Genomic DNA, 72,089 nt, shown 5'->3' on the forward strand with positions numbered 1-72,089 from the left:
GAACAAGACTTATGGTCAAAAAGCCTTTGACAAACAGAATGTCTGAGAAGATAAAGATCAATTAAAATAAAATAATGTTTATCATTACAGTGGTACCTTGGGTTAAGTACTTAATTCGTTCCGGAGGCCCGTTCTTAACCTGAAACTGTTCTTAACGTGAAGCACCACTTTAGCTAATGGGGCCTCCCTCGGCTGACACGCCGCCAAAGCAAGATTTCTGATCTCATCCTGAAGCAAAGTTCTTAACCCGAGGTACTATTTCTGGGTTAGTGGAGTCTGTAACCTGAAGCATCTGTAACCTGAAGCCTATGTAACCTGAGGTACCATTGTACTCAATAACAGCCGAACTCAATGTCTGTTCTCAGTTGCTTTTTGACTGACCAGTCTTCTCCAGTAGAAGATAAACCATACAGAATACAGTAACATCAACTTCAGTATAGCTGCCAATAATATCATATATTTTATGATGTGCTGCAACATAAGTATCTTTCCAGCTTTTCAAACTGAGAAATCTAAAGTACTGAGCCTACTCTTAGGCAGCCATGGCCAGACTCCTGAAGGGATTCTTCCTTCAGGTAGAAAATATCTGACAGGGTTGGTGCAAAATCTAGCCACTCCCTGTCTCCATGGCTCTTTAGCGCAACTCCAGGGCATGGGCAGATAGCAACAGATTGCAATTGCATGAACTGCAATTCCCGTGCAGAGTTCCAAAGGAAAAACACACACTAAGGCAGCAGAATTCTTCAGTTACAGTTTACTGAGGTCTAAAAGCGTACATTTCTTACTGGATCCCCAGTAAAGTCCCAAAACTTCAGCTCCTAAGACCTCATCCAGTTACAGAAGCAAAGAAACAGACAGTATAACAGAAAGCATAGAAAGAGACACAGAACTGCTCTGTAGGCAGGAAATATATCATCTGCCTCTGAGCGTTGACCATGAGCCCCACACACTCACGAGATAAACAACGGCTGCAAGCTGGTATTTGAGAACATTCAAGAAAGTTCTGCACCCATAAAACTCACAATGCTTGACGATATCATCCCTTGAAAGGAAAATGAACCATGGCATCTGTTTCTGAAGGAAGATCTGCTCACCTCTTATCACCTTGAGTCGCTCCTGAGATATACTGTGTACTGTGCTTTTACCTTCTTCCTAATGCTGCACCTTTGCTGTGGGCTGCCCTGGGCTCTCTGGGAAAGGAAGGGGGATGGGGGGGACATAATTCTTCTTCTTCTTCTTCTTCTTCTTCGTCGTCGTCGTCTTCGTCTTCATCTTCGTCGTCTTCTTTCTTCTTCTTCTTCTTCAACTTCTTCTTCTTCTTCTTTGTATCATTTGATCCACCACAAAGATTCTCTCTTTCTTCCACTGTAGTGAAGGAGGAGTAATATTTTGGCATCCTCAAAAATGCCCCCTGCTCATGTGAAAGAAGACAACAGCTAAATTCCAGATGTCCTTCCATTCACCTCAGCTGAATATTCTGAATAAGTGCAACAGTAGTTCACCATCCTCTGTATTCTGGTTCTTGAGTATGGGGTGTTGTCCACATTAATTCATCTGCTATTAAATCCACATTAATGCTGTTAAGTGTCTTCTATGGCTTACTATTTCTTTGTTGGGAGCTTAGATGACTTTATTTACAAAAATATTTATATGCTGCTATATCATCTAAATATCAAAGTGATTTACATTATCTACATACATCATAAAACATGTAAAAAAAAATTAGATCAGAGAACATCAACTAACCATTAAGTATTTTCTTAAATGCTGGCATAAACCTGTCATTATAAAAATGTTTTCACAAGGCCTTTAAACATTCACAGACTGCGCAATCTCTGTTGGCTGAGCAGTCCTTAGGACTGGGAAAATCGCTAAAGGTTTGGATTCTTGTTGTCAGATGAGCCTCACCAACTCCAGGGACAAGACATGAAGCTCCTCCAGATGATCTAAGTGTTTGAGCTGACAGATGAGATGTTAGGCTGCCCTTAGGTATTTTGGACTTGTAAATTACCTTAATACAAAGACAACGAACTTGGCTCAGTAGTAGATGCGCAGCCAGTGTAGACCTTTTAACAATTCTGTCACCCTTTTGCACCAACTGCAGCTTTCAGATTAGGCCGAAGGGCAGCCCCACATAGATCACATTGCTGTAATCCAGCCTCAAGGTTACCAACATGTGGCCAGACTTTCCCTGTCCAGGAGCAGCCATAGCTGGCCAATCAGGCAGAGCTGTCAACAGGAAATCCTAGATGCAAAGGACACCTGGGCTTCTAATGAGAAACATGTTTCCAGGAGCCCTCCAGAGCTGCCTTGCGTATCTCCTGGTCATGGGAACCACCCTCCCAAAGGGCATTTGTCTTCATCTGGAAGTGTCCTGGGAGGGATTTTAATTCAGTTTTAATTTTAAGAACAGTATAACCCTTTCTACTGCCATGATGTGAGCTTACAGTTTGCAGGTATGGATAGGCAACTAACACAACTCGAGTGCTGACGTCTAGTGTGAACACAATGAAGGAAACAAAGTACTGCAAAGTAGCCTGGGCTAGTTCTTATGGAATCGATGGCTTGTGAGAACTGTATAAAGGCGTGTGCACCAACCACTTCAGCTATGAAAGCCAGAGTCGGGTGGTGGTGCAGTCTGTAATTCACCACCCACCTTGAATGTGTGGATAAAAAGCACAGGGGGAGCAACACAGTTGGACAACAAGCGTTCACACGTTACACCCCCTCCCCATTAGGAGTCTGTGGTCACACCCACACTAGACATCTAAAACAGACTTGTACCATGTTGCCAGTCCTGGCCTCCCCCAAAGAGTACCAGGAACCATAGTTTTTTAAGGGTGCCGAGAGTGGTTAGGAGAGCCCACACTGAGAAATAATTTCGAGAGCCCTTAAGCAACTCCACGTCCCAGGATTCTTTGTGGAAAGGGCTTGGTGGTGACAAAGAATGAGGACATAATGCCTGCTGGACATTTTCAGTGTCAGCACTTGGAATTCTTGGGGAGATGCTGGCATCGGAGCAGCTTACTTCCAGACATGCTCATGTGGCCATCCAGAGATTAAATAACAATCTTTTCCAGCCAAGTCAAGACTGTTCTTTTTCTCTGGCTGAATTAAAAATGGAATAAATGGTTCCAAATCTATCCCCCCGCCATGAGGTATGTGTGTATAACATGTTGCATGAACTTCATGTTTACATTGACATTGAGAGTGTGTTGAGCAACCTTCACCAATCTGAGCTGGCAGGGGCTGGTGGGAGTTGTAGTTCAATACATCTGCAGGGCACCTAGTTGGCGAACACTGCTGTCGACCGTAAGCACTCTTATGATCTGTTCTCAGGCCTTGCTATATGCAGTTGAAAGAAAAGAAAAAACCGGAAGAAGGCCATAAACTTTGCATGACCAAGATCAGGTTTGTATCAACATCATATCACGGAACTGAAACATTTGAGAGTTCCAATGTGTCCCTATTTGATGTGGAAGAATACTTTAATGAGAACAGGAAATTACATTGGAATCATTAGAGTAGATCCAGAGTGTCCCTAGAGATTGGTAATTCATTTTTTTATGCCCAATTGATGGGCTCCATTTCCTTGAAGAACATGATATAGCATCCCTTCCCCTGGCACGGGACATTCTTATCGAAGAGTCACCATCCTCCTGTCTGTCACTGTGGGCCTTTTCGCACCCTGGCCTGAGCTGCTGGGCATCTCTGCGTCGGATACAGGTATAATAATAATAATAATAATAATAATAATAATAATAATAATAATTTTTATTTATATCTCGCCCTCCCCAGCTGAAGCCGGGTTCAGGGCGGCTAACAACACTAAAATAGTGCAAGATTCTAAAAACATTATAAAAATTAATTAAAATCAAAGTTGATGGCAACCATAAACTAAAGTTCTGTAAAGATTGCCAAAGGAGGGAGTCAGGCTGCACCCTGACCAAAATCCTGGTGGAACAGCTCTGTCTTGCAGGCCCTGTGGAAAAATGTCAAGTCCTGCAGGGCCCTTGTCTCTTGTGACAGAGCGTTCCACCAGGTTGGAGCCGCAGCCGAAAAAGCCCTGGCTTTAATTGAGGCCAGCCTAACCTCTCTGTGGCCTGGGACCTTCAAGATGTTTTTATTTGAATACTGTAAGTTCCTCTGTGGGCATACCAGGAGAGGCGGTCCCGTAGGTACGAGGGTCCTAGGCTGTATAGGGCTTTGAAGGTTAAAACCAGCACCTTAAACCTGATCCTGTACTCCACCGGGAGCCAGTGCAGCTGCTATAGCACCAGATGAATGTGATCTTGAGGCATCTGATCATAGCCTGCATTTTAATCAAGGCTTATATTTTGATCAGATTCCTGTATTCTAAAAATGACCTTAAAGAAATATATATTTGTAAATGTTTGTATCTCTCATGCCAGGCAGAAACCATACTCTGGCAGCTGTTTATCTTCTTGATCAAGGGCCCCCCTGATCTATAGCAGTGTCTCAGGGTTGTAAAAGGAAATTACAGGCTAGGAGCAAAAGGTCACACTGACCATACAAATTATAGAATACAATCAAGGTTGCAAAAACACAATTAAATAGTAATAATTATTGTGCCTCCCATTAAACTTGAGCCACATCTTCCTAAGGTTAAAAGGGCAAAGAAACAGCAACTAGACTAGGCAAAGCAGATCTCTGAAACTGCTTTGAAGTTCCCTTTCTTCTAAAAAAAAAACTATATGAAATATTGGCTTAAATGTAATTATGCAAAGGATTTAGAAAGTAAGAAATCATAGAATCATAGAATCATAGAAGAGTTGGAATAGACCACGAGGGCCATTGAGTCCAGACCCCTGCCAAGCAAGAAAAACACCATCAGAGCACTCCTGACATATGGTTGTCGAGCCTCTGCTTGATGACCTCCAAAGAAGGAGATCTTTCATTGATAATGTGTGGGAAGGTGAACAAAAAGATCTGTTCAGATAAAATTAGCCACCATCTGTTTTGGAGTGAATAGGGCAATAGGGCAAAAGATGAAATGTTAGTTAAGGCGCCTAGTCTAGGGCAAAAGGTTATCTGGTAATTAAGGTGCCTGGTCGAGGTAAATGTAAGATATATGACTACTTATTTGCCAATTATAAATAGAAGGAAATATAGCTCTTTGTCTCCCATAAAAGGTAATAGGAAATGGGTGTATCTTTTATGATTGGTTCTAGCAAACAGCCAATAGGAATTTTAACCAGGCTGATTGGACAGAGGCAGCCAAAGGAGTAGCAAGGGGGCTGAGCTGAGGGAATATAAGTGCTGGCCATAATGGCAGGAGGCAGGCCAGAGCTTGGTAACCATATACCACTGTGCCTCTTATTTATTTGTCCGACAAATAAATTATTATTTTAATTTCTCTATTGCTGCGTTGAATATTTCATTCCAGCTAAGCGTTAACCACAAGCAGGGTGCTACAATCTCACAGCGAGGATCCCGTAAGGAGTCTCGCTGCGGCGTTCTGCACCCGCTGGAGTTTCTGGGTCAGTCTCAAGGGCAGCCCCATGTAGAGCGAGTTACAATAATCCAGTCTGGAGGTGACCATCGCGTGGATCACAGTGGCTAGGTCAGGGCGAGAGAGGTAAGGAGCCAACTGCTTAGCTTGGCGGAGATGAAAAAATGCTGCCTTTGTTATAGCCGCACCTCCATGGAGAGGGAGGTATCGAAGATTACACCCAAACTCTTAACGGACTGTGCTGGCACTAATTGCACCCCCGCAAGAGATGGGAGTTGCCCCCTCAATCCCATATCGTCCCGTCCCAGTCAGAGGACCTCTGTCTTCGAAGGATTTAACTTCAACCGGCTCCCACGTAACCATCCAGCCACAGCTTCCAAACATCTGATCAGTGTGTCTGGGGCCGAGTCAGGATGGCCATCCATCAACAGATAGAGTAGGGTGTCATCAGCATACTGATGGCAGCCCAGCCCAAAACTCCGGACAAGCTGGGCGAGGGGGCGCATAAAGATGTTAAAAAGCATCGGGGAGAGTATCGAACCCTGAGGCACTCCACACACCAAGGAGTGGCGCGATGACAATTCCCCCCCAAGTGCCACCCTCTGTCCCCGACCAGAGAGAAACGAGCACATCTTTCTTTTGTGTATCATGGCTTTACCTCCCCCTATCTCTCTCCAGTTCTTTACCCCACCTCTCTACTTAGGGTTGCCCCCCTCCTTAAGGTCCAAGGGACATGGAATTTGATTTTCCCCAAGCGACAAATGTACCAACTTATATTGATATTTCTATAACAGCTGGAAGCCCAAGCAACATCCTGAATTTGCCCAGTGAGCAATTACGTGCGCTTGATCAAATCTGGATCTTCAAAGGAGCTCCATGGCTTCTCCATGGCTTGGTGGCTTAAATCTGTGGTGGCTCAAGATGAAGACCTGTGGGGTTGTAACCAATGACGGTTCACTCAGAGTAGATCCATTCAAATAGATGACTCTATAAGTTAAACAAGGCAATTAATTCCAATGCATTTTTGGATAGTTGAATTTCATGACATGGAATCCTCAGAAAGATGCTGGCATTCTAGCACTCTGCCCAAGACCATAGTAGACCAGTGATACTCTAGTTGTTCTGTGAGTCACTATTTAAACTTTATACTATGTTCCCAGGGAAGCAAAATTCTGGGAACACTCAGATTTGGAGTAACCTTACCCTTGAATAGTCTGATCTCTCTCTTCAGCAATCTTTGCCAACTAAGCTCAAATCAGCCATGGTTCAGGGTGTGGACATATGAGCTTTGTTCATGGTTAGTGTTGACTTCTGGCATCCTCAGGAATATGGTGTTGTGTCACTGCACCAGCCAAGATACCTTGCAGGTAGTGCTCTCCGGAGTGGCAGAGAGCAGCATGATGTTTGGCCCATATTGGTACTGTCCCTTGCCCAGGAAAGGACGCAAGAAAGTTCCTGTGCTTAAGACCAAAAGCCAGTGGCCCTTTCTTCATACACGCGGATGGCTCTCGCCTGTCAAAGCACCAGTTCACGAGGGTTATACGCAAGCGAATCGCTGCCATGGGGCTCCCATCTGGGGAGTACGCCGCACATTCTTTCCGCATCGGGGCTGCAACCACTGCTGTGCACATGGGTTTACAGGCGGAGTGGATAATGGATATGGGACGGTGGAAGTCGAACGCTTACAGGGGATACATCCAGAAACCATGCTAAGGTTCCCTCCCCATCAGCCCCTGACCCGGCTCTCTTACTCTTTTATTTTCAGGTGTCGGGGCGGTGCGTCTGTGGATCATCGGCCACAGCATTGTCCACTGGGCGAGATTGCGTGCGGTCACCAGGGGCTGGGGCGGCGATCTGTAGCTCCCAAACAATGTTGAAGAACAAAGCAGGAAGCATAGAAGATTTGGGGATAAATTAAGGAATGCCCTCCTCCAAGTGTGCAGCTGGTGCTGTGCTTTAAACAGGGGGTGGGAGGCAAGTTCCTTGCTAGAGATTATTAGGAAATGGATTGGAAAGAAAAACTGCTAATATCGTAATACCGTTATGCAAGTCTGTTGCTTGTTGCAGTGACGTAGAATGGGAGGGGGCAGAGGGGCTGTTGTCCCGGGCACAAAATTTGGGGGTGGCATAAAAATTCAAAAGAATAATAAACCACTTTGAGGTTGTTGTTTTTTAAAAAACACAATCAAGTGGTGTCAAGCAGTGTAAAAATTACATGGAATAAATAATAAATAATAATAATAAAATAAACAGCCGCTGACCCTGTCCCCTCTCCCTGCTGGGAAGACCCTTCCCCACCACCATCGTTGCCCAGCCCTGATAGGAACCATGGGTTAGGGCAGAGCTTTCTAAACTGTGCGTCGCAACACATTAGTGTGTCTTGCAAACACTCCCCATTCTCCTCCTGGGGCTGGAAAGGGGTTAGTTTAACCTCTGGTTTGCTAGTAAAACTGAATTACTGTGTCCCGAAATGATGAATGTCTAAAAAGTTTGTCACCAACGTGAAAAGTTTGGAAAGCTCTGGATTAGGGAGAGCCCCGGGCACTGGCAATCCACGCTACGCCCCAGTCTTATTGTAAACTGCAACCTCCAGTTTGTAATTAACGTAAGGTTGCCATATGTCCAGAATTTTCTGGACATGTGCCCAGGGAAAATTTTTGGATAATCAGCAAAATGTCCTGGATTTATAGCTCAACAACTTTGAGTTTCCATAAAAAATTAACTTTTGTGTCCTGAATTTTAGTTCTAGAAATATGGCAACCCTAAATTAACACCAAGCCACAATTCTTTGAAAGCAAAACTAAACTCAGCAGAAGTCGTCCTCCTGGGAGGAGGAAAATGGAGGAGGCAGCAAGTGAGCTCAAGGCTTTGTTTAGACTCATAGAAGCTTGAAATATACTCAGAGTCGCAAAGTGATTTCATGCTCTTTATTCAGCTCATAGTGGTGAGGAGGAATGAATGAAAGTCCCCTCACCGTATCTGCTTTATATACATTATTTACACAATGGGCTGCACATGATTGGCTAATTCCGGAATTCTACTGTAAGCCAATCAGGTTGTGGATTCACTTCTATCTGGAGCATGATTGGGTGGTTCCTGCCAACCAATCATACTGCTGCATTGTTCTAGGACCAATCAGACTGCTGCATTCTGAATCCTATTGTTCTAGGACCAATCAGACTGCTGCATTTTGGATCCTATTGTTCTAGGACCAATCAGACTGCCGCAGTTTGGATCCTATTCAACTCAGTACATAACAAAGCTCATCTACGTACAGCTAAACCAAGCTTTAGTGTCCCATGTGTACTGGGCTGTGAATTAAGAAAGGCACCATGGGTTCCAGTGTAATGTTGCAGAAGAACATGTAGGGACGGAACTCTAAGACTATTCAGTTCAACTACCTGAAATAGTAAAATGTCTTAGAATGTTTTGATGTCCACCTAGAATATATTTGACACTTACGTGTTTATAGTCATAGACAACAGTTGCTGAGGTCGTATTGCTCTGGATATGAAAGGCAGCAACACTTTCCTGATTGTTCACCATCACAGTTTGCTCAACCACTTTGCCATCTCCTGTACTACTAGTGATTTTAATTATCTACAAAGGAAACAAGTTTCAACAGGGAAATGCATTTTCTATGTTCCTGGTACTTTGCATGGGTGATCTCGAAGTACAAATCTGAAGCATTTTAGCTGGTGCTATAGAGTCATATCAAAATAAAGACGACATGGCAAGCATTTGGCAAGCATGGCAACCTCATGCATTTAATAAACACACAAGCACTTTTCAGATGATTAATATGTGTGTAGCAGTGATGGATTAAATTTTAATCTCTAAATAAATGCTGAATTGGCAATCGTAGAGAAGGGAAGTTGTCTGTTCCCCTAATTCCCCATGTTTCTGTGTACATTACTGAGGTCCAATTAAATTCCTTAACAATGATGTAAGCGTATTTATTATAGAGAGACTTGATTCTGGTGTAACTATTTCCACCTTCAAATAACTTGTGGAGGGAGGAATAATGCGGTTCCTTCCACCGTGTCCCTGTGTGCATGGGCAAAGGTTTTCTCCACTTATGCTGCTAGAGATCTTTTAGTTGGGGGACCTGGGATTTAGAACTTTGGGCTGGTATCTGGCAATTTGTGCACTTAAATCCTAAACTAAACAAAGTCCCAAATAACCCAACAGACCAGGGAATAGGGAACCTGTGTCCCTCCACATGCTGTTGGACTACATTTCCCATCAGCCTTGACCCTTGGCTATGATGACTGGGGCTGATGGGAGCTGGAATTCAATAACACTCCAAAACACTTTATGAAATGGTAATATGACGATATCCCAAATGGAAACCCCATATTGAGAGGATGTGTACTTCTGCATCTCAAATATTCTCAACAAAGTCATTTGACTTCGTGACCTCCTTCTCATCCAAAATCAGACTGGCAGGGTTCATCAGCACCAACACTGGCCCTGCATATCACCCTATGGAATGAGTGGCTGGTCTGCGAATGTTTAAATTTCCTATAATCTGTCAGAGTGATTCTCCCTTGGACACTGTGAGGAATTTCAAATGATGATCAGTAGCTTAGCCGCTGATGGCCAATGATCAGCCTTACTCTTTTGAATGACACTAGCTTTCTTTTCAGTCTTCTACTCACCTTTTCGGTGTGTTGCTGCATCATGTAAACGCCAATGAGAATCGCTCCAATAATGATAATGGCCAGAAGCACCAGGATGACAGAGATGAGGATCATTTGCTTCCTCTCCTTAGGCACTCTGGGTATAAACCTGAGGGCCTGGGAAAGAGAGACAGGGGCTTAGCTGGGAAAGGTCAGACCATTACTCTCTCCACCCACAGATTCCCATCCATATGGCACTTTCTGAGACAGTGAGCTGCAACACAGTTTAAGCAGGACAGCCGTGGGAGCTTCTTATTTCAAGTAAAGGCTTTTTGTGAGGAAGGTTATATTTTAATACTAAAAAAAGGAACCATTTCTTGAAACACGAATCAAGTAACAGGTCTAGAGAATGCAGAAATCATAATTAATTTCTGTGCCTACCTTAGAATGGTAGGATTTGCAGGATTGTGCCTTGCACAGAATTAAAACTTAATATTTTGGGATAATTGGTGAGTAATTTTAGCTGCAATTCTATGGCCCATGGGATCGTGCCCAAGGGGCCATAGGATACATCAGAGCTCCTTTTGCAGTCTTGGGGACTGAGACTAGCAGTGGCTTTTCAGGTTTTCAGGCAGGATTTCCCCCCAGCCCTATCTGGGGACACCAGGGAATTGACCCCAGGACCTTTTGCATGCAAAAATGTGCCCAACCATCAAGCTTTCTCCTGTGCTCCTTAGAGAAGCAAGCTAGTTTAAGAGGGTGCAGACCAGGCTACATAGGACGTGGGTGGTGCTGTGATCTAAACCACATTGCCTCTTCGGCTTGCCAACTGGAAGGTTGGCAGTTCAAATCCCCATGCTGGAGTGAGCTCCCGTTGCTCTGTCCCAGCTTTTGCCAACCTAGCAGTTTGAAAACATACCTGTGGCAGGAAGGTAATCATCATTTCTGTGCGCTGTGGCAGCTGCCACGGTGTTCTGTTGTGCCAGAAGCGGTTTAGTTGTGCAGGCCACATGACCTGGAAAGCTGTCTTTGGACAAACGCTGGCACCCTTGGCCTGAAAGTGAGATGAGCACCGCAACCCCATAGTCGTCTTTGACTGGACTTAACCATTCAGGGGTCCTTTACCTTTTACCTTTACCTTTTTACATAGGACACACAGCTCTGTCATCTTCAACCGAAACTTGAAACTGGTGCCTCATCCTGCCTAATGATATGGCAGACCGTACTTGGCATTCTGTGTCAGCATCTGTCAGTTTTGCTACTGAGTTACTATCAAAATGAGTTCTCTTGCACACCCAAATACCATTTTCTGCCAAATAGGTTCCCAGCCCTTCAAGATATCTACAGTACTTACTATGGGTTCTGATGACATGTTGACCTGACAGCCGACTTTGGAGTCCATCTCTGCTGCGATGTCAAATGAAAACTACCGTAGCCAGTTCACTTTTATAGGAAGATCTATGGGCAGGATGAGGCCAAAGGATCCTGACAAACTCGATCATGGGAAATATGATCACCAGTAATTACATCTGACCTGGCATTTGACCTCCTTTAGCTGAAGGGGGAATTTCTATTTGAGCAGTATACCATGGAGAGAGCTTTAGAAAGCACAGCAAACCCCCACCCCCACAAAAACTAGAATTTTCACATTTTTAACAGTGACTTAGCAACTGATTACCCAACATATTGAGGTTCTCTCTTAAATTTGTTAATCAAGGGTTGTAGCCAACTGAGGTATACTCGAAATAGACCTATTGAAATTAATGAACTTAAGTTAGTCATGTCCATTAACTCTAGTAGGTTGGCTGTGAGTAGGGCTTGAATTGGATACAGCCCCAATTATTTAACTATAATGGGTTCAGGAAGTCCCTGATATCTATTGGTAGATGTTGTTGAACTACAACTCCTGCTGGCATAGCCGATGGTCAGGGATGATACATCTGGAGGACCACAGGTTCCCCATCCCATCTGAGTGTTTTCCGGGAAATGGGAAGTTGTAAGTTTGATGGGGATTAGAACCTCTAGGAGGAAGGAAGCTGGAATGAAGGAAGACCACAGGGAGGAGAGCTGAAGGGAAGGGATAGTGAGAGTAACCAGAGAGACCCTGCCCATGTGACAGGAAGACTGCGACCATGTTGTTGTTTTCCCTTACTCCCCCTCAATATGCATATCTGCTAAAATACTGGGAAACAAAAGGAAGTTACAATGGTTATCTTATCAGGTGGCCAGTTTAGCAGCTTTTATAGCCCTAGTTATTGGGGAAATCTACTTGTATACACAACTGATAAGCATAGGTTTATGATGCTGAGTGCAACCAGAAAGTCTTCCATGTGCAACTGTAAAACGTCAGCCTTACAAATGGAAATTGCTACCTGCATACAAAACCGACAAGGGTACATTTTTTGATGCTGCACTGGAGGCTACAGGCCTCCATTTTCCGCATCCTTGCTGTCACACGGAAGAAGAGATTCTGTACATATATCTGTCTACTCCTGTAGATAGCTATTTTATGGGACACCTTTATATACAGGCACCCCCCCATTTGCATGAGGGTGGTGTTCCAGGTCATTGTGCATGTCACCAGGATGTGCGTAAGCTTGCCCTGCCCTGTTTCACCCCCGTTCTGCCCCATGCTGAAAATGGCACCCCCTCTAACATGTCTCTGATGAGAATAGAGATGTCCCATTCCATAATTATAATTTTACTTTTTATACCCCACACATCTTATTGGGTTGCCCCAGCACTCTGGGCAGCTTCCAACATATATAAAAAACATAATACAGTGCTACCTTGGGTTAAGAACTTAATTTGTTCTGGTGGTCCGTTCTTAACCTGAAACTGTTCTCAACCTGAAGCACCACTTTAGCTAATGTGGGCTCCTGCTGCTGCTGCACCTCCAGAGCACAATTTCTGTTCTCATCTTGAAGCAAAGTTCTTAACCTGAGGTACTATTTCTGGGTTAGCGGAGTCTGTAACCTGAAGCGTATGTAACCTGAAGTGTATGTAACCTGAGGTACCACTGTAAAATATTAAACATTCAGAATACATCCCTATACAGGATTGCCTTCAGACAGTTCAGGGGTTACATAACTCCATACCCTCCAACATTTCTCCACTGAAAATAGGGACATCCTAAGGAAAAGCGGGACATTCTGGGACGCAATCAGAAACCGGGACAGCTTCTCTAAATCAGGGAAGTCCCTGGAAAATAGGGACACTTGGACGGTCTGAAACTGTGCACACATCTGTGGTTGCACACATGCCAATCGCACACAAAAGGGGGTTTGCCTGTTATATAAGAAAAGCAATTCAAATAATTATCCACCACTTTTTGGTAGTCACACCCACCCTCCTGGCAGATGTAGACATCTGAAGGCAGCCCTGATTTGGGAAGCTTTTAATGTTTGATGTATGTGTGTTTTCTTTCACTCTATATTTTTGTTGGAAACCTCCCAGAGTGACTGAGACAACAAAAGCATATTATGTTAGCAAATGTGTTTGGTTTTTTTGTATGCTTTAATAATAATAATAATACATTTTATTTGTATCCCGCCCTCCCTGGCCAAAGCCAGGCTCAGAGTGGCTTACATCATATAAATAAGACAATATGCATAATACAATATGCAAATAAAATAACATTCAACATTCATTACAATTATATAGAATAATATTTTGTATGTTAAATGGTATAGTTTAATTATGGAGACGTGATAGGAAACTGAGCACAGCCTTATTGTAATACTGTACATTGTTCCTGATGTTATAAGAATCTTATGGTCCCAAATATAAAATAAATATTCATAAATGTATAAGGAAACTGTCAGAGGCTCAGGAGCAGAAGAGCAGGGGAGAGAGCAGATAGAGAGCGGAGGAGAGGAATCAGAGGGGAGCGTAGGGGAATATGACAGTGGACCGAGAGATTCCATGAGCTTCTCCAGCGAATCAGAAGATTCCCAGGAGAGGGCGCCTATGGTAAGGGCGAGGCGAATCCCAGAGGGGACGATCCATAAACAAGGAACCAGAGGGGAGTCCCAAAGGAGCAGCGGAGGAGTAGGGCCAGTTTCCCCACCAGAGCACAGTGGGGGGGAAGAGTCACGTGAGTCAGGACCATCTTCTCCTCCATCGGGGAGTGGGGAGAAGGAGGGAAGGCCAGGTCCAGCTAGCCTCCCCGAAAGGGGGAGCAGTGACACAAGTGTGACGGTCAGAAGGAAAGTGGGAGGCTGCGCGCGCGCGCCAAGTTCAAATGTGGAGGAGCGCGGGACAGCAGAAAACCCGGATTGGGAGCCAGGTCCTAAAGCCCGAAAGAGGGGGGGGGAGGAGTCGGGAGAATCAGCGTCAGAAGAATCTCGGAGGGCAGAGACTCCGACTAGCAGAAGGACCCAGAGAAAGAAGGAACAGAGGAAGAGGTGGAGTAAAGCTAGAATCTTAAGCTGGTGTCAGGGGGGCGGAGATTCAGATGGGACTTCTACGGTCTGACGGATAGATGTAGCGTTGCGCGCTGCACGTCTTGAAATGAGACTGAACTTCAATAAAGACTTTTAAACTTGAGCAAGAAGCAGCGTTGGTCTTGTGTGAGCTGGGACCTTGGGCAGCGCTGACAGTAAGTCCCATCTCAAAAAAACTCTGCAAGCTCACGAAGATAGGCAAAGATGACTACAGAGGAAAAAATCAAGCAATTGCAGGAAGCGGTGTCAACGCTCTACGCAGAATTGGCTGCGTCTAAGAAAAAAGAAGGAGAAACAGCTGCGCTCTGCCAGGATCTGCAAGCCAGGTGGGACAAATGGGGAAAGGAGGGGCAGCTGGGAGCCAAGCCGGAGGGAGTTGCCCTCGGGAAAAGGGGGGCAAGCCTTGTGACCCATTTTGACGGGAACCTGCAGCAGTACCCTAACTTCAGAGCAGAAGTAGTTTTCGCGCTCAATTTGCTTCGGAAAGATTTTAGAGATGAGGAGGAGAAAGTGGGTTTCATAATCACTCATCTGCATGGGGAAGCTAAGTCGTGGCTGCGAACCTTGTTACGCGAAAATGACCCCGCCCTCAAAGATTCAAGCGCCTTTATTGGAGCCATGGACGCTTGCTTTAAATCAATGGTGGATGTGGATGTCGCTAGAAGGGAAATGCATGGATTGCGGCAAGGAAAAGCGACAGTGCGCCAGTATCATTCCCGCTTTTTTGGGTTAGTAAATGTGCTGGGCTGGCAGAAGGACTCAGCTGCCGTCAGGGATCTGTTCTGGGAGGGGCTGAATGGAGCCGTGAAAGATGAGCTGGCGAGGGGAGAGAGACCCCAAAATACAACAGAAGTTGTCCAAAGGGCGCTCGCAATTGGGGTGCGCCTGGAAGAACGCCCGTGGAGCAGGGAGCAGGGGGGAAGAGCAAACACGTCAGTTAGAACGACTCCCTTCCTACCCAGAGAGACAGAGCGCGCTCAGTCCACGCCTGCTCTGATGAGGGGGGAGGAGCCAATGGAAATCGGAGGTGCAAGGGCTCAGACAGCAAGCAGAGCCCAAACACCAGGAGCAGTCAAGGCGAAGGCTCCTAGAGGGAGCAGGAAGTGTTACATCTGCGACAGTGCACTGCACATGGCCAAAGAGTGTCCCCAGAGGCTCCAGAAGCACACTGCAGCCTCAGCAACTGTTAAAGGAGCAATTCAGCAGGAGGAGGAGCCCCAGGGAAACGGAGGAGCCTGGTTGGAGACAGAAGCACTGGGGCTCAACCAGGCGAGTCAGTGAAGCAGTCCCCAGAGATTTTGCAGCCCACAGACCCCCTCCCACCCAAACCAGTGGTGCAACTCACTGCATCGCTCCAGCTGCCCGATGGGCTCACCCTGGAGGTCCCTATTACCATTGACTCTGGTAGCAACGCAGACTTTGTAGGGTTGGACTTCGTCAAGCAGCATCGCATAGCACTCCTGCCAGCCACGACGCCCCTAAATGTTGTCACAGTAGATGGCAGGAAGATACTGGGAGGAGAGGTGGTACAGCAGACACCGCCTCTGGTGATGCAAATCGGGAACCACCGTGAAGTCATCAGTTTCAACGTCACTCACCTGTCGGACACGCCCATAGTGTTGGGCATGAGTTGGCTGGATAGGCACAGCCCGGCATTAGCGTGGTACCAGCGGCAATTGACCTTCTGCTCTTCCTACTGCGCAGCGCATTGCATCCAGACCTGCCAGGAAGAGGAGGGGCAAGAGGATGCACCGCAGCTACACCTAGGCATGGTGCAAGCGGTGCCCAACAAGTACAAGGCCTTTTTGGAAGTCTTCTGCGAGAAGGAAGCAGACAAGCTGCCTCCCCACAGACCCTACGACTGCAAGATTGACCTCCTGCCAGGGGCGACGCTGCCGACTGGGAAACTGTACTCCATGTCTGAAGACGAAATGCAAGAACTCAGGGAGTTCATAGATCGCAATTTGAAGCGGGGATTCATCCGGGAATCCAAAGCAGTGGGGGGCAGTCCCGTGTTTTTCGTGAAGAAGAGAGACACGCCCGAACGGAGGCTCATAGTGGATTATAGAATCATCAATTCCAGGACAAAGCCCACAGCATTCCCCATGCCCAAAATTGACGACCTGCTCGCGACGGTGAGGAAGGGGCGGATCTTCACCAAGTTGGATCTACGAGGGGCCTACAACCTTATACGCATGCGGGAGGGCGACGAGTGGAAGACAGCCATGTTTACGCCTTTAGGAACCTATGAATACAGAGTCATGCCGTTTGGTCTCCAAAATGGCTCCCATTGTTTCCAAGCTTTCATGCACCACGTGCTAGCGGGACTCCTCTACAAGAAGTGCGTCTGCTTCTTAGATGATATCCTGATCTTTTCGGACTCGCAGGAGGCGCACGAGGAGGACGTCAAGGAGGTCCTGCAAAGACTACGGGAGCACAGACTTTACGCCAAACTGGAGAAGTGCCAGTTCGACACGACAGAGGTGGATTTCCTGGGCTACAAGCTGTCCGACAAGGGACTTGCCATGGACAGCGCCAAGGTCCGCTCAGTGTTGGACTGGAAGAGCCCGCGCAACCGGAAGGAGGTCCAGAAGTTCGTCGGTTTCGCCAACTTTTATCGCAAGTTCATCAAGGGGTTCGCGAAGGAGACAGCAGCCATCACGGACACCCTCAGCTCCAAGAAGAAGAAGTTCACCTGGACGGACCAGGCGGAGCAGTCCTTTCAGAGGCTCAAGTGTCTCTTCGCGTCCGAAGAACAGCTGCTACACGTAAACCCCAGCAAACCGATGAGGGTTGAAACGGACGCCTCGGACAGAGCGGTGGGGGCGGTCCTGTTGCAGCAAGATCCGCAAGGGGACTGGAGACCGTGCGCATTCTACTCCAGGAAGCTCAGCACGTCGGAGCAGAACTACACCATCTGGGACAGGGAGTTGCTGGCCATTCATGCTGCTTTCAAGGCGTGGCGGCACTTCCTCGTCGGAGCCAGACACACAGTGCAGGTTCGCACGGACCACAAGAACCTGGAGTACTGGCGCACGGCGAAGTTCCTGAACCAGAGACACATCCGCTGGGCGGAGTTCTTTGCAGATTTCGATTTCCGGATAGAATACATCCCGGGAGACAACAACGTCATGGCGGATGCGCTATCCAGGAAGCCGCAGTATCTCGAGGAAGCGGCACCGGCAGCGGCCAAACACATTTTCACACCAGAGGTGTGGGCGTGCGCTTCAGCCGCAGTGGACCTGGACGCAGTCCGTCGTGCGCTACAGGCGGATTCGTTTGCGCAATCCAAGATGGAGGAGGTGCGAAACGGCACAGCGAGGGACGACGAGTTCCAGATACGCGACGGACTACTCCTCCGCAAAGGGGCTCTCTACGTACCGGGAGACGACCTTCGCGCGAGAGTCTTGCAGCAGCTGCACGACGCGCCCAGCGCTGGGCACTTCGGCAAGGACAAGACGGCGGAATTAGTCACCAGGGACTTTTGGTGGCCCAAGGTGCGGGGAGAAGTTGCGGATTACGTTTCCAGGTGTGACACCTGCCAAAGGGCCAAGCCAGTACACAGGAAGCCGGCGGGTCTGCTGGAACCGCTGCAGACGCCGCTCGAACCATGGGAGAAAGTGGCCCTGGACTTTGTTACAGATCTGCCCAGTTCGCGCGGCAAAACAGCGGTACTCGTGGTCGTAGACCTCTTCACCAAGATGGCGCATTTCATTCCGTGCGCGAAGGTGGCCACAGCGGAACAGACCGCCAAGCTGTTCATAGACCACGTTTTCAAAGCTCACGGCCTGCCGCGGTCCATCCTGTCCGACCGGGGTCGCCAATTCATCTCGAACTTTTGGCAGAAGCTGCTGGGCATCCTGAACGTCAAGATCAACTTAGCGTCGGCACGACACCCGCAGACCAACGGACAAGCGGAGAGGGTCAACGCCATCATGCAGCAGTACCTGCGATGCTACGCCAATCAACAGCCCTCGACCTGGGTGGACTACCTACCGCTAGCCGAGTTTGCCTACAACAACACGAAGCACGGGTCTACAGGGGTGACACCGTTCTTCGCCAACAATGGGCGCCACCCCAGAACCTTCCCGGGGTTGGAGACCGAGGCAGAGGGGGAGCCACGGGGGGCAGAGCACTTAGCCGCAGAGTTACAGGAGGTCCATGAGCAACTCCGAAGGCACTTGGAACTCGCGAAACACGCCTACAAGATGCAGGCAGACAGGCACAGGAGGGTTGGGGAAGACATACAGGTAGGGGACTGGGTCTGGTTAGGAGCTCAGGCAGTGCCGGCCAGAACGCTAGCTAAGAGGAAGCTAGGACACAAGCAGCTGGGACCTTACCAGGTCGCGGCACAAATCAATCCAGTGGCCTACCGGTTGACACTCCCGGAGGGCTCCAGAATGCACCCAGTCTTTCACAGGTCAGTGCTCACGCCTTACAAGGCGCCCCACAGGTTTCAGGCGCCAGGGAACGCACCAGCTCCACGTAGCCCATCGCCAACAGGGGAGGGACCACAGAGGGCGACGCCACTCAACGAGGTCACAGAGATTTTGGACTCCAGATGGGGGGAAGAGGGAGTTGAATATCTCCTCGCCAGGGAGGGTACTCCGGCCAGCGCCAACGAGTGGGTGCCTTGCTACGCCGTGGAGGAGCACTATCTCAAAGACGAGTTCCATTCGATCTTCCCACACAGACCCATGCCGGCGGAGTATTTCGACGACTGGCTTTTCACACCCACACTGTCAGCCAGCACGTTCCAAGGTTTCTCCTCAGATGAGGAGCCGACGCCGGGGATGAGCTCCCCGGAGGGGTCGCTCTCGGGGTTTGCCACGGACCGCTCCTATTGGTGGGACACTCAACCAGAAGTGGGGTGGAGCAGGGAACTGCTGAGGGGGCCCTTGCACACAGCCTCACCCGAGGGACCGGGTGGAGAGGAGGACATGGACGTGTGGGGGGAGGATCTTGGTTTTGAGCACGACAGCAGAGAAATGGAAGCAGGGGAAGTCGACGTCGACGAACCCATCGTGGGGGGGCCTGATCCCGCGGGCCGGTTGCACACCAGGGGGAGAGAACAGAAGCCAGCACTCACACCCCCAGCGCTGGAGCACCTGGAACCCACACCCGAAGAGGGGGAGGGGGGAAGGGGGGGCTTCGAGGGGGGGATGGATGTCAGAGGCTCAGGAGCAGAAGAGCAGGGGAGAGAGCAGATAGAGAGCGGAGGAGAGGAATCAGAGGGGAGCGTAGGGGAATATGACAGTGGACCGAGAGATTCCATGAGCTTCTCCAGCGAATCAGAAGATTCCCAGGAGAGGGCGCCTATGGTAAGGGCGAGGCGAATCCCAGAGGGGACGATCCATAAACAAGGAACCAGAGGGGAGTCCCAAAGGAGCAGCGGAGGAGTAGGGCCAGTTTCCCCACCAGAGCACAGTGGGGGGGAAGAGTCACGTGAGTCAGGACCATCTTCTCCTCCATCGGGGAGTGGGGAGAAGGAGGGAAGGCCAGGTCCAGCTAGCCTCCCCGAAAGGGGGAGCAGTGACACAAGTGTGACGGTCAGAAGGAAAGTGGGAGGCTGCGCGCGCGCGCCAAGTTCAAATGTGGAGGAGCGCGGGACAGCAGAAAACCCGGATTGGGAGCCAGGTCCTAAAGCCCGAAAGAGGGGGGGGGGAGGAGTCGGGAGAATCAGCGTCAGAAGAATCTCGGAGGGCAGAGACTCCGACTAGCAGAAGGACCCAGAGAAAGAAGGAACAGAGGAAGAGGTGGAGTAAAGCTAGAATCTTAAGCTGGTGTCAGGGGGGCGGAGATTCAGATGGGACTTCTACGGTCTGACGGATAGATGTAGCGTTGCGCGCTGCACGTCTTGAAATGAGACTGAACTTCAATAAAGACTTTTAAACTTGAGCAAGAAGCAGCGTTGGTCTTGTGTGAGCTGGGACCTTGGGCAGCGCTGACAGAAACACATACATAAGTATATAAACCACATGTCTGAAATAGTACAGGAGAGCAATCCTGAAGTCATTTTGACTCTCCCCAATTGACCTCAATATATTTCTCTGCAAGAAGGGAGGAAATGGAGAAAGCCTCCCCTTTGTCTTTTTGCTTACAAATCCTGTCTTAAGGGTGTATTTGTGTATGAACAGGGTGAGCCTGGGACCTGGGACTCAGAAACTTAAGTATTTACCATCACAAAAGAATGGCCAGGTTGCCCAGGTAAAGCAATCAGTGACCATTAACAGATATCCTGGCAAACAGGATTTCTGCTATAGACCACCTCCTTCTGTAATGTTTGCACGATGTTTCGGGGGGTGGTCTTGGTCTGCAGCAGGCTTCCTCATCCTCGGCCCTCCAGATGTTTTTGGCCTACAACTCCCATGATCCCTAGCTAGCAGGGTCAGTGGTTGGGGATGATGGGAATTGTAGTCTCAAAACACCTGGAGGGCTGAGGTTGAGGAAGCCTGGTCTACAGGGTGGGCAATTTCAAAAGTCTATATATGGGCTTGTGCACCATTGTTCTGGGTCCCTCCTCTCTCCTGCGTAGGGTGAGTGAGGACCCTGTTGCAACAGTTTAATAAAGATCAGGCTTACTAGCTGCTTTGCTTCTCAGTTTTCTCTGGCTGGCCTCTGTTATTTTCTCCTACCGATAGGGAACCTACTTAAGGACTCTATACGGGCTCTTGGATACCCAATAAGGGAGAAGGAGCAGGTTTTTTCTATAACACTGACTTTTATACCATTCCTCAGTAAAATTCCGCTCTTCCTTTCACAGTGTTCCCCCAAAACTGAACCCTGTCGTACCCTTCCCAGCCCAAGCTCATCACGTAGGAGCAAGAGGAAACTTTAACTCTATTCACTGCTCACCCCCACGCCCCCGTGTTATGGTGCTCCAAGCTCTGGGTTTCCAACACCTTAAGCAATCTCCTAACAACTATTATTCTCCTGCTAACTTATAAACTCTGATGTCACTTTTTCACAGACTTGATAGCTTAGCCAGCCCCAGAGGCACCATTTGCCTGGGGAGTTTGTAGCCAGGGCTGCTGCAATGAACAGCGGTGGAAGCCTTTGGGAGGCAGAGACGAGAGAGGGCATCGGAGAAGGGAAAGAAGGAAAGAGGGACAGAGGCCAGTGTTGCCCGCGGTACTCTGACTATCATTGAAGGCGCCCCAGGGTGCCACGGCACACTGGTTGAAAACCACTGGCTTAGCCAAATATGAGACGTGGTGAGAATAAACCAAACTTTATTGCTACAATAAAAGCTGAATGTACCAGGCATTTATATGATGGTCTTAATAAGAGTTGCTGGATATTTATATTTCTTTTCCTATCTTATCCTGTCCTGCCTAATCTACCCATTACTCCACAGCACCCACACCAGAGAGGAACAGAAGGGCATGGGCGCTGCATGACAAAAGAACAGATTTACGGTGTATCAATACCATGTCACAGAACTGAAATTCTTCCAGGCTGTTTCAGTCTTCTGTGGCTATAATTCATAGCTCCAACATGTCCTGAGCTGAGGTAGAAGAATACTTTATTGAGAACAGAAAATTTCCTTGTAATTAATAGAGTAGATCCAGATTGTCCCTAGATATTGCTTTTTCATGCCCAGATGACTGCCTCTATTTCCTTAAAGAACACAATATAGCGTCCCTTCCCTTGGCACTGGACATTCCCATTGAAGAGTCGCCATGCAGTGTGGTCCCTTCATCCTCCTGTCTCTCATTGTGGGCCTTTTCGCACCCTGGCCTGAGCTGCTGGGCATCTCTGCGTCAGATACAGGTATGAGCTCTCTCTCCTCTTACAACTTCTAAATCTTATGTGTATCATGGCTGTACCTCCCCCTATTTCTCTCCAATTCTTTAACCTGCCTCTCTGCATAGGGTTGCCCCCTTCCATAAGGCCCAAGTGATGTGGAGCTTGCTTTCTTGTAGGCAACACATGCACCCAATTATATTGATCACGCTATGGGAGTTTGAGGAGCTTGTGTGCCTACAAAGATTCCCTGGGCTGACTTTGCCCAGTGAGTGAACATGTGACCTTGAAAGGAGCTCAATGGATTCTCCATGGTGGCTCAAAATGAAGAGCTGTGGAGTTGTATCCAACATATTTCTACTCAGAGTAGATCCATTCAAATAGATGACTCTAAGTTAAACACGACAATTCATTTCAATGCCTCTATGCGTTGTATACCAGCTGTGGCCCTTGCTTGGGATCAGTGTCAGCACCTGGAATTCTCAGAAGTTGCTGAGAGTAGATCAGTGATACTCTGGTTGTTCTGTGAGTCACTCTTTAAACTTTACACTATGTTCCCGGGGAAGCAACATTCTGGGAACTACAGTGGTACCTCGGGTTAAGTACTTAATTCGTTCCGGAGGTCCGTTCTTAACCTGAAACTGTTCTTAACCTGAAGCACCACATTAGCTAATGTGGCCTCCTTCTGCTGCCGCACCACCAGAGCACGATTTCTGTTCTCATCCTGAAGCAAAGTTCTTAACCCGGGGTACTATTTCTGGGTTAGTGGAGTCTGTAACCTGAAGCGTATGTAACCTGAAGCGTATGGAACCCGAAGTACCACTGTATCAGATTTGGAGTACACCTACCCTTGAATAGTCTGATCTCTCTCTTCAGCAATCTTTGCCAACTAAGCTCAGGGCTCAGGGTGTGGATGTAGGAGTCTTGTTCATGGTTAGTGTTGACTTCTGGCATCCTCAGGAATATGTGTTGTTTCACTACGCCAGCCAAGATACCTTGCAGGTGGTACTCACCAGAGTGGCAGAGAGCGGCATGTTGTTTGGCCCATATTGGATTTGGCACAATGACTCCTATGAGGCACAACCTGGGTCTCTTTGGGAAACTCAGATTTGGAATCAAATTATCCTTGCCTCTGCCACTTCTTTCAGTTATCTGTCTCAGCCAGCTCAAAGGACTGGAACAGAGCTTTTATGGAATCATGCTCTTCTCAATACAAAATCTGTAGTTTTCTTTTGGGTTTTTTGTTTTGTTTGATTTTTGGTTCATAGATAGACAACTTGGCTTCTTCCAGAAGTCTTGGATTTCAGTTTCCCAGCTGACACCCAATGCTAAACTATTGAGAACAGCAAAGTGATTCTCAGCTAGAACTGGATACAGCCCAGTGGTGGGGATGTAAGGTTATTAAAAGCTTCTGGGTAATGATCTATAATGAACTGAAGAAAATGTTTAAACTAACTTTTGTTAAAAAACCTGAAGCTTTTTTACTAGGACTGATAGGAACTGAACTCCCCAAAGAAGATAAGAAAATATTTTTATATGCTACAACAGCTGCCCAAATATTGTTAGCCCAAAGATAGAAGGACAAAAAGATAGCAACAAAAGAAGAATGGCAAATCAAGCTAATGGACTATGCAGAAATGGCAAAATTAACGGCAAAGCTCAGAGACTATGACAATGAGAAGTTTAAAAAAGAGTGGGAATCGTTTATTATTTATGTGCAAAAATACTGTAAACAGGTTGATACATATAAGTAAAGCATTTAAGTAAATGCTTGCAACTTGCAGAAAATTAGATAAAATTAAGGGAAATAATAATTGAAAAGGTTTAAGAATGGATATGCAGAAGAACTTAGTTAATATAAGGAACCAGAAGAGGGTATGGAGGGAAGTCCAGAGATTTAGGGAATCTCAAAGAGAAGGTTTGTGAAAACATATTTGTATAAATTTAGATCTGGTAGAAATGTGAGTTAATTACTGTTTTATTTGTGAGGTGGAGTCACATGGTCAATGTCATTGCTTTCTGTGTTTCAGACTTTGATATAATGTTTATATGAGGCTTGCCTTTCTTTGCTTTTACCCACCAGATGGTCTACCTGATATATGCAAACTCCCTAAGAAAGTAGGAAGATGCAGAGCAAGTTTTCCACGTTTTTTCTTCAATATTGAAACCCTGAAGTGTGAGGAGTTCGATTTCGGTGGCTGTAAAGAGAATGCAAATAACTTTCTGAATGAAAATGAATGCTATCAGAAATGTGGACGCTTTGGTAAGAACAAATAACTTGCTGTTTTAGGGCAGGAGCTGTGAACATTTTGGGGCAAATGGGCACATTTCAAAATTTGAGAAAGTCTGATGGGTGCATCTCCCCTTTTCTTGAAAACATGAAAGGCCTCCAAGTACAATATTATTATCTCTCTCTCCAAACCCCTCCATACAAACCCAGAAAGGCAACATCCTCTCCCCTTAAAACCTAAACACAACTGAACAAAAAGGATTGTTTGAAATGATTTTTGGTACATTTTACATTTTATTTGAGACCACTGAACAAGACTTATGGTCAAAAAGCCTTTGACAAACAGAATGTCTGAGAAGATAAAGATCAATTAAAATAAAATAATGTTTATCATTACAGTGGTACCTTGGGTTAAGTACTTAATTCGTTCCGGAGGCCCGTTCTTAACCTGAAACTGTTCTTAACGTGAAGCACCACTTTAGCTAATGGGGCCTCCCTCGGCTGACACGCCGCCAAAGCAAGATTTCTGATCTCATCCTGAAGCAAAGTTCTTAACCCGAGGTACTATTTCTGGGTTAGTGGAGTCTGTAACCTGAAGCGTATGGAACCTGAAGTACCACTGTACTCAATAACAGCCGAACTCAATGTCTGTTCTCAGTTGCTTTTTGACTGACCAGTCTTCTCCAGTAGAAGATAAACCATACAGAATACAGTAACATCAACTTCAGTATAGCTGCAAATAATATCATATACCTATTTTATGATGTGCTGCAACATAAGTATCTTTCCAGCTTTTCAAACTGAGAAATCTAAAGTACTGAGCCTACTCTCAGGCAGCCATGGCCAGACTCCAGAAGGGATTCTTCCTTCAGGTAGAAAATATCTGACAGGGCTGGTGCAAAATCTAGCCACTCCCTGTCTCCATGGCTCTTTAGCGCAACCCCAGGGCATGGGCAGATAGCAACAGATTGCAATTGCATGAACTGCAATTCCCGTGCAGAGTTCCAAAGGAAAAGCACACACTAAGGCAGCAGAATTCTTCAGTTACAGTTTACTGAGGTCTAAAAGCGTACAGGATTTTACTGGATCCCCAGTAAAGTCCCAAAACTTCAGCTCCTAAGACCTCATCCAGTTACAGAAGCAAAGAAACAGACAGTATAACAGAAAGCATAGAAAGAGACACAGAACTGCTCTGTAGGCAGGAAATATATCATCTGCCTCTGAGCGTTGACCATGAGCCCCACAGACTCACGAGATAAACAACAGCTGCAAGCTTGTATTTGAGAACATTCAAGAAAGTTCTGCACCCATAAAACTCACAATGCTTGACGATATCATCCCTTGAAAGGAAAATGAACCATGGCATCTGTTTCTGAAGGAAGATCTGTTCACCTCTTATCACCTTGAGTCGCTCCTGAGATATACTGTGTACTGTGCTTTTACCTTCTTCCTAATGCTTCATCTTTGCTCTGGGTTGCCCTGGGCTCTCTGGGAGAGGAAAGGGGACGGGGGCATCTTCTTCTTCTTCTTCTTCTTCTTCTTCTTCTTCTTCTTCTTCTTCTTCCTCCTCCTCCTCCTCCTCCTCCTTCTTCTTCTTCTTCATCTTCATCTTCATCTTCATCTTCGTCGTCTTCTTTCTTCTTCTTCTTCAACTTCTTCTTCTTCTTCTTTGTATCATTTGATCCACCACAAAGATTCTCTCTTTCTTCCACTGTAGTGAAGGAGGAGTAATATTTTGGCATCCTCAAAAATGCCCCCTGCTCATGTGAAAGAAGACAACAGCTAAATTCCAGATGTCCTTCCATTCACCTCAGCTGAATATTCTGAATAAGTGCAACAGTAGTTCAGCATCCTCTGTATTCTGGTTCTTGAGTATGGGGTTTTGTCCACATTAATTCATCTGCTATTAAATCCACATTAATGCTGTTAAGTGTCTTCTATGGCTTACTATTTTTTTGTTGGAAGCTTAGATGACTTTATTTACAAAAATATTTATATGTTGCTATATCATCTAAATATCAAAGTGATTTACATTATCTACATACATCATAAAACATGTAAAAAAAAATTAGATCAGAGAACATCAACTAACCATTAAGTATTTTCTTAAATGCTGGCATAAACCTGTCATTATAAAAATGTTTTCACAAGGCCTTTAAACATTCACAGACTGCGCAATCTCTGTTGGCTGAGCAGTCCTTAGGACTGGGGAAATCGCTAAAGGTTTGGATTCTTGTTGTCAGATGAGCCTCACCAACTCCAGGGACAAGACATGAAGCTCCTCCAGATGATCTAAGTGTTTGAGCTGACAGATGAGATGTTAGGCTGCCCTTAGGTATTTTGGACTTGTAAATTACCTTAATGCAAAGACAACGAACTTGGCTCGGTAGTAGATGCGCAGCCAGTGTAGACCTTTTAACAATTCTGTCACCCTTTTGCACCAACTGCAGCTTTCAGATTAGGCCGAAGGGCAGCCCCACATAGATCACATTGCTGTAATCCAGCCTCAAGGTTACCAACATGCGGCCAGACTTTCCCTGTCCAGGAGCAGCCATAGCTGGCCAATCAGGCAGAGCTGTCAAAAGGAACTCCTAGATGCAAAGGACACCTGGGCGAACCCTCCAGAGCTGCCTTGCGTATCTCCTGGTCATGGGAACCACCCTCCCAAAGGGCATTTGTCTTCATCTGGAAGTGTCCTGGGAGGGATTTTAATTCAGTTTTAATTTTAAGAACAGCATAACCCTTTCTACTGCCATGATGTGAGCTTACAGTTTGCAGGTATGGATAGGCGACTAACACAACTTGAGTGCTGATGTCTAGTGTGAACACAATGAAGGAAAGAAAGTACTGCAAAGTAGCCTGGGCTAGTTCTTATGGAATCGATGGCTTGTGAGAAGTGTATAAAGGCGTGTGCACCAACCACTTCAACTATGAAAGCCAGAGTCGGGGGGTGGTGCAGTCTGTAATTCACCACCCACCTGGAATGTGTGGATAAAAAGCACAGGGGGAGCAACACAGTTGGACAGCAAGCATTCACACGTTACACCCCCTCCCCATTAGGAGTCTGTGGTCACACCCACACTAGACATCTAAAACAGACTTGTACCATGTTGCCAGTCCTGGCTTCCCCCAAAGAGTACCAGGAACCCTAGTTCTTTAAGGGTGCCGAGAGTGGTTAGGAGAGCCCACCCTGAGAAATAATTTTGAGAGCCCTTAAGCAACTCCACGTCCCAGGATTTTTTGTGGAATGGGCTTGGTGGTGACAAAGAATGAGGACATAATGCCTGTTGGACATTTTCAGTGTCAGCACTTGGAATTCTTGGGGAGATGCTGGCATCGGAGCAGCTTACTTCCAGACATGCTCATGTGGCCATCCAGAGATTAAATAACAATCTTTTCCAGCCAAGTCAAGACTGTTCTTTTTCTCTGGCTGAATTAAAAATGGAATAAATGGTTCCAAATCTATCCCCCCGCCATGAGGTATGTGTGTATAACATGTTGCATGAACTTCATGTTTACATTGACATTGAGAGTCTGTTGAGCAACCTTCACCAATCTGAGCTGGCAGGGGCTGGTGGGAGTTGTAGTTCAATACATCTGCAGGGCACCTAGTTGGCGAACACTGCTGTCGACCGTAAGCACTCTTATGATCTGTTCTCAGGCCTTGCTATATGCAGTTGAAAGAAAAGAAAAAACCGGAAGAAGGCCATAAACTTTGCATGACCAAGATCAGGTTTGTATCAACATCCTATCACGGAACTGAAACATTTGAGAGTTCCAATGTGTCCCTATTTGATGTGGAAGAATACTTTAATGAGAACAGGAAATTACATTGGAATCATTAGAGTAGATCCAGAGTGTCCCTAGACATTGGTAATTCATTTTTTCATGCCCAATTGATGGGCTCCATTTCCTTAAAGAACATGATATAGCATCCCTTCCCCTGGCACGGGACATTCTTATCGAAGAGTCACCATCCTCCTGTCTGTCATTGTGGGCCTTTTCGCACCCTGGCCTGAGCTGCTGGGCATCTCTGCATCGGATACAGGTATAATAATAATAATAATAATAATAATAATAATAATAATAATAATAATTTTTATTTATATCTCGCCCTCCCCAGCCGAAGCCGGGTTCAGGGCGGCTAACAACACTAAAATAGTGCAAGATTCTAAAAACATAAAAATTAATTAAAATCAAAGTTGATGGCAACCATAAACTAAAGTTCTGTAAAGATTGCCAAAGGAGGGAGTCAGGCTGCGCCCTGACCAAAATCCTGGTGGAACAGCTCTGTCTTGCAGGCCCTGTGGAAAAATGTCAAGTCCTGCAGGGCCCTTGTCTCTTGTGACAGAGCGTTCCACCAGGTTGGAGCCACAGCCGAAAAAGCCCTGGCTTTAATTGAGGCCAGCCTAAACTCTCTGTGGCCTGGGACCTTCAAGATGTTTATATTTGAATACTGTAAGTTCCTCTGTGGGGCATACCAGGAGAGGCGGTCCCGTAGGTACGAGGGTCCTAGGCTGTATAGGGCTTTGAAGGTTAAAACCAGCACCTTAAACCTGATCCTGTACTCCACCGGGAGCCAGTGCAGCTGCTATAGCACCAGATGAATGTGATCTCACAGCGAGGATCCCGTAAGGAGTCTCGCTGTGGCGTTCTGCACCCGCTGGAGTTTCTGGGTCAGTCTCAAGGGCAGCCCCACGTAGAGCGAGTTACAATAATCCAGTCTGGAGGTGACCATCACGTGGATCACAGTGGCTAGGTCAGGGCGAGAGAGGTAAGGAGCCAACTGCTTAGCTTGGCGGAGATGAAAAAATGCCGCCTTTGTTATAGCTGCACCTCCATGGAGAGGGAGGTATCGAAGATTACACCCAAACTCTTAACGGACTGTGCTGGCACTAATTGCACCCCCGCAAGAGATGGGAGTTGCCCCCTCAATCCCATATCGTCCCGTCCCAGTCAGAGGACCTCTGTCTTCGAAGGATTTAGCTTCAACCGGCTCCCACGTAACCATCCAGCCACAGCTTCCAAACATCTGGTCAGTGTGTCTGGGGCCGAGTCAGGATGGCCATCCATCAACAGATAGAGTAGGGTGTCATCAGCATACTGATGGCAGCCCGGCCCAAAACTCCGGACAAGCTGGGCGAGGGGGCGCATAAAGATGTTAAAAAGCATCGGGGAGAGTATCGAACCCTGAGGCACTCCACACACCAAGGAGTGGCGCGATGACAATTCCCCCCCAAGCGCCACCCTCTGTCCCCGACCAGAGAGAAACGAGCACATCTTTTGTGTATCATGGCTTTACCTCCCCCTATCTCTCTCCAGTTCTTTAACCCACCTCTCTACTTAGGGTTGCCCCCCTCCTTAAGGTCCAAGGGACATGGAATTTGATTTTCCCCAAGCGACAAATGTACCCACTTATATTGATATTTCTATAACAGCTGGAAGCCCAAGCAACATCCTGAATTTGCCCAGTGAGCAATTACGTGCGCTTGATCAAATCTGGATCTTCAAAGGAGCTCCATGGCTTCTCCATGGCTTGGTGGCTTAAATCTGTGGTGGGTCAAGATGAAGACCTGTGGGGTTGTAACCAATGACGGTTCACTTAGAGTAGATCCATTCAAATAGATGACTCTATAAGTTAAACAAGGCAATTAATTCCAATGCATTTTTGGATAGTTGAATTTCATGACATGGAATCCTCAGAAAGATGCTGGCATTCTAGCACTCTGCCCAAGACCATAGTAGACCAGTGATACTCTGGTTGTTCTGTGAGTCACTATTTAAACTTTATACTATGTTCCCAGGGAAGCAAAATTCTGGGAACACTCAGATTTGGAGTAACCTTACCCTTGAATAGTCTGATCTCTCTCTTCAGCAATCTTTGCCAACTAAGCTCAAATCAGCCATGGTTCAGGGTGTGGACATATGAGCTTTGTTCATGGTTAGTGTTGACTTCTGGCATCCTCAGGAATATGGTGTTGTGTCACTGCACCAGCCAAGATACCTTGCAGGTGGTGCTCTCCGGAGTGGCAGAGAGCAGCATGATGTTTGGCCCATATTGGTACTGGCCCTTGCCCAGGAAAGGACGCAAGAAAGTTCCTGTGCTTAAGACCAAAAGCCAGTGGCCCTTTCTTCATACACGCGGATGGCTCTCGCCTGTCAAAGCACCAGTTCACGAGGGTTATACGCAAGGGAATCGCTGCCATGGGGCTCCCATCTGGGGAGTACGCCGCACATTCTTTCCGCATCGGGGCTGCAACCACTGCTGTGCACATGGGTTTACAGGCGGAGAGGATAATGGATATGGGACGGTGGAAGTCGAACGCTTACAGGGGATACATCCAGAAACCATGCTAACGTTCCCTCCCCATCAGCCCCTGACCCGGCTCTCTTACTCTTTTATTTTCAGCTGTCGGGGCGGTGCGTCTGTGGATCATCGGCCACAGCATTGTCCACTGGGTGAGATTGCGTGCGGTCACCAGGGGCTGGGGCAGTGATCTGCAGCTCCTAAACAATGTTGAAGAACAAAGCAGGAAGCATAGAAGATTTGGGGATAAATTAAGGAATGCCCTCCTCTAAGTGTGCAGCTGGTGCTGTGCTTTAAACAGGGGGTGGGAGGCAAGTTCCTTGCTAGAGATTATTAGGAAATGGATTGGAAAGAAAAACTGCTAATATTATAATACCGTTATGCAAGTCTGTTGCTTGTTGCAGTGACGTAGAATGGGAGGGGGCAGAGGGGCTGTTGTCCCGGGCACAAAATTTGGGGGTGGCATAAAAATTCAAAAGAAAAATAAACCACTTTGAGGTTGTTGTTTTTTAAAAAGCACAATCAACTGGTGTCAAGCAGTGTAAAAATTATATGGAATAAATAAATAATAATAATAAAAATAAAATAAACAGCCGCTGACCCTGTCCCCTCTCCCTGCTGGGAAGACCCTTCCCCACCACCATCGTTGCCCAGCCCTGATAGGAACCATGGGTTAGGGCAGAGCTTTCTAAACTGTGCGTCGCAACACATTAGTGTGTCTTGCAAACACTCCCCATTCTCCTCCTGGGGCTGGAAAGCGGTTAGTTTAACCTCTGGTTTGCTAGTAAAACTGAATTACTGTGTCCCGAAATGATGCATGTCTAAAAAGTTTGTCACCAACGTGAAAAGTTTGGAAAGCTCTGGATTAGGGAGAGCCCCGGGCACTGGCAATCCACGCTACGCCCCAGTCTTATTGTAAACTACAACCTCCAGTTTGTAATTAACGTAAGGTTGCCATATGTCCAGAATTTCCTGGACATGTGCCCAGGGAAAATTTTTGGATAATCAGCAAAATATCCTGGATTTATAGCTCAACAACTTTGAGTTTCCATAAAAAATTAACTTTTGTGTCCTGAATTTTAGTTCTAGAAATATGGCAACCCTAAATTAACACCAAGCCACAATTCTTTGAAAGCAAAACTAAACTCAGCAGAAGTCGTCCTCCTGGGAGGAGGAAAATGGAGGAGGCAGCAAGTGAGCTCAAGGCTTTGTTTAGACTCATAGAAGCTTGAAATATACTCAGAGTCGCAAAGTGATTTCATGCTCTTTATTCAGCTCATAGTGGTGAGGAGGAATGAATGAAAGTCCCCTCACCGTATCTGCTTTATATACATTATTTACACAATGGGCTGCACATGATTGGCTAATTCCGGAATTCTACTGTAAGCCAATCAGGTTGTGGATTCACTTCTATCTGGAGCATGATTGGGTGGTTCCTGCCAACCAATCATACTGCTGCATTGTTCTAGGCCCAAGCAGACTGCTGCATTCTGAATCCTATTGTTCTAGGACCAATCAGACTGCTGCCTTTTGGATCCTATTGTTCTAGGACCAATCAGACTGCCGCAGTTTGGATCCTATTCAACTCAGTACATAACAAAGCTCATCTACGTACAGCTAAACCAAGCTTTAGTGTCCCATGTGTACTGGGCTGTGAATTAAGAAAGGCACCATGGGTTCCAGTGTAATGTTGCAGAAGATCATGTAGGGACAGAACTCTAAGACTATTCAGTTCAACTACCTGAAATAGTACAATGTCTTAGAATGTTTTGGTGTCCACCTAGAATATATTTGACACTTACGTGTTTATAGTCATAGACAACAGTTGCTGAGGTCGTATTGCTCTGGATATGAAAGGCAGCAACACTTTCCTGGTTATTCACCATCACAGTTTGCTCAACCACTTCGCCATCTCCTCTACTACTAGTGATTTTAATTATCTACAAAGGAGACAAGTTTCAGCAGGGAAATGCATTTTCTATGTTCCTGGTACTTTGCATGGGTGATCTCGAAGCACAAATCTGAAGCATTTTAGCTGGTGCTATAGAGTCATATCAAAATAAAGACGACATGGCAAGCATTTGGCAAGCATGGCAACCTCATGCATTTAATAAACACACAAGCACTTTTCAGATGATTAATATGTGTGTAGCAGTGATGGATTAAATTTTAATCTCTAAATAAATGCCGAATTGGCAATCGTAGAGAAGGGAAGTTGTCTGTTCCCCTAATTCCCCATGTTTCTGTGTACATTACTGAGGTCCAATTAAATTCCTTAACAATGATGTAAGCGTATTTATTATAGAGAGTCTTGATTCTGGTGTAACTATTTCCACCTTCAAATAACTTGTGGAGGGAGGAATAATGCGGTTCCTTCCACCGTGTCCCTGTGTGCATGGGCAAAGGTTTTCTCCACTTATGCTGCTAGAGATCTTTTAGTTGGAGGACCTGGGATTTAGAACTTTGGGCTGGTATCTGGCAATTTGTGCACTTAAATCCTAAACTAAACCAAGTCCCAAATAACCCAACAGACCAGGGAATAGGGAACCTGTGTCCCTCCACATGCTGTTGGATTACATTTCCCATCAGCCTTGACCCTTGGCTATGATGACTGGGGCTGATGGGAGCTGGAATTCAATAACATCTGGAGAGTCACAGGTTCCCAACCCTTGGTCTAAGGATTCCAGAGATAATGGGTTGTATCCTGCTAAATTCTTCTCAGATTGGATCCATTGACATTAATGAACCTAAGTTAGTCATGTTCATTAATTTCAAGGGATCTACTTGGAGTGGGATCAGCACTGGATGCAACCCAGTGTATGTGAGACACTTTGAACACTCCAAAACACTTTATGAAATGGTAATATGACGATATCCCAAATGGAAACCCCATATTGAGAGGATGTGTACTTCTGCATCTCAAATATTCTCAACAAAGTCATTTGACTTCATGACCTCCTTCTCATCCAAAATCAGACTGGCAGGGTTCATCAGCACCAACACTGGCCCTGCACATCACCCTATGGAATGAGTGGCTGGTCTGCAAGCCATGTTTAAATTTCCTATAATCTGTCAGAGTGATTCTCCCTTGGACACTGTGAGGAATTTCAAATGATGATCAGTAGCTTAGCCGCTGATGGCCAATGATCAGCCTTACTCTTTTGAATGACACTAGCTTTCTTTTCAGTCTTCTACTCACCTTTTCGGTGTGTTGCTGCGTCATGTAAACGCCAATGAGAATCGCTCCAATAATGATAATGGCCAGAAGCACCAGGATGACAGAGATGAGGATCATTTGCTTCCTGTCCTTAGGCACTCTGGGTATAAACCTGAGGGCCTGGGAAAGAGAGACAGGGGCTTAGCCAGGAAAGGACAGACCATTACTCTCTCCACCCACAGATTCCCATTCATATGGCACTTTCTGAGACAGTGAGCTGCAACACAGTTTAAGCAGGACAGCCATGGGAGCTTCTTATTTCAAGTAAAGGCTTTTTGTGAGGAAGGTTATATTTTAATACTAAAAAAAGGAACCATTTCTTGAAACACGAATCAAGTAACAGGTCTAGAGAATGCAGAAATCATAATTAATTTCTGTGCCTACCTTAGAATGGTAGGATTTGCAGGATTGTGCCTTGCACAGAATTAAAACTTAATATTTTGGGATAATTGGTGAGTAATTTTAGCTGCAATTCTACGGCCCATGGGATCGTGCCCAAGGGGCCATAGGATACATCAGAGCTCCTTTTGCAGTCTTGGGGACTGAGACTAGCAGTGGCTTTTCAGGTTTTCAGGCAGGATTTCCGCCCAGCCCTATCTGGGGACACCAGGGAATTGACCCCAGGACCTTTTGCATGCAAAAATGTGCCCAACCATCGAGCTTTCTCCTGTGCTCCTCAGGGAAGCAAGCTAGTTTAAGAGGGTGCAGACCAGGCTACATAGGACGTGGGTGGTGCTGTGATCTAAACCACATTGCCTCTTCGGCTTGCCAACTGGAAGGTTGGCAGTTCAAATCCCCATGCTGGAGTGAGCTCCTGTTGCTCTGTCCCAGCTTCTGCCAACCTAGCAGTTTGAAAACATACCTGTGGCAGGAAGGTAATCATCATTTCTGTGCGCTGTGGCATCTGCCACGGTGTTCTGTTGCGCCAGAAGTGGTTTAGTTATGCAGGCCACATGACCTGGAAAGCTGTCTTTGGACAAACGCCGGCACCCTTGGCCTGAAAGTGAGATGAGCACCGCAACCCCATAGTCGTCTTTGACTGGACTTAACCATTCAGGGGTCCTTTACCTTTTACCTTTACCTTTTTACATAGGACACACAGCTCTGTCATCTTCAACCGAAACTTGAAACTGGTGCCTCATCCTGCCTAATGATATGGCAGGCCGTACTTGGCATTCTGTGTCAACATCTGTCAGTTTTGCTACTGAGTTACTATCAAAATTAGTTCTCTAGCACACCCCAAATACCATTTTCTGCCAAATAGGTTCCCTGCCCACCAAAAAATCTAGAGTACTTACTATGGGTTCTGATGACATGTTGACCTGACAGTCGACTTTGGAGTCCATCTCTGCTGCGATGTCAAATGAAAACTACCGTAGCCAGTTCACTTTTATAGGAAGATCTATGGGCAGGATGAGGCCAAAGGTTCCTGACAAACTCGATCATGGGAAATATGATCACCAGTAATTACATCTGACCTGGCATTTGACCTCCTTTAGCTGAAGGGGGAATTTCTATTTGAGCAGTATACCATGGAGAGAGCTTTAGAAAGCACAGCAAACCCCCACCCCCACAAAAACTAGAATTTTCACATTTTTAACAGTGACTTAGCAACTGATTACCCAACATATTGAGGTTCTCTCTTAAATTTGTTAATCAAGGGTTGTAGCCAACTAAGGTATACTCGGAATAGACCTATTGAAATTAATGAACTTAAGTTAGTCATGTCCATTAACTCTAGTAGGTTGGCTGTGAGTAGGGCTTGAATTGGATACAGCCCCAATTATTTAACTATAATGGGTTCAGGAAGTCCCTGATATCTATTGGTAGATGTTGTTGAGCTACAACTCCTGCTGGCATAGCCGATGGCCAGGGATGATACATCTGGAGGACCACAGGTTCCCCATCCCATCTGAGTGTTTTCCGGGAAATGGGAAGTTGTAAGTTTGATGGGGATTAGAACCTCTAGGAGGAAGGAAGCTGGAATGAAGGGAGACCACAGGGAGGAGAGCTGAAGGGAAGGGATAGTGAGAGTAACCAGGGAGACCCTGCCCATGTGACAGGAAGACTGCGACCATGTTGTTGTTTTCCCTTGCTCCCCCTCAATACGCATATCTGCTAAAATACTGGGAAACAAAAGGAAGTTACAATGGTTATCTTATCAGGTGGCCAGTTTAGCAGCTTTTATAGCCCTAGTTATTGGGGAAATCTACCTGTATACACAACTGATAAGCATAGGTTTATGATGCTGAGTGCAACCAGAAAGTCTTCCATGTGCAACTGTAAAACGTCAGCCTTACAAATGGAAATTGCTACCTGCATACAAAACCGACAAGGGTACATTTTTTGATGCTGCACCCGAGGCTACAGGCCTCCATTTTCCGCATCCTTGCTGTCACACGGAAGAAGAGATTCTGTACATATATCTGTCTACTCCTGTAGATAGCTATTTTATGGGACACCTTTATATACAGGCACCCCCCCATTTGCATGAGGGTGGTGTTCCAGGTCATTGTGCATGTCATCAGGATGTGCGTAAGCTTGCCCTGCCCTGTTTCACCCCCGTTCTGCCCCATGCTGAAAACGGCACCCCCTCCAACATGTCTCTGATGAGAATAGAGATGTCCCATTCCATAATTATAATTTTACTTTTTATACCCCACACATCTTATTGGGTTGCCCCAGCACTCTGGGCAGCTTCCAACATATATAAAAAACATAATACAGTGCTACCTTGGGTTAAGAACTTAATTTGTTCTGGAGGTCCATTCTTAACCTGAAACTGTTTTCAACCTGAAGCACCACTTTAGCTAATGTGGGCTCCTGCTGCTGCTGCACCTCCAGAGCACAATTTCTGTTCTCATCCTGAAGCAAAGTTCTTAACCTGAGGTACTATTTCTGGGTTAGCGGAGTCTGTAACCTGAAGCGTATGTAACCTGAAGTGTATGTAACCTGAGGTACCACTGTAAAATATTAAACATTCAGAATACATCCCTATACAGGATTGCCTTCAGACAGTTCAGGGGTTACATAACTCCATACCCTCCAACATTTCTCCACTGAAAATAGGGACATCCTAAGGAAAAGCGGGACATTCTGGGACGCAATCAGAAACCGGGACAGCTTCTCTAAATCAGGGAAGTCCCTGGAAAATAGGGACACTTGGAGGGCCTGAAACTGTGCACACATCTGTGGTTGCACACATGCCAATCGCACACAAAAGGGGGTTTGCCTGTATATAAGAAAAGCAATTCAAATAATTATCCACCACTTTTTGGTAGTCACACCCACCCTCCTGGCAGATGTAGACATCTGAAGGCAGCCCTGATTTGGGAAGCTTTTAATGTTTGATGTGTGTGTGTTTTCTTTCACTCTATATTTTTGTTGGAAACCTCCCAGAGTGGCTGAGACAACAAAAGCATATTATGTTAGCAAATGTGTTTGGTTTTTTTGTATGTTTTAATAATAATAATAATACATTTTATTTGTATCCCACCCTCCCTGGCCAAAGCCAGGCTCAGAGTGGCTTACATCATATAAATAAGACAATATGCATAATACAATATGCAAATAAAATAACATTCGACATTCATTACAATTATATAGAATAATATTTTGTATGTTAAATGGTATAGTTTAATTATGGAGACGTGATAGGAAACTGAGCACAGCCTTATTGTAATACTGTACATTGTTCCTGATGTTATAAGAATCCTATGGTCCCAAATATGAAATAAATATTCATAAATGTATAAGGAAACACATACATAAGTATATAAACCACATGTCTGAAATAGTACAGGAGAGCAATCCTGAAGTCATTTTGACTCTCCCCAATTGACCTCAATATATTTCTCTGCAAGAAGGGAGGAAATGGAGAAAGCCTCCCCTTTGTCTTTTTGCTTACAAATCCTGTCTTAAGGGTGTATTTGTGTATGAACAGGGTGAGCCTGGGACCTGGGACTCAGAAACTTAAGTATTTACCATCACAAAAGAATGGCCAGGTTGCCCAGGTAAAGCAATCAGTGACCATTAACAGATATCCTGGCAAACAGGATTTCTGCTATAGACCACCTCCTTCTGTAATGTTTGCACGATGTTTCGGGGGTGGTCTTGGTCTGCAGCAGGCTTCCTCACCCTCGGCCCTCCAGATGTTTTTGGCCTACAACTCCCATGATCATCCCTAGATAGCAGGGTCAGTGGTTGGGGATGATGGGAATTGTAGTCTCAAAACACCTGGAGGGCTGAGGTTGAGGAAGCCTGGTCTACAGGGTGGGCAATTTCAAAAATCTATATATGGGCTTGTGCACCATTGTTCTGGGTCCCTCCTCTCTCCTGCGTAGGGTGAGTGAGGACCCTGTTGCAACAGTTTAATAAAGATCAGGCTTACTAGCTGCTTTGCTTCTCAATTTTCTCTGGCTGGCCTCTGTTGTTTTCTCCTACCGATAGGGAACCTACTTAAGGACTCTATACGGGCTCTTGGATACCCAATAAGGGAGAAGGAGCAGGTTTTTTCTATAACACTGACTTTTATACCATTCCTCAGTAAAATTCCGCTCTTCCTTTCACAGTGTTCCCCCAAAACTGAACCCTGTCGTACCCTTCCCAGCCCAAGCTCATCACGTAGGAGCAAGAGGAAACTTTAACTCTATTCACTGCTCACCCCCACGCCCCCGTGTTATGGTGCTCCAAGCTCTGGGTTTCCAACACCTTAAGCAATCTCCTAACAACTATTATTCTCCTGCTAACTTATAAACTCTGATGTCACTTTTTCACAGACTTGATAGCTTAGCCAGCCCCAGAGGCACCATTTGCCTGGGAAGTTTGTAGCCAGGGCTGCTGCAATGAACAGCGGTGGAAGCCTTTGGGAGGCAGAGACGAGAGAGGGCATCAGAGAAGGGAAAGAAGGAAAGAGGGACAGAGGCCAGTGTTGCCCGCGGTACTCTGACTATCATTCAAGGCGCCCCAGGGTGCCACGGCACACTGGTTGAAAACCACTGGCTTAGCCAAATATGAGACGTGGTGAGAATAAACCAAACTTTATTGCTACAATAAAAGCTGAATGTACCAGGCACTTATATGATGGTCTTAATAAGAGTGGCTGGATATTTATATTTCTTTTCCTATCTTATCCTGTCCTGCCTAATCTACCCATTACTCCACAGAACCCACATCAGAGAGGAACAGAAGGGCATGGGCGCTGCATGACAAAAGAACAGATTTACGGTGTATCAATACCATGTCACAGAACTGAAATTCTTCCAGGCTGTTTCAGTCTTCTGTGGCTATAATTCATAGCTCCAACATGTCCTGAGCTGAGGTAGAAGAATACTTTATTGAGAACAGAAAATTTCCTTGTAATTAATAGAGTAGATCCAGATTGTCCCTAGATATTGCTTTTTCATGCCCAGATGACTGCCTCTATTTCCTTAAAGAACACAATATATAGCGTCCCTTCCCTTGGCACTGGACATTCCCATTGAAGAGTCGCCATGCAGTGTGGTCCCTTCATCCTCCTGTCTCTCATTGTGGGCCTTTTCGCACCCTGGCCTGAGCTGCTGGGCATCTCTGCGTCAGATACAGGTATGAGCTCTCTCTCCTCTTACAACTTCTAAATCTTATGTGTATCATGGCTGTACCTCCCCCTATTTCTCTCCAATTCTTTAACCTGCCTCTCTACATAGGGTTGCCCCCTTCCATAAGGCCCAAGTGATGTGGAGCTTGCTTTCTTGTAGGCAACACATGCACCCAATTATATTGATCACGCTATGGGAGTTTGAGGAGCTTGTGTGCCTACAAAGATTCCCTGGGCTGACTTTGCCCAGTGAGTGAACATGTGACCTTGAAAGGAGCTCAATGGATTCTCCATGGTGGCTCAAAATGAAGAGCTGTGGGGTTGTATCCAACATATTTCTACTCAGAGTAGATCCATTCAAATAGATGACTCTAAGTTAAACACGACAATTCATTTCAATGCCTCTATGCGTTGTATACCAGCTGTGGTCCTTGCTTGGGATCAGTGTCAGCACCTGGAATTCTCAGAAGTTGCTGGCATTCTAGCACCCTGCCCAAGGCCACAGTAGATCAGTGATACTCTGGTTGTTCTGTGAGTCACTCTTTAAACTTTACACTATGTTCCCGGGGAAGCAACATTCTGGCAACTACAGTGGTACCTCGGGTTAAGTACTTAATTCGTTCCGGAGGTCCGTTCTTAACCTGAAACTGTTCTTAACCTGAAGCACCACATTAGCTAATGGGGCCTCCTGCTGCTGCCGCACCACCGGAGCACGATTTCTGTTCTCATCCTGAAGCAAAGTTCTTAACCCGGGGTACTATTTCTGGGTTAGTGGAGTCTGTAACCTGAAGCGTATGTAACCTGAAGCGTATGGAACCCGAAGTACCACTGTATCAGATTTGGAGTACACCTACCCTTGAATAGTCTGATCTCTCTCTTCAGCAATCTTTGCCAACTAAGCTCAGGGCTCAGGGTGTGGACGTAGGAGTCTTGTTCATGGTTAGTGTTGACTTCTGGCATCCTCAGGAATATGTGTTGTTTCACTACGCCAGCCAAGATACCTTGCAGGTGGTACTCACCAGAGTGGCAGAGAGCGGCATGTTGTTTGGCCCATATGGTTTTGTTTGATTTTTGGTTCATAGATAGACAACTTGGCTTCTTCCAGAAGTCTTGGATTTCAGTTTCCCAGCTGACACCCAATGCTAAACTATTGAGAACAGGAAAGTGACTCTCAGCTAGAACTGGATACAGCCCAGTGGTGGGGATGTAAGGTTATTAAAAGCTTCTGGGTAATGATCTATAATAAACTGAAGAAAATGTTTAAACTAACTTTTGTTAAAAAACCTGAAGCTTTTTTACTAGGACTGATAGGAACTGAACTCCCCAAAGAAGATAAGAAAATATTTTTATATGCTACAACAGCTGCCCAAATATTGTTAGCCCAAAGATAGAAGGACAAAAAGATAGCAACGAAAGAAGAATGGCAAATCAAGCTAATGGACTATGCAGAAATGGCAAAATTAATGGCAAAACTCAGAGACTATGACAATGAGAAGTTTAAAAAAGAGTGGGAATTGTTTATTATTTACCGGTATGTGCAAAAATCCTGTAAACAGGTTGATACATATAAGTAAAGCATTTAAGTAAATGCTTGCAACTAGCAGAAAATTAGATAAAATTAAGGGAAATAATAATTGAAAAGGTTTAAGAATGGATATGCAGAAGAACTTAGTTAATATAAGGAACCAGAAGAGGGTATGGAGGGAAGTCCAGAGATTTAGGGAATCTCAAAGAGAAGGTTTGTGAAAACATATTTGTATAAATTTAGATCTGGTAGAAATGTGAGTTAATTGCTGTTTTTATTTGTGAGGTGGAGTCACATGGTCAATGTCATTGCTTTCTGTGTTTCAGACTTTGATATAATGTTTATATGAGGCTTGCCTTTCTTTGCTTTTACCCACCAGATTGTCTACCTGATATATGCAAACGCCCTAAGAATGTAGGAAGATGCAGAGCACGTTTACCACGTTTTTTCTTCAATATTGAAACCCTGAAGTGTGAGGAGTTCATTTTCGGTGGCTGTGGAAATAATGCAAATAACTTTCTGACTGAAAGTCAATGCTATCAGGAATGTAGATGCTTTGGTAAGAACAAATAACTTGCTGTTTTAGGGCAGGAGCTGTGAACATTTGGGGCACATTTCAAAATTTGAGAAACTCTGATGGGTGCATGTCCCCTTTTCTTGAAAACATGAAAGGCCTCCAAGTACAATATTATTATCTCTCTCTCCGAACCCCTCCATACAAACCCAGAAAGGCAACATCCTCTCCCCTTAAACATAACTGAAGAGAAATCATTGTTTGAAATGATTTTTGGTACATTTTTACATATTGCAAATTTTATTTGAGACCACTGAACAAGACTTATGGTCAAAAAGCCTTTGGCTTATTTTTCTTAAGGTATCTTAGCACAATGACAAACAGAATGTCTGATAAGATAAAAATCAATTAAAATAAAATAATGTGTACCATTACAGTGGCACCTCGGGTTAAGTACTTAATTCGTTCTGGAGGTCCGTTCTTAACCTGAAACTGTTCTTAACCTGAAGCACCACTTTAGCTAATGGGGCCTCCTGCTGCCGCCGCACCACCGGAGCATGATTTCTGTTCTCATCCTGAAGCAAAGTTCTTAACCCGAGGTACTATTTCTGGGTTAGCGGAGTTTGTAACCTGAAGTGTATGGAACCTGAAGTACCACTGTATCAGATTTGGAGTACACCTACCCTTGAATAGTCTGATCTCTATCTTCAGCAATCTTTGCCAACTAAACTCAGGGCTCAGGGTGTGGACGTAGGAGTCTTGTTCATGGTTAGTGTTGACTTCTGGCATCCTCAGGAATATGTGTTGTTTCACTACGCCAGCCAAGATACCTTGCAGGTGGTACTCACCAGAGTGGCAGAGAGCGGCATGTTGTTTGGCCCATATGGTTTTGTTTGATTTTTGGTTCATAGATAGACAACTTGGCTTCTTCCAGAAGTCTTGGATTTCAGTTTCCCAGCTGACACCCAATGCTAAACTATTGAGAACAGGAAAGTGACTCTCAGCTAGAACTGGATACAGCCCAGTGGTGGGGATGTAAGGTTATTAAAAGCTTCTGGGTAATGATCTATAATAAACTGAAGAAAATGTTTAAACTAACTTTTGTTAAAAAACCTGAAGCTTTTTTACTAGGACTGATAGGAACTGAACTCCCCAAAGAAGATAAGAAAATATTTTTATATGCTACAACAGCTGCCCAAATATTGTTAGCCCAAAGATAGAAGGACAAAAAGATAGCAACGAAAGAAGAATGGCAAATCAAGCTAATGGACTATGCAGAAATGGCAAAATTAATGGCAAAACTCAGAGACTATGACAATGAGAAGTTTAAAAAAGAGTGGGAATTGTTTATTATTTACCGGTATGTGCAAAAATCCTGTAAACAGGTTGATACATATAAGTAAAGCATTTAAGTAAATGCTTGCAACTAGCAGAAAATTAGATAAAATTAAGGGAAATAATAATTGAAAAGGTTTAAGAATGGATATAAGGAACCAGAAGAGGGTATGGAGGGAAGTCCAGAGATTTAGGGAATCTCAAAGAGAAGGTTTGTGAAAACATATTTGTATAAATTTAGATCTGGTAGAAATGTGAGTTAATTACTGTTTTATTTGTGAGGTGGAGTCACATGGTCAATGTCATTGCTCTCTGTGTTTCAGACTTTGATATAATGTTTATATGAGGCTTGCCTTTCTTTGCTTTTACCCACCAGATTGTCTACCTGATATATGCAAACTCCCTAAGAAAGTAGGAAAATGCAAAGCAAGTTTTCCACGTTTTTTCTTCAATATTGAAACCCTGAAGTGTGAGGAGTTCATTTTCGGTGGCTGTGGAAATAATGCAAATAACTTTCTGACTGAAAGTCAATGCTATCAGGAATGTAGATGCTTTGGTAAGAACAAATAACTTGCTGTTTTAGGGCAGGAGCTGTGAACATTTTGGGCACATTTCAAAATTTGAGAAAGTCTGATGGGTGCCTGTCCCCTTTTCTTGAAAACATGAAAGGCCTCCAAGTACAATATTATTATCTCTCTCTCCAAACCCCTCCATACAAACCCAGAAAGGCAACATCCTCTCCCCTTAAAACCTAAACACAACTGAACAAAAAGCATTGTTTGAAATGATTTTTGGTACATTTTACATATTGCAAATTTTATTTGAGACCACTGAACAAGACTTATGGTCAAAAAGCCTTTGGCTTACTTTTCTCAAGGTATCTTAGCACAATGACAAACAGAATGTCTGAGAAGATAAAAATCAATTAAAATAAAATAATGTGTACCATTACAGTGGCACCTCGGGTTAAGTACTTAATTCGTTCCGGAGGTCCGTTCTTAACCTGAAACTGTTCTTAACCTGAAGCACCACTTTAGCTAATGGGGCCTCCTGCTGCCGCCACACCACCGGAGCATGATTTCTGTTCTCATCCTGAAGCAAAGTTCTTAACCCGAGGTACTATTTCTGGGTTAGCGGAGTCTGTAACCTGAAGCGTATGTAACCTGAAGTGTATGGAACCCGAAGTACCACTGTATCAGATTTGGAGTACACCTACCCTTGAATAGTCTGATCTCTATCTTCAGCAATCTTTGCCAACTAAGCTCAAATCAGCCATGGCTCAGGTGTGGAGATAGGAGTCTTGTTCATGTTTAGTGTTGACGTCTGGCATCCTCAGGAATATGTGTTGTTTCACTACGCCAGCCAAGATACCTTGCAGGTGGTACTCACCAGAGTGGCAGAGAGCAGCATGTTGTTTGGCCCATATGGTTTTGTTTGATTTTTTTTTTTAATAATTAATTTTTATTCAAATTTACAATAACCAATCCAATTACAATTTTACATCCAATTTAACTTATATATCTTATAGACTTCCGTCAGCCTATCTGACAATTTCCATATTTTTCACAACTTTTCACATTCCTTAAATTTGTGTTGCACTTTAACAATCCTTATTTTATCTTTTCATTTAAACAACATTTCTTACTATTCACTTCACAAAGCTTCCTGAAATCCAACAAGCGTTATTTCCTGATCACACACAGTTTTGATATACTCTGTAAATTTGTTCCAGTCCTCGGTGAACCTCTGATCGCGTTGGTCTCGAATTTTACATGTTAATTTGTCCATTTCTGCGTATTCCATCAATTTCATTCTCCATTCCTCCCTCGTTGGCATTTCTTCCTGTTTCCATTTTTGGGCCATCAAAATTCTAGCAGCTGTAACTGCATATCTAAATAGCTTCACATCTTTCTTTTCAACATCGTTACCTAGTATGCCTAGTAACAGTGCTTCTGGTTTCTTTACAAACGTATATCTCATCATTTTTTTCATCTCGTTATAAATCATTTCCCAGAAGCTTTTCACTTTCTTACATTCCCACCACATGTGATAAAATGTTCCTTCTTTCTCTTGACATTTCCAACATTTATTACTAACTTTAAACATCTTTCCTAGTTTCACTGGAGTTATATACCATCTATATAACATTTTCATCACATTTTCTTTTATCGTAGTACATGCGGTGAATTTCATTCCCTCTTTCCATAACCTTATCCAGTCCTCAAATTGTATATTATAACCAAAATCTTTAGCCCATTGAATCATTACCGTTTTAACTTCCTCATCCTTTGTATGCCATTCGAGTAATAGTTTATACATTTTTGACAATACTTTTACATCACTATTCAAAATTTCTTGCTGAAACCTTGATTTTTTTCCTGAATAACCTTTCTCCCGCATCTCTTTTTTAAACATTGCATTCAATTGAAAATAATGCAGCCAATCATACACCTTTTCTTTAACCTCTTCATATGGTTTCAGATTCCATTTGTCACCTTCTTTAATTATTAAATTTTCATATGTAATCCAATCTCCTGTCATATTGACTTTTTTCGTACTCATTATCTCCAGTGGGGATAACCACATTGGTGTTTTCGGCTCTAATAGGTTTTTGTACCTATTCCATACTTCAATTAACGTACCTCTAAAAATATGACTTTCAAAACCTCTGTGCACTCTGTTTTTATCACACCATAGATAAGCGTGCCACCCAAATCTGTTGTCATGTCCCTCTAAATCCAACAATTCCGTATTCTCCAATTTTATCCATTCTTTCAACCAGCAAAGACACGAAGCCTCACAGTATAACTTCAAGTCTGGCAGGGCAAAGCCTCCTCTTTCTTTTGCATCTGTTAATATCTTAAATTTAATTCTCGGCTTTTTGCCCTGCCAGATATATTTTGACATTGTTCTTTGCCATTCTTTAAATATAGTCACTCCTTTAATTATTGGTATCGTCTGAAACAAAAACAACATTTTCGGTAGCACGCTCATTTTTATCGTTGCAATTCTTCCCCAGAACGATAGTCTCATTCTTGCCCATACGTCTAAGTCACGTTTAATCTTATTCCAGACTGGTACATAATTATTTTGAAACAAGTCAATATTTCTAGGAGTTAACGTGATTCCTAAATACTTTACTTTTTTTACCACATTCATTTCTGTTTGCTGCTGTATTTCTTCTATAACTTCTTGATCCAAATTTTTAACCATTATTTTGGTTTTTTTCCTATTTAATTTAAAACCTGACACCTGACCAAAATATTCAATTTCTTCTATCACTTCTTTAACACTCTGTATAGGATCCTCAATAGTTATAACCAAGTCATCGGCAAAGGCTTTTACCTTATATTGATTGCCGCCCACAGTTACTCCTTTTATATTTGCATTATTTCTTATAGTTCTTAGGAAGACCTCCAGGACCGAGATGAATAACAGCGGGGATAACGGACACCCTTGTCTTGTACCTTTCATTATGACAATATCTTCTGTTATAACGTTATTCACAATTAATTTTGCTCTCTGTTCCGAATATATTGCCTTTATACCACTTAAGAAAGATTGACCCACATCCATATATTCTAAATTCTTTAGCATAAATTCCCAATAAATGTTATCAAAGGCCTTCTCAGCGTCCACAAAAATCAACATTGCTTGTTTATCCTTCCCGCTTGACAAATATTCAATTATGTTAATTACATTTCTTATATTATCTTTCATTTGTCTCCCGGGAAGGAAACCCGCTTGATCCTTATGTATCATTTCATTCAAAACCTTTTTCATCCTATTTGCCAAAATATTTGCAAACATTTTATAATCGTTGTTCAATAACGAAATTGGCCTGTAGTTTTTAACCTGCATTAAATCCGAGTCTTGTTTGGGAATTAACGTTATGTATGCTTCCTTCCAAGTTTCAGGTAGTTCTCCTTTTTCCAATATCTTGTTCATTACATCTTTCAGTGGTACAAGTAAAGTGTGTTTCATTTCTTTATAATATCTTGCACTGAATCCATCCGGCCCTGGCGCCTTCCCATTTTTTAAGTCCTTTATTGCTCTTGAAACCTCTTCCAATTCTATTGGTTCATTCAATTTAATTTTATTACTGTCTGATACTTTTTGCACCCTTTTCTTCTTTAAATATTCTTCTATTGCTTTAATGTTAAGTTTCTCTTTTCTTTTATATAAGTCTTTATAAAAGTCCACAAAGCCTTTCCTTATTCCCTTCGGGTTCTCTATCTCTTGATCTTCTATTTTGATTTTCTTAATTATGCTTTGTTCCTTCCTCTTTTTAATTTGCCACGCAAGCCATTTTCCAGATTTGTTTGCATATTCAAAATTCTTTTGCTTCATTCTTCTTATATTCCATTCCACTTCTTTATTAATTATCATTGCAAATTGTGTCTGTAACATTTTTATACTCTGTTTTACTTTCTCATCACCTGGCCTTGTCGTTAATTTCTTTTCGTTTTCCATTATTTGTTTTAAAATTTCCTTCTTCCCTTTTTCTCTCATTCTATTTTTAATTGAATTTTGTTGAATGAAGAATCCTCTCATTACGGCTTTGCTGGCGTCCCAGACCACACTCGTTTTCGTTCCTTTGTTAGAATTGTTTACAAAATAGTCCGTCAAACATTTCTTCGCCATATCCACAATTTTTTGGTCATCTAGAAGGTTTTCGTTTAGCCTCCACCTGAAGGACTTTTCTTCACTCCCTTTTAGAATGGCTTTCACCGCATTATGGTCTGATAGTACTTTGGGTTGAATCTCAATCTTTAATATTCTTGTAGTTAACTCACCAGAAACCCAGATCTGATCAATTCGAGACATTGCTTGATTAACTTCTGAATAAAAGGTAAATTGTTTTTCTAACGGGTGTCTCAATCTCCAGATATCCACCAAATTACAGTTTTCCGCCATATCAAAAAAGGGTTTTGGTAGTTTCCCTTCTTTCGATTTACCTTTGGCCCGAAGTCTGTCCATTTCCATTGAGACCACCCCGTTGAAGTCTCCCATTATTATTATTTTCTGATCCAAATATTCAAATAATTTTTCCTCCAATCCTTTGAAAAAATCTGCTTTGCATCCATTTGGTGCGTAAACTCCAATAATTATTAATTTTTCGCCTAGCCAGTTGACTTGTACTGCTATGATCCTTCCTTCCTCGTCTTTGAATAGTTGCTGTGCCTCTAATTTGCTTTTTATATACAAAACCACCCCTCTCTTCTTGCTTTTATCCGATGAAACAAATTCATTTCCCAATTTTTTATTAACCAAAATTTTCCTATGCGCTTTTTTAACATGGGTCTCTTGTAAACAAATAATGTCCAAATTCTTCTGTTTTAGATGTTGTATCACTTTATTCCTTTTTTTTCTTTCATTCAAGCCATTTGTATTCCATGTCCATAATTTTAATGCCATGATGTCTATCAATTAAATAAATTCTTTTTCCTCTTTTTACTTCTCTTCCTCTTCTTTATCTTCTTCACTTTCCTCTTCTTCGTCCTTTTCTCCTCCTCTTCCTTTTCCTTTCTCCTTACTGTCTCGCTCCTCTTCCTCCTCCAGCTCCACCGAATCTCCCTCGCCACCTCTAGCTCCCCGCACTTCTGCCTCTTCTCCAACTCTGGTCAGCTCTCTGTATCTTCTGAAATTTTTTTCCACATCTTCTGGTTTAATCAGTCTGTGCCTCTTCCCTTTGTATGCAAATGTCACTCCTTCTGGAAATTCCCACTTAAATTCTATTCCATTTTTCTTCAATGTTTGTACTAATTGTCTGTATCGGTCCCTTTTTTTCAGTAGTCTCACCGGCACGTCTTTAAAAATAATTATATAATTTCCGTCGATGTTTACACGCTTCTCTCTGTTTCTTTGCAAAATCAAATCTCTCATTTCTTTGTCCCTAAAAATAATCAAACAGTCACCGGGGAATTTTTTGGCTTTGGTCGTTCTTATTTTAATCCTAAATGCGTTTTGTATCGTTTTCTCCACATCTTCAATTTTCATATCCAACCATTGGGCAATTTCTGCCGTCAATTTTTCTTTAATCTTTTCTCCCTGGGTTTCTGGCACCGATCTTAATCTCAAGTTAGACTCCCGTTGCCGAAGTTCATTCATCGCAACCGCATCCCAGAGCTCTTCCTGCGTCCTATTCACTTCTGACATTTCTACTCTTATTTTTTCCTCTTCCTTTCGCACCTCTCTCATTTCTAGTTTTGTCCTTTTCATTCCTTCTTCCAAGTTTTGTGTTCTTTTAACAATCTTGGTGTTTTTCTTTACAATTTCCTTCATTTGGTCTTTCAGTTCATTCACTGTTAAATCAATTTTATTGTCCATTTGTTCTAATTTAGTTTCCATATTGCCCAGTTTACTCTCAAGGTTTTTCTCGCTACTTTTTATATCTGTTTTAAGTTCTGAAAACATCTTTACAATATCTGCCTTCCATTCCGGTTCTTGTCTTGAACCCTTTCTGTCTCCTGGTGTTGCTCCTTCTGTCTTTTTCTGGGTATGCGACATTTTACCTTCCCCTTCCCTTTTTGTCTTTTACACAGATAAATAATAATACAAAAAGCAAAACCAATAATTTTGTTTTACCCAACCTTATTAGATATCAACAAACTATTTTTGTTCAATATACAACCAGAATAAAGTCTTTAAACTCAATATCAATTAAACAGTTTCCATATCTTATACATCTATATCATAAACCAAATCCAAATATATTTAATTCTGGTAGGGGAAAGAGTTAGTCACTTTGTTAATGTATAAGCAACAGTCAAATAAATCAGAAGACCCTTCTATAACTTCTTGCCACTTGCTTGGCTAAATCCCAGGAGTTGGTTGTGTAGTTTAGAACAATAACAATTATCTCTTCTTTTCTTCTATCTTTCCCAAGAGTCTCTTACAAAAATCTTTAATCCCAATAACCCAGGTTCCAAACAAAATGAGTGACATAGTTCCCAAAAAAGACCAAAAAAAAAAACCCAGAGGGCAAGCAAACTGATATTCCTTATATAGGGAGAAAACAGACGAAGAAGAGCAAAACCACAAAAATCCGTTATAGAGGAGTAGATGAAGTTATTTCCTTTGGTAACTAAATAGCCACCAGGGTGTTCTCTCTTGGCAACAAAATGGCGTTTTATATCCCTTGCTTGTAGCTTCAAAGAGGCGGCGGGGGGGGGACTCAATAGTAACAAAAATAATGGCTTTACTGTCACACGGGCTCCTTAAATATCCAACAGAGAATTTCAAAAAAGAAAGAGGTAGGTGTCCATCGTCATCATTCTCTCCTATTACTTGAATTGTATGTATTTAAATAGTTTCAAATCGGTGCCTCAGAGTCCGCAACTTTTACTACGCAGTTTTTTTTTAAAGTGAAAGTAATCTCGCTGTCTCCTTTTCTCCTTCCCCCCGCTCACAGAGAGTTCTCCGAAAGTCTGTTTTTAAATGCTTCTCCACAATTCCTTTCTCCTTTCACTTATTACACAGTCAGTATTTTAGGAGACTTTCCTCCTACAGTCTCTCCGTTATATCTTTAAAAAAAAACTTTACCGCTTGTCAAAACTTACAGTCTTTCCGCTCCGCGAATTCTTCTTGTGCCCAAATCCAATTCCCGGCAAGGCTGACCTCCTTTTTAGCACCCTGCCTCCACGAATTAGTCCATATTTGTCCAAATCAATCATAGAATTCGCCTTTATAAAATCCAAATTCGTTTTCTTTTTGTTTGAGAACGGATCACTTTGTGCGCAAGCTCGGGGCTTCGCTATGGAGAGATAGAAATGGCTTCCCGCTGCCGACGTCTCAACCCCGCCACACTCGTCGCCCCCAAAAAGGGGCTACTTGGTGGCCGGGGGAGAATTTAAACGGCAGAGCTGGGATCCCTGCCTCTTGGATTCCCTTCCAAGAGTATTTGGGGGGCTGCGGCGCCCTTGCAAACCCCCCTTTTTTCTCCCGATAGCTGGATACTCTTGCGAGCAAAAGATCCCGCTTGCTTCCACTTCGCGATCCGCCGGAAGTCCCGGTTTTGTTTGATTTTTGGTTCATAGATAGACAACTTGACTTCTTCCAGAAGTCTTGGATTTCAGTTTCCCAGCTGACACCCAATGCTAAACTATTGAGAACAGGAAAGTGACTCTCAGTTAGAACTGGATACAGCCCAGTGGTGGGGATGTAAGGTTATTAAAAGCTTCTGGGTAATGATCTATAATGAACTGAAGAAAATGTTTAAACTAACTTTTGTTAAAAAACCTGAAGCTTTTTTACTAGGACTGATAGGAACTGAACTCCCCAAAGAAGATAAGAAAATATTTTTATATGCTACAACAGCTGCCCAAATATTGTTAGCCCAAAGATAGAAGGACGAAAAGATAGCAACGAAAGAAGAATGGCAAATCAAGCTAATGGACTATGCAGAAATGGCAAAATTAATGGCAAAACTCAGAGACTATGACAATGAGAAGTTTAAAAAAGAGTGGGAATTGTTTATTATTTACCGGTATGTGCAAAAATACTGTAAACAGGTTGATACATATAAGTAAAGCATTTAAGTAAATGCTTGCAACTAGCAGAAAATTAGATAAAATTAAGGGAAATAATAATTGAAAAGGTTTAAGAATGGATATGCAGAAGAACTTAGTTAATATAAGGAACTAGAAGAGGGTATGGAGGGAAGTCCAGAGATTTAGGGAATCTCAAAGAGAAGGTTTGTGAAAACATATTTGTATAAATTTAGATCTGGTAGAAATGTGAGTTAATTACTGTTTTTATTTGTGAGGTGGAGTCACATGGTCAATGTCATTGCTTTCTGTGTTTCAGACTTTGATATAATGTTTATATGAGGCTTGCCTTTCTTTGCTTTTACCCACCAGATGGTCTACCTGATATATGCAAACTCCCTAAGAAAGTAGGAAGATGCAAAGCAAGTTTTCCACGTTTTTTCTTCAATATTGAAACCCTGAAGTGTGAGGTGTTCATTTTCGGTGGCTGTAGAGGGAATGCAAATAACTTTCTGAATGAAAATGAATGCTATCAGAAATGTGGACGCTTTGGTAAGAACAAATAACTTGCTGTTTTAGGGCAGCAGCTGTGAACATTTTGGGGCAAATGGGCACATTTCAAAATTTGAGAAAGTCTGATGGGTGCATGTCCCCTTTTCTTGAAAACATGAAAGGCCTCCAAGTACAATATTATTATCTCTCTCTCCAAACCCCTCCATACAAACCCAGAAAAGCAACATCCTCTCCCCTTAAAACCTAAACACAACTGAACAAAAAGCATTGTTTGAACTGATTTTTGGTACATTTTACATATTGCAAATTTTATTTGAGACCACTGAACAAGACTTATGGTCAAAAAGCCTTTGGCTTACTTTTCTTAAGGTATCTTAGCACAATGACAAACAGAATGTCTGAGAAGATAAAAATCAATTAAAATAAAATAATGTGTACCATTACAGTGGCACCTCGGGTTAAGTACTTAATTCGTTCCGGAGGTCCGTTCTTAACCTGACACTGTTCTTAACCTGAAGCACCACTTTAGCTAATGGGGCCTCCTGCTGCTGCCGCACCACTGGAGCATGATTTCTGTTCTCATCCTGAAGCAAAGTTCTTAACCCGAGGTACTATTTCTGGGTTAGCGGAGTCTGTAAGCTAAAGCGAATGTAACCTGAAGTGTATGGAACCCGAAGTACCACTGTATCAGATTTGGAGTACACCTACCCTTGAATAGGAAATATAGGAAATATATCATCTGCCTCTGAGCGTTAACCATGAGCCCCACAGACTCACGAGATAAACAACGGCTGCAAGCTTGTATTTGAGAACATTCAAGAAAGTTCTGCACCCATAAAACTCACAATGCTTGACGATATCATCCCTTGAAAGGAAAATGAACCATGGCATCTGTTTCTGAAGGAAGATTTGTTCACCTCTTATCACCTTGAGTCGCCCCTGAGATATACTGTGTACTGTGCTTTTACCTTCTTTCTAATGCTTCATCTTTGCTCTGGGTTGCCCTGGGCTCTCTGGGAGAGGAAAGGGGACGGGGGCATCTTCTTCTTCTTCTTCTTCTTCTTCTTCTTCTTCTTCTTCTTCTTCTTCTTCTTCTTTGTGTCATTTGATCCACCACAAAGATTCTCTCTTTCTTCCACAGTAGTGAAAGACGAGTAATATTTTGGCATCCTCAAAAATGCCCCCTGTTCATGTGAAAGAAGACAACAGCTAAATTCCAGATGTCCTTCCATTCACCTCAGCTGAATATTCTGAATAAGTGCAACAGTAGTTCAGCATCCTCTGTATTCTGGTTCTTGAGTATGGGGTTTTGTCCACATTAATTCATCTGCTATTAAATCCACATTAATGCTGTTAAGTGTCTTCTATGGCTTACTATTTATTTGTGGGGAGCTTAGATGATTTTAGTTACAAAAATATTTATATGCTGCTATATCATCTAAATATCAAAGTGATTTACATTATCTACATATATCATAAAACATGTAAAAAAAATTAGATTAGAGAACATCAACTAACCATTAAGTATTTTCTTAAATGCTGGCATAAAGCTGTCATTATAAAAATGTTTTCAGCAGGCCTTTAAAGATTCACAGACTGCGGAATCTCTGTTGGCTGAGCAGTTCTTAGGCCTGGGCAAATCGCTAAAGGTTTGGATTCTTGTTGTCAGATGAGCCTCACCAACTCCGGGGACAAGACATGATGCTCCTCCAGATGAACTAAGTGTTTGAGCTGACAGATGAGATGTTAGGCTGCCCTTAGGTATTTTGGACTCGTAAATTACCTTAATACAAAGACAATGAACTTGGCTCAGTAGTAGATGCGCAGCCAGTGCAGACCTTTTAACAATTCTGTCATCCTTTTGCACCAACTGGAGCTTTCAGAGGAGGCCGAAGGGCAGCCCCACATAGATCACATTGTTGTAATCCAGCCTCAAGGTTACCAACATGTGGTCAGACTTTCCCTGTCCAGGAGCAGCCATAGCTGGCCAATCAGGCAGAGCTGTCAACAGGAAATCCTAGATGCAAAGGACACCTGGGCGAACCCTCCAGAGCTGCCTTGCGTATCTCCTGGTCATGGGAACCACCCTCCCAAAGGGCATTTGTCTTCATCTGGAAGTGCTCTGGAAGGGATTTTAATTCAGCTTTAATTTTAAGAACAGCATAACCCTTTCTACTGCCATGATGTGAGCTTACAGTTTCCAGGTATGGATAGGTACCGTATTTTTCGCTCTATAACACGCACCCGACCATAACACACACATAGTTTTTAGAGGAGGAAAACAAGAAAAAAATATTCTAAACGAAACAGTGGATGTATGATTTTTGTGGTTCATGCATGTCAACTAACACAAATTGAGTGCTGACATCTAGTGTGAATACAATGAAGGAAAGAAAGTACTGCAAGGTAGCCTGCGCTAGTTCTTATGGAATCGATGGCTTGTGAGAAGTGTATAAAGGCGTGTGCACCAACCACTTCAACTATGAAAGCCAGAGTCGGGTGGTGGTGCAGTCTGTAACTCACCACCCACCTGGAATGTGTGGATAAAAAGCACAGGGGGAGCAACACAGTTGGACAGCAAGCGTTCACACGTTACACCCCCTCCCCATTAGGAGTCTGTGGTCACACCCACACTAGACATCTAAAGCAGACTTGTACCATGTTGCCAGTCCTGGCCTCCCCCAAAGAGTACCAGGAACCCTAGTTTTTTAAGGGTGCCGAGAGTGGTTAGGAGAGCCCACACTGAGAAATAATTTCGAGAGCCCTTAAGCAACTCCACGTCCCAGGATTCTTTGTGGAAAGGGCTTGGTGGTGACAAAGAATGAGGACATAATGCCTGCTGGACATTCTCAGTATCAGCACTTGGAATTCTTGGGGAGATGCTGGCATCAGAGCAGCTTACAGTGGTACCTCGGGTTAAGTACTTAATTCGTTCCGGAGGTCCGGACTTAACCTGAAACTGTTCTTAACCTGAAGCACCACTTTAGCTAATGGGGCCTCCCGCTGCTGCTGCGCCGCCGGAGCACGATTTCTGTTCTCATCATGAAGCAAAGTTCTTAACCTGAAACACTATTTCTGGGTTAGCAGAGTATGTAAGCTGAAGCGTATGTAACCTGAGGTACCACTGTACTTCCAGACATGCTCATGTGGCCATCCAGAGATTAAATAACAATCTTTTCCAGCCAAGTCAAGACTGTTCTTTTTCTCTGGCTGAATTAAAAATGGAATAAATGGTTCCAAATCTATCCCCCCGCCATGAGGTATGTGTGTATAACATGTTGCATGAACTTCATGTTTGCATTGACATAGAGAGTCTGTTGAGCAACCTTCACCAATCTGAGCTGGCAGGGGCTGGTGGGAGTTGTAGTTCAATACATCTGCAGGGCACCTAGTTGGCGAACACTGCTGTCGACCATAAGCATTCTCATGATCTGTTCTCAGGCCTTGCTATATGCAGTTGAAAGAAAAGAAAAAACCGGAAGAAGGCCATAAACTTTGCATGACCAAGATCAGGTTTGTATCAACATCCTATCACGGAACTGAAACATTTGAGAGTTCCAATGTGTCCCTATTTGATGTGGAAGAATACTTTAATGAGAACAGGAAATTACATTGGAATCATTAGAGTAGATCCAGAGTGTCCCTAGAGATTGGTAATTCATTTTTTCATGCCCAATTGATGGGCTCCATTTCCTTGAAGAACATGATATAGCATCCCTTCCCCTGGCACGGGACATTCTTATCGAAGAGTCGCCATGCAGTGTGGTCCCTTCATCCTCCTGTCTCTCATTGTGGGCCTTTTCGCACCCTGGCCTGAGCTGCTGGGCACCTCTGTGTTGGATACAGGTATGAGCTCTCTCTTTTTACAACTTCTAAATCTTTTGTGTATCATGGCTTTACCTCCCCCTATCTCTCTCCAGTTCTTTAACCCGCCTCTCTACTTAGGGTTGCCCCCCTCCTTAAGGTCCAAGGGACGTGGAACTTGATTTTTCCCAAGCAACAAATGTGCCCACTTATATTGATCTTTCTATAACAGCTGGAGGCCCAAGCAACAACCTGAATTTGCCCAGTGAGCAATTACATCAGCTTGATCAAATCTGGATCTTCAAAGGAGCTCCATGGCTTGGTGGCTTAAATCTGTGGTGGCTCAAGATGAAGACCTGTGGGGTTGTAACCAATGACGGTTCACTCAGAGTAGATCCATTCAAATAGATAACTCTATAAGTTAAACAAGACAATTAATTCCAATGCATTTTTGGATAATTGAATTTCATGACATGGAATCCTCAGAAATATGCTGGCATTCTAGCACTCTGCCCAAGACCATAGTAGACCAGTGATACTCTGGTTGTTCTGTGAGTCACTCTTTTAAACTTTATACTATGTTCCCAGGGAAGCCAAATTATGGGAATGCTCAGATTTGGAGTAAACCTACCCTTGAATAGTCTGATCTCTCTCTTCAGCAATCTTTGCCAACTAAGCTCAAATCAGCCATGGTTCAGGGTGTGGACATTTGAGCTTTGTTCATGGTTAGTGTTGACATCTGGCATCCTCAGGAATATCGTGCTGTGTCACTGCATCAGCCAAGATACCTTGCAGGTGGTACTCACCAGAGTGGCAGAGAGCAGCATGATGTTTGGCCCATATTGGTTTTGGTACAATGACTCCTAAGAGGCACAATGTGGGTCTCTTTGGGAAACTCTCAAATTTGGAATCAACTTATCCTTGGCTCTGCTGCTCCCTTCAGTTATCTGTCTCAGCCTGTTCAAAGGACTGGATCAGAGCTTTTATGGAATCCTGCTCTTCTCAATACAGGATCTGTGGTTTTATTTTGGTTTTGGTTTTTGGTCACTGGGTAGACAACTTGGCTTCTTCCAGAAGTCTTGGATTTCAGTTTCCCAGCTGACACACAATGCTAAACTATTGAGAAGAGGAAAGTAACTATCAGCTGGAACTGGACACAACCCTATCCTCCTTCATTCAGCCAGATGCTGAATAACCAAATTATAGCACTGGAAGAGAAGTTTTTTGTTTTTGTAGGGTGGTGATGGTGGTCATCTAGCCCAAAGGTGAAGCAACCTCATACTTTCCATTTGAAGTAACTTTCATCTAGACAGAGTAGCTCCAGACTATCTATTCTTGTTAAACTTTCTCCTCAGAACAAACTATATCCCTTTATAATCCTGGTCCCTCTATTCTCCTCGGTGACTCTCCAGTTTGTCAATCTCATTCTTAATATTTGGCTTTCAGAAGTGGACACAGCCCTAACATTCTTCACTCAGCCAAATGCTGAACCACTGAATTATAGCACTGGAAGAGAATTTGGGATTTGTTGAGTCTAAAGTTGTGGCAAGCTCATACTTTCCATCTGAGTTGGAACGTTCCTATAGGTTTGTAGGATTTCAGGGTGATGGTCTGTCAAACCTTTCTCTTACCATGTATCTCAGTGGTCTGAGTTAGCTCTGTAGCCCCAAGCCCCAAGAGATTTCCACTCAAATTTACTATGGTGGTAATTATGCTAAATCCATTTAAAGGGTTACGGAGAAATCACAACAAGCACCGAAGTTTCAACTGGGCTGCTGGTCTGTTACCATAACTATTAGATCCCCATTCAGAAGTTCCTCATTGTATACTTAGGAGGGCTATCTTCAGGACTCACATGGCCAATGTCGTTGCTTTCTGTGTTTCAGACTTCGATATAATGTTTATATGAGACTTGCCTTTGTTTTCTTTTACCCACCAGATACTCTACCTGATATATGCAAACTCCCTGTAAGTATAGGAAGCTGCAGAGGTAGTATTCCACGTTTTTTCTTCAATACTGAAACCATGAAGTGTGAGCAGTTTATTTTTGGTGGATGTGAACCGAATGCAAATAACTTTTTGAAGTATGCTTCTTGCTATCAGGAATGTGGACGCTTTGGTAAGAACAAATAACTTGCTAATTTAGGGCTGGAACTGTGAACATTTGGGGGCAAATGGGCACATTTCAAAATTTGAGAAACTCTGATGGGTGCATGTCCCCTTTTCTTGAAAACATGAAAGGCCTCCAAGTACAATATTATTATCTCTCTCTCCAAACCCCTCCATACAAACCCAGAAAGGCAACATCCTCTCCCCTTAAACATAACTGAAGAGAAATCATTGTTTGAAATGATTTTTGGTACATTTTACATATTGCAAATTTTATTTGAGACCACTGAACAAGGCTTATGGTCAAAAAGCCTTTGGCTTACTTTGGTTTTCTTTAGGTATGTTGGCACAATGACAAACGGAATGTCTGAGAAGATAAAATTCAATTAAAATAAAATAATATAATGTGTGTTGTTGTTGTCTAGTCATTTAGTCGTGTCCGACTCTTCGTGACCTCATGGACCAGAGCACGCCAGGCACTCCTGTCTTCCACTGCCTCCCACAGTTTGGTCAAACTCATTTTAGTAGCTTTGAGAACACTGTCCAGTCATTTTGTCCTCTGTTGTCCCCTTCTCCTTGCACCCTCAATCTTGCATTGCTTTCTTGCATTTCCTTTTCATTGGGATGGTTTTCACTGCTGCCTCCTGTAATGTGTACCATTACACAATTCAAATAACAGCCAAACTGAATGTCTGTATGCAGTTGCTTTTTGACTGACTAGTCTTCTCCAGTAGAAGATAAACCATACACAATACAGCAACACCAACTTGCATATAGCTGCAAATAATATAATTGATTTTATGATGTGCTGCAACAAAAGTATCTTTCCAGTTTTTCAAACTGAGAAATATAAAGCAGTGAGCTGTCAGTCTTCGGGGAATCCGATCCCTCCCCTAGTGGCAGTAAATAAGCAGGTAAAAAGAAAGGAGCTTCTGACCAGTTAGTTTTTTTAGTAATCACAGCAAGAGACAAAGTTATCCCTATTTCTCTAGAAATGGCGTTGCTCCCAGTAAAGGTTCACCCCCTCCGTCTCTATTAATCTACGCCACTCCTACTTCAGGTAATCTGAGGTTGTTGTTGCTGAGCTCTCTGTTCTATCACGTTCCAAGCCTGTCTAGTCTTAGGTAAAGGGGGGAGGGTCAGGAATGCTTTCCGAGGACACTGAATCTGTCAACTGTCTCTCTCCTGGTGTTTCCTCTTCCAGCTGTTCCTCACCCAGTATTTCCCAGCTTTCCCCCTCTGATCTATGCCCTTCTGCAAACAACTGTTCTAAAGCTATACTACCCTCCCGCCCTTCAGGAGAAGGGGGTGGCGGCCCCCACCATTCCTCCTCAGTCCAGCCCCTGACATGAGCCCACTCTTAGGCAGCCATGGCCAGACTCCAGAAGGGATTCTTCCTTCCGTTAGAAAATATCTGAAAGGGCTGGTGCAAAATCCAGTCACCCCTTGTCTCCATGGCTCTTTAGAGCAACTCCAGGGCATGGGCAGATAGCAGCAGAGTAGCAGTTGCATGAACTGCAATGCCTGTGCAGAGTTCCAAAGGGAAAGAACTGCGGCCACCTTTAGAGGTATAAGAAATTTCCAGATCCCATATTTCACTATGTAATCAAGAAGGGAAAGTTCCCTTTCCTTTTCTCCATCATGTTGGATTGGCTTATGCATTGGCTTCTGATAACATGTTTCATGGCATCCCATAGGGATGAGATTTTAATGTTCAGGACAGTGGTAATTTGAACATATCCCTAATTTCAATTAGGCTTTGGTTTGTTAGTGTGATCACTGGATCCCACTGCAGAAGGTCCTTCATTGCCTACTTAGATAATTTCAGGAGCTGGAGTCACACTTCCATTGTTTTTGCGCTTCCGACTTTGAAATTATGTACACACGAGACTTGTCTTTGTTCTTTGATCCACTAGCTGGAATACCCCGTATATGCAAAATTGCCAAAAGCCATGGAAGTTGCAAAGGAAATTATCCACACTATTTCTTCAACGTCAAAACCCTAGAGTGTGAGAAATTCATTTACAGTGGCTGTGGAGGCACTGAAAATAATTTTGTATCTCTTACAGATTGCACTCACGTGTGTGAATCTTACGGTAAGAGGATTTTTTTTTAAAAAAAACCACACTTTAGGGTGTGATGGAGTATGGAGCCCTTTGTCTTGATTCCCATTGGATCCCTAGTTACCCATTTGTTTGTTTGTTTGTTTGATACATGGCTTTCCCCTCCCCATTTTATCCTCACAACAACCCTGTGAGGTACGCTAGGCTTGAGAGACAGTGACTGCCCAAGGCCATACCCAGTGAGCTTCATGCCCAAGTGGGGAGTCAAACCCTGGTTTCCCAGGTCACATACAAAACACTAACCATAACACCTCACTGGCTGCCATAGTCCTCTTGCCCAATGTGTCGCCTCACCTGCTGTATTAAGCTATACTTCAGCTTTATACTAGAGTAGGTGGAAGTAGGGATGCAGGTGGCACTGTGGGTTAAACCACAGAGCCTAGGACTTGCCGATCAGAAGGTTGGTGGTTCAAATCCCCGCGACGGGGTGAGCTCCTGTTGCTCGGTCCCTGCTCCTGCCAACCTAGCAGCTCGAAAGCACCTCAAAGTGCGAGTAGATAAATAGGTACCGCTCCAGCAGAAAGGTAAGCGCCATTTCCGTGCGCTGCTCTGGTTCGCCAGAAGTGGCTTAGTCATGCTGGCCACATGACCCAGAAGCTGTATGCCGGCTCCCTTGGCCAATAAAGCAAGATGAGCGCCGCAACCCCAGAGTCGGTCACAACTGGACCTAATGGTCAGGGGTCCCTTTACCTTTACCAAGGTGGAAGTGGAAAACTGCTGAAAGAACCAGCGCAGGAACAGGGCAGGAGGTATGGAATGTCTGCCTTGGAATGTAGGCTTCAGGGTTATGGTTTCACAAGCATTTCTCTCCCCAAGCATTTTTCCGTGCAGCAAACCTTAATGCAGATTCACTAAATTTACTGTGGTGCTAAAATAGGTTCAATTCATTTTAAGAACTCTGGAATAAACCACAACAGCCACATCCATACAGCCACCAGCCACATCCAATTAAAGCACAAGCCTACTCTCAAACAATTCTGGAAGCTGCAGTTTACCCCTCAAAGATACCCAATTCTTAGCACCACTAACAAATTGCAGTTCCAAGGATTCTTTGGGGGAATATATGTGGTTCAAATGTGCATGAAATATGTCCTAAGTTTATGGTGTGCCTGTGACGCTAGTCTCAGTTGGACTTTAGGTCTGTCAGTATGACTACTGGATTCTTGTCTGTAGGTTTCTTCAATCAATAGATTTTCAATCAATCAATAGATTTTATTGCATTAGCCGTGTGGCCATAGCATGATATACATAGAAATAACAACATAAAATGGGGGTGGGGAGGTAAAGGTAGATATCGTCCTGGGCAAATACTTAAAGGGGGAAGAAAAAAAAGAGAGATAACAGAAGCAACAGGGGATTTAAAACATCGAGTGACCGATAGTACAAAAACAAAAAGACAAAAAACTGCTGAGGCTGGAGGAGGATCGTTAAAGGGGTCCTTCAGCTCCTCAGATTTGTCCTAGCTCCATTGTCCTTGTACAATAAAGCTACTTGGAACTTCATTCGATTGTGCAGCGTATCGACTGCAGCTGTGGTGTTAAAAAAGAAGTTAGTGCCGCTTTCCTCTTCATCACACTGAGCAGGAAGTTAGCTGTCATCTCGGTAATCCAACAATCAGAGTCCTGCAAAAAAAGGGACACTATCCAGGGCTGGATTGGGAGATGAAGCTTGTTCATGAGAGGAGTTAAAAACCGAGATCTTTCATCTGTCCAGTTGGGACAGAAGAGCATTACATGTTCCATAGTCTCCAGGGCCGTGTCATTACAGGTGCATGTTCTGTTTGCGATGGGGACTCTGGAATAACGACCCGACAGAACTGCTTAGGTTTCTTCATTGCATAATTAAAATTTTCAGGTGTCAGAATCATAGCCTCAGCTGTCATCATATTCTATGTTTCAGACTTTCAGATTATATATAACAAACCCTGCCTTTCTTCTCCTTTTACCCACCAGTTATTATCCCTTCAAGATGCAGACTCACTAAAGTCATTGGAAAGTGCAATGAATCCAATGTACGGTATTTCTTCAATATGTCCACCAAGAAATGTGAACAGTTTATCCACCATGGCTGTGGTGGCAATGCCAATAGATTTGAGACTCAACAGGAATGCGAATTTGTGTGTCAATATTCTGGTAAGAGCAAATACTTTCTTACTTTAGGACAGGGGTCTCCTCCAGGAAACACAAAACCCACCTAGGAAACATTCCTGCCCTCCCCAAAAAGCAAACCTACCCCCACAAATCCAGTCAGGCAACAAACAAGTGAACCAACCAACCAACCAACCAACTCACCAACCCAGGCTATATCTTTCTCTGCAAAAACAAAGCAGCCCAAGTATGCAAGGCAACGTAACACATTTGTTTCCACAAAATCCCTACAATCTCATTAAGTCGCAAAATTAAAACACCCACAGCAGCTCGGCTGGACCTGGTGGAAACCATGTGGTTTCCCCAGGTTCTCACCCCCCCCCCAATTCTCTAAATTTCTGCAGCAATCTGCAATTTAAAAAAAAATCATGAAAATTAATCAGCATTTTAGTGCAAGTTTCTCCTAAAACCCCATTTTCACGTACACATTTTTTGCAAGCAGTTTCTCCTAAATACAGTGCATTTTAGTATGTTGTATTCGTTTTTATACACATCTCCCTATAATGTAAGCAATTTTGTAAACATCGTTGAGTTGGAGAACTACGTTGCAAAATTCAGATAACCGCAAATTTTGTACCATGGTTGCATTTGGGTTTTCATATTATTTCAGAAAATGGACATTTGATAGATTTGGCTTCAAGTGCTAACTGAATTGAATCATCTCCCCAACCCTCTTCCTTTCATATTCTATGAATGGCTCACATGGGGTTAAGTCCAATGCTAGTCTTACTCAGAGTTAATAGAGATCATACCATAGCTGTCAATGTTTCCCTTTTTTAAAGGGAAATTCCCTTATTCCAAATAGGATTCCTCGCAAGAAAAGGGAAAAGTTGACAGCTATCGATCATACCCCCCCAACTGCTTGCAGGTGTGTGTGTTTGTGTGTGTGTGGCGGTGTTGGGTCTAGGTGTGCTTGCAGGTTTATAGCTGGTGGCAGTCATGGTGGTGTGGCAGGCCAAGGCAGCCTGGGGCTTTGGGTTGGAAATCCCAGCTTTGGGTTGGGAAATGTTGGGTGGCATGTAGAGATTAACAGATGTGGCCAAGGTCCAGTATTTTAAATAAATCTACTCTGAGTAAAAGTTAGTTGGAGAGAACCTGTTATGTCCAAGTGCATTGGGGTGGGGGAGAAAGCAGGATGGGTGAAAGATCAAAACAGATTCCTAAAAAATTCCATGCCTGTTGCCTTTGTCCATGCATGGAATTTTTTTATGTTTATGCTTAAAATTCCACAAGGCAGGCTTAAGCAGTATGTGAACCGAGAACTCCCAGAAGTGCAAGCTGGATTTCGAAGGGGCAGAGGAACCAGAGACCAAATTGCAAACATGCACTGGATTATGGAGAAAGCTAGAGAGTTCCAGAAAGACATCTACTTCTGCTTCATTGACTATGCAAAAGCCTTTGACTGTGTCGACCACAGGAAACTATGGCAAGTTCTTAAAGAAATGGGAGTGCCTGATCACCACATCTGTCTCCTGAGAAATCTCTATGTGGGACAAGAAGCTACAGTTAGAACTGGATATGGAACAACTGATTGGTTCAAAATTGGGAAAGGAGTACGGCAAGGCTGTATATTGTCTCCCGGCTTATTTAACTTATATGCAGAATTCATCATGCGAAAGGCTGGGCTGGATGAATCCCAAGCTGGAATTAAGATCGCCGGAAGAAATATCAGCAACCTCAGATATGCAGATGACACAACCTTGATGGCGGAAAGTGAGGAGGAATTAAATAACCTTTTAATGAGGGTGAAAGAGGAGAGCGCAAAATGTGGTCTGAAGCTCAACATCAAAAAAACGAAGATCATGGCCACTGGTCCCATCACCTCCTGGCAAATAGAAGGGGAAGAATTGGAGGCAGTGAAAGACTTTACTTTCTTGGGCTCCATGATCACTGCAGATGGTGACAGCAGTCACGAAATTAAAAGACGCCTGCTCCTTGGGAGAAAGGCGATGGCAAACCTAGACAGCATATTAAAAAGCAGAGAAGTCACCTTGCCAACAAAGGTCCGTATAGTTAAAGCCATAGTTTTCCCAGTAGTAATGTATGGAAGTGAGAGCTGGACCATAAAGAAGGCTGATTGCCGAAGAATTGATGCTTTTGAATTATGGTGCTGGAGGAGACTCTTGAGAGTCCCATGGACTGCAAGAAAATCAAACGCATCCATTCTTAAGGAAATTAGCCCTGGGTGCTCACTGGAAGGATAGATCATGAAGCTGAGGCTCCAATACTTTGGCCACCTCATGAGAAGAGAAGACTCCCTGGAAAAGACCCTGATGTTGGGAAAGATGGAGGGCACAAGGAGACGGGGACGACAGAGGATGAGATGGTTGGACAGTGTTCTTGAAGCGACAAACATGAGTCTGACCAAGCTGTGGGAGGCAGTGGAAGACAGGGGTGCCTGGCGTGCTCTGGTCCATGGGGTCACAAAGAGTCGGACACGACTAAATGACTAAACAACAACAACAACAAAAAATTCCAAAACAATTAGGAGAGGCAGGGTTTCCAAGGGAGGTGCCCTGGGTGCCTGTGTAAATTAGTACGTTAGTGATGCCAGGAATAGAGTGGTGCTATTACTTCTCTCTTGATCTGGACATTATACTTCTGTTGATGCAGCCTTGGGTGTGCTATTGGATGAAACAGATTGTCTTGATTCTCCTCCCTACCCCTCAGGGCAGGGTTGTACTTCAGAAGCTGCTTTGGAAGGAGGGACCACCACTGGGATCTCGATAGCGGCAGCTCATTAGGCTGTTTCTCTCTCTCTCTCTCTCTCTCTCTCTCTCTCTCTCACACACACACACACACACACACACACACACTCCCCCTTTAATTGTAAAATGTAAAATTGTAAAATTTAATTGTAAAATGACTAACCTATAGGAACCCAAGGAGAGGAGTTAGAGTTGTTAAGAAGTCAGTCTGGAGTTAGAGAAGAGAGAGGGAGGATAAGTCTGTGGGTTGGGCTAGTCTGATGTGAGAGATTATCCCAAACAGTTGGGATAATCAGTCAGAAGGTATTAGGAAGGTATAGGCCGGTAAAGAAACTAAGGTTAAGAAACTGACAAGAAAATTATCTGAGAAACCATAAACTTGTTAATGCTTATAAAATAAACTTGTTTATTTGGTTTAATTTTAACAACTGTCTGGACTCAGTGTGTACCCGAGAGAAATGGGTTGGTGGCAGCAGGGAAGCGAGCACAGTGGTGGCACAGGGATCAATAGACACGTCAAATGTCCGGGGACCCTGTGTGATCACCACAAAAGTGACCCACCCACCCACCCGCGCTCCCCCTTTGGTCAAGATGGCCATTTAGAAGCACCCATGGCAAAAGTGCGAGTTCAAGTTACATTTGTACCATATGATGGTGACTTGTCCGCCGCTCTTTGTGCACTGTGCTTTCTTTCCCTTTGTTCTTCTTACTGCCCCCTTGATGCGAGCTGCCCTGGGCTCCCTGACAGAGGAAGGGTGGAATATAAGGAATGTGTTGTTAGATCCATAAGAAAGGAATATCTCTTTCTTCCACAGTGATCATCTAATCTGCTGCAAGAGACAGTAATATTTCGAGAACTTCAAAGATGCTACCAGTTCATTCCGGGAAGAAGAAAACCCCCCAGACAGCTTAATTCCAGATATCCTGCCATTTCCAGATGTCCTATTCACCTTAGCTGGAGGCTCCTGAATGTTCTGAATAAAGACAATGGGGATTCAGCATCCTCTGTATCCTAATTCCTGAGTACCAGGCTATGTCTACATTGATTCATTCTCTGTTTAAATCCTTAATATCTTCTTCCCAAATGCATGGTTCTCTGCCAATGCAGGTAACAGGTTTATTAAGCGTTGCCTCTTGTTCTCCATTCAACAGTATTTTTACAAGTCATTTAGTTATATATTGATATTTCAAAGGCATTAACAGCAGCGCTTTATATACATATACAGTGGTACCTCAGGTTAAGTACTTAATTCGTTCTGGAGGTCCGTACTTAACCTGAAACTGTTCTTAACCTGAAGCACCACTTTAGCTAATGGGGCCTCCTGCTGCTGCCGCGCCGCCGGAGCACAATTTCCGTTCTCATCCTGAAGCAAAGTTCTTAACCCGAGGTACTATTTCTGGGTTAGCAGAGTCTGTAACCTGAAGCATCTGTAACCTGAAGCGTATGTAACCTGAGGTACCACTGTATAGAAAAATGGTGCTGGTACTCGCCATGAAGTTGTGACAGTAAGTGCCACACTTTTAAAAATCAAAACAAAACATGCCAGAACTGCGTGCCCTTGAGTACCCCCAGAAAAAAAGCACAGATTAGCAGTCCACCCTTCATATGAAAGCTCCAGGGTGGAAATACAGAGGCAACAAAATCAAACTCACAATAAGAACTAGCACAGGGGGAAACGGAATAAAATATGATACAGTGACATCCACAATGAAATCCCAGGACAGTTGCTGTGCTGCAACAGCTAAAAGAAATTCAGGGCTGTCTTAAGCATATCCAGCGCCGTGGTGCAAAGATCCCTCTGGCGCTGCCCCCCCCATTTCCCAGAGTTGTCAACCTTTTCCCAAGCCTCTGTGGGGATCGCTCTCCTCCCGTGGGGGCTTGGGAAGGAAGCTGCACACCTGCCAGCCATATGGTTGACGGGGTGCAGCTGGCAGGCGTGCAGGAGGGGAAGGGGAGGCCGCCGGCAAAGGCACGCAGTTCCCCCACTCTTATTGGTGTTTTGCAATATTGACCTGTTGCAGGACCTTAGTCAGACCTCAGCAGAGCATACACAGAGTTCCAGAAAGCAATCAGTTGCAGGCAGGATGGACGAAGCAGGAACAAAATGCTACAACCAGTAACGTGGTTACTTAGAGGTGTTTATTATTTACAGCAGACTCTACAAGTTACTATATACATGAACAGATACGGATCTTAACTAGCTCTCTCTTAACAAACTCCAAACGACTCTCAGACTCCACACTGACCAACACACACTGCAGTCAGTTAGGTCATAAGTCATCATGCCTGTGTGAGACCTCAACCAATGGCAAAGCTGTATCCAGGGTCCCATATCTCCAGGCAGACAACTCCTCTCTGCTCAGTCATCCTTGGCTGTCGGCCAACTCTTAATTGACTCTGTGTGAAGCTGCACAGAATGGCACGTAGTCAAAAATCCCAACAACTCACTGGGGCGCCCCTGAGAGGCCGGCGCCCTGGCGCAACACGCCAGTAAGCCCAATGGAAAAGACGGCTCTGAAGAAATGAATCCACAAAATTTATGTATAGCAAAGCAATATACAGTATGCACAACATATGACTAGCTATACACTTACTTTTGTAAGAGAAACTCTCTTATGTTTCATGTTTCTAGGATCATTAAATAAATGCAGAATAATCCCTACCTTCTGTTGTGGCTCATAAGCTCCCCTAATTTACTGCTGTTGATTATAGATCAGGAGGAGGCAAGCACAGACAGCAAGAGCACAAGAGCAGTAGCACAGCTGCATCCCTCCAGCAGCCATCATTTCCAGGTGGCTGAAACTATGTTATATTTCTCTGGTCAAAACGCAAAGCTGCATGAACTATCCCTTTTCGCTTCCAGTCCTCACATGGTTAACGGGTAGGACACTTTCCTCGAAGCTTTTATATATATATAATTTTTTAAATTTGATTTTAAAAAGTATAAAGATACAACAACAACAAAATTCAAAATCCAAATATTAAGATTACTCTGAATCTCCTGACTTTCCCCCATCCCTTCCATGGGTCGTAATGATAATATTTACAACTGCATACTTACCCAACTTTTTATCCTTCTATATTATCCATACTTTCCATTACTTTACAAGTGTGGTTAAAATTCCTGCTAATGTTTTAACCTGTTTACAATAGTCTCGTAGATAATTTATAAGCTTTTTCCATTCTTTAAGAAAGTTCTTGTCTTCTTGATTTCTGAGCTTCCCAGTTAGTTTTCCCATTTTGGCATAGTCCATCAACTTGGTTTGCCATTCCTCTTGGGTCGGGGTTGTCTCTTCCTTCCATCTCTGGGCTAATAGTATCTGTGTGGCTGTTGTTGCATATATAAACAATCTTTTCTGGTCCTTTGGTATTTGGTACCTATAATTCCTAATAAAAAAGCTTCTTTTTTAAAAAACAAAATTTATTTTAAACATTTTTCCCTTTCATGATATATCATCTCCCAGAAATTTTTAGTTACTTTACATGTCCACTACATATGACAAAAGGTACATTCTTTTTCCTTGCATTCCCACCAAGTATTTGTACTTGTTATATACATTTTTGCTAAATTAACAGGAGTCAAATACCACTGGTACATCATTTTCATGTAATTTTCTTTCAGTGAACAACATGCTGTGAATTTTAAATCTGTTTTCCATAGCCTCTCCCAGTCTGCCATTTGTTTATTATGTCCCAAATATTTTGCCCAATTTATCATCACTGATTTGACCTGTTTGTCTTTTGCATGCCATTCCAGGAGCAAATTATACATTTTCTACAATAATTTTATACTATTTTCTAAAACATCTTTTGGAAATCTTGATAACTCATAAATAAAATCTTTCTTTTTACCGGTCTTAAAGATATCATTTAATTGGTGATACTTTAACCAGTCTGTTACCAGTTCTCTTATCTCTTCAAAGTCTTTTAATTTTACCTGGTCACTAGACTGGTGACTGGGGGCGGCCACCGAGACCATGTAACACCGGTCTTGAAAGACCTACATTGGCTCCCAGTACGTTTCCGAGCACAATTCAAAGTGTTGGTGCTGACCTTTAAAGCCCTAAACGGCCTCGGTCCAGTATACCTGAAGGAGCGTCTCCACCCCCATCATTCTGCCCGGACGCTGAGGTCCAGCGCCGAGGGCCTTCTGGCGGTTCCCTCATTGCGAGAAGCAAAGCTACAGGGAACCAGGCAGAGGGCCTTCTCGGTAGTGGCGCCCGCCCTGTGGAACGCCCTTCCAGCAGATGTCAAAGAGATAAACAACTACCTGACATTCAGAAGACATCTTAAGGCAGCCCTGTTCAGGGAAGTTTTTAACGTGTGATATTTTACTGTATTTTTGGTTTTCATGGAAGCCGCCCAGAGTGGCTGGGGAGGCCCAGCCAGATGGGCAGGGTATAAATAATAAATTATTATTATTCTTATTATTACTTCGGTTAACAGCTCTCTATATGTCTGTCAATTAAGATATTGCTTCTAATGGGGAGAGCCACCACAGTGTTCTGTGTTCTAATAAGTCTTTCTATTTCTCCCATACCGTAAAAATTGATTTCCTTATTATGTGATCCTTAAATCCTTTTTCTACTTTTGCTTTTCATACCATAAGTATGCATGCCATCCAAATCTATTATCATGCCCTTCTAAATCTAGAATATCTCTATTTTTCAATATTATCCATTCCCGGATCCAGCAAATGCAGGATGCCTCATAATATAATTCCAAATCTGGCAAGTCCCCTCTCTCTTTAACATCTGATAATAGCTTATATTTTATCCTTGGTTTTTTCCCCACCAGATAAATCTAGAAATATCTTTTTGCCATTCTTTAAAGTATCCAGTACGGTATACCACCAGGATCGATTGGAATAAAAATAACATTCTTGGCAATACATTCATTTTAATCACTGATATTGTTCCTCAAAGAGATAAATTCATTCTTCCCCAGATTTCTAAATTCCTTTTTATTTCTCTCCATGTAATTTCATAGTTATCTTTGAATATATTAATATTCTTAGCTGTCAGCCATACCCTCAAATAGTTGATTTGTTTTGTAAATAGTTAAGTCTGTACAGTGGTACCTCGGGTTAAGTACTTAATTCGTTCTGGAGGTCTGTTCTTAACCTGAAACTGTTTTTAGCCTGAAGCACCACTTTAGCTAATGGGGCCTCCTGCTGCTGCCACGCCGCCGGAGCATGATTTCTGTTCTCATCCTGAAGCAAAGTTCTTAACCTGAAGCACAATTTCTGGGTTAGCGGAGTGTGTAACCTGAAGCATATGTAACCTGAAGCGTATGTAACCTGAGGTACCACTATAATCTGTTGTAACTCCTTTTTATATTGCTCCATCACATTTTCCACCAAGACCTTAGTCTTATTCTTGTTTAATTTAAAACCTGATACCTGTCCAAAATCCTGGATCTTTTCCAACACCTTTGGTAGAGAATTTTTTGTGTCCTCTACCATAATCACAAGGTCATCTGCGAATGCTTTTAGTTTATATGCTTTATTTCCTACCATTATTCCTCTATTAGTTTCATCTGATCTGCTCTTTCTTGCCAGGGCCTCCCTGAAGCTTCTAACAGCCACAAGTCACAAGAGCCTATTAACCAACAAACCCCTATTGTTTGTCATCAGGTGCCAGGCTGTACAAATACTTAGAGAAGGAGGAGGCAGCAAAGTAGGCTTGAATCACCATCTTATGGGGACGGAAATATTTCTGGCCATGCCAAGGTTATGCTGATTGACTTGATTATTCCACTGTGTTCCTAGTTCAGAACAGTTCTTATTCAAGAACAAGAAGTTACCTTGATCTTAGCAGAGTCGCTTCAGAGTGTCCCTACCTGCCAAAAAATTGTTTTTGATTGCCATCTAAATGAACACCTTTCTCTATTGAACACCATATAAAGAGGTTCCTCTTGGCACTGAGCGTCCACATCTAACAGCCGCTATGCAGTGCAGTGACACTGCACTCCTTTTCCTCATCATGGTATTATTTGCACCTTGGTCTAAGTTGCAGGGTTTCTTTGCCTATACAAAAGGTAAGCTTTCCATTGTTCTGGCTCATGTAGACAGCTAGTTTGCAGGCCCCCAGCCTCTCTGCAGGTGAGGCATCCATTGCAGAATGGATGGGATATGGAGGCATGGACAGAGTAGTGTGCTGGTGTCATAGGGACAACAATTCTCTGGCATGTGTATAGCCTGCCTGTATACTTCTCTCTCTGGCCCCTCCACTTGGGGTGTTCCCTATACTGGATACATTCCTTTGGGACTTGCAGAAGTACTTGCACCCTAACTAGTGATACCATCACCACTCACAATTTGCTTGCTGTGCTGCAAACTCAGGTGCTTCAAATTCAAGTTACCTGCCTGTTATTAAAAGATTCTGAAGTATCTTTTTGTTAATATGAGGTGGTCCAAGGGATTTAAAACTGCTGCTTCTTTATTCTCTGTAATTTTCTTCAAGGTAAGAGATCTAGAGGCCTAGAGCCACAGTTCGTTTTGCACACCTTTCACAACAGAGCCAGAAGCATCTCTGTGATGTGCTCACATTAAGTTATTTCCAGGGTTTGTATGCTAACAACAACAACCACACAAATCATGCCATGGGAGCAGCTATATTTCTCTCCCATACAGCTCCTGAAACAATGTTATGTACCACATACATCACTAATTCCAGCGATGTCTCTAGCTGTATTTTGAAAGCATGTGTTGTGACGTGGGGTTTGTGATTTCAGCTCTCTTGACATATTATGCTGGAGACAGTTCTGTAGTAACACTTCTTTATTAAAGCAAACAAGACTGAGAACTGAGGAGGGGAGAGCTACATTTATAGGGACAGGGAACTAGCTAGAAAGGATACATTTTGGAGGGAACAATATCAGGCAATCACAGTCCTGCCTTTTGGAGGAAACCAATAAGACAGAGGATCCAAATACAGCAGCTTAAATGAACCAATAGTAGCTGTACCCTCTGGAACCAAAAGGCAGTTACTTTACCCTAATGCAAATACAGACAATAATAATACAGATATAAAATCCTTTGACTCAATACACAACAGCATGCATCAGGAGTCATGCCTCCTAACTTCTCAAAGACACCTTTAGATTTCAGGAAGTTACATAAATAAAGAGAGTTTGATTAAATCACCTTTGGAAAGCCTCTCGCTAGAGCCATTACCTAAGAATTCCTGGCTTCCATCTTGCAGA

The 72,089-nt window shown here is 43.7% G+C and overlaps 2 protein-coding genes across 2 annotated transcripts in view; one reads left to right on the plus strand and one right to left on the minus strand.

Annotated features, from left to right (window-relative positions):
- Positions 1 to 30,921: 30,921 nt before the first annotated feature.
- LOC128403144 (pulmonary surfactant-associated protein C-like) lies at positions 30,922 to 35,457 on the minus strand. The gene is made up of 4 exons (XM_053367808.1): positions 35,339 to 35,457; positions 34,023 to 34,160; positions 32,626 to 32,763; positions 30,922 to 31,023 (listed from the first exon to the last, which is right to left on the minus strand). Exons 1-4 carry the CDS (start codon positions 35,384 to 35,386, stop codon positions 30,922 to 30,924), a joined length of 426 nt encoding a protein of 141 aa, XP_053223783.1. The 5' UTR covers positions 35,387 to 35,457.
- Positions 35,458 to 70,543: 35,086 nt separating this feature from the next.
- LOC128402913 (thrombin inhibitor hemalin-like) overlaps positions 70,544 to 72,089 on the plus strand; it is a 10,057-nt gene continuing 8,511 nt past the window's right edge. Inside the window, exon 1 of the mRNA XM_053367358.1 lies at positions 70,544 to 70,922. Within this exon, the coding sequence (XP_053223333.1) occupies positions 70,832 to 70,922 (91 nt within the window). The 5' untranslated portion in view covers positions 70,544 to 70,831. The remainder of the gene's footprint in view (positions 70,923 to 72,089) is intronic.

The sequence above is a fragment of the Podarcis raffonei genome, chromosome 15 (assembly GCF_027172205.1).
Source record: "Podarcis raffonei isolate rPodRaf1 chromosome 15, rPodRaf1.pri, whole genome shotgun sequence".
NCBI classification, from domain to species: Eukaryota; Metazoa; Chordata; class Lepidosauria; order Squamata; family Lacertidae; genus Podarcis; species Podarcis raffonei.

What these genes read in the sequence shown, in the direction of transcription:
- LOC128403144 (XM_053367808.1), bottom strand. Translation starts at nt 35,386, where the DNA reads ATGGACTCCAAAGTCGACTGTCAGGTCAACATGTCATCAGAACCCATA. An exon ending in ACATGTCATCAGAACCCATA is followed by an intron (nt 34,161 to 35,338) that starts GTAAGTACTCTA and finishes TCTCTTTCCCAG; the next exon opens with GCCCTCAGGTTTATACCCAG. An exon ending in CGCAGCAACACACCGAAAAG is followed by an intron (nt 32,764 to 34,022) that starts GTGAGTAGAAGA and finishes TCTCCTTTGTAG; the next exon opens with ATAATTAAAATCACTAGTAG.